A 72,089-nucleotide genomic window follows, 5' to 3' on the forward strand; every position below is an offset into this window, starting at 1 on the left:
TTGAGATCGTCAGTGCGCGTGGTCGTGGTCACATACCCACGTGTACATGGCGCGGAACGACGGAGTTCGCGTCAGTGGTTTAAAGATTCGGTCGGACTTGTCGCGGTTGTGGCTCGGTCGAACGTCGTGAGCAAAGAGCTTTTCTTCACGATCGGCGCCGTAGCCTTCACGGAACGATTTCGCGCGGAGTGCCGGAGTGGAGGACGCGATCGCTGCGTCGCGTCGATAGAATATAACATAATATATGAAAATTCACAATCAAATAATTATGAACGAATGAAAAGTAAGGTAAAATTCACGTATACAAAATGTTATCGACCAGTCAAGTGGTGACAATCGGTGTCGCCACATCTGTCTAGAATCTAGATAAGGATAAAAGAAATAACAATGAATAACTACTGCAAAAGAGTACACTAGGATAATATGATATAAATATTGTTTATTGTACACATAAATTTGATAGATATTTCCATAGAGTAATCAGTAATAATATTTTAAATATAAGTATATAGTAATAGCATTGATTATAAATACTATTTATAATCAATGGTAATAGTATCTACATATTTTCAATATTATGCCATAATATAATAATATAAATAACTACAATGTGTATTTACAATAATCATGACAAGCAGAGGTAGCAAATCAAGGAAATAATAAATTTACCATTACCTACTTTAATTAATATTTAACATGACAATGGTTATAATAAATTATAGTTTTTAATAACTATAACATAAATAAATAGCAAGTCTATGTATATCTTCTCCACAAACAAATCACTATTCCCCAAAAAAATATGGGTAATTGTCAACAATTGTATTATTGAAGATAGATTTAAGTTAATCAAAATTCATCTAAGTTAATCATTATTTAATTTTAATCATATGTTATATTTTTATGGCTTTGCAAGGATTGTGCATCGTATTTTTGTATAGGAATATAAACATTATGAGCCTTCATCGGGTTAGGTTCCCGGTGGAAATCACAACTGGTGTACATTTTTCAATCAATTAATAATCAAAGTGTTTACACCTCTATATATCCACCTTGGTTCGAGCTCTTAATTTAGTTTATTAGCTATAATTTCTTATCGAGGGGGCGAATTCTTATCTTGGAGGCCGAACTGTACCCATCCCGCGTTTATTTATAGTCAAAACGTAATCAACGAATTAAAAAATGTTTTAATTACATTAATAATATATTTATGAAAAGTGAAAACTAACATTTTTGAATTGTGTCTCGGTTGTGTATAATACCTAAGGTTCTGCGGTTCCCAACCTTTTTAGTTATGCAAACCACCAATTTAGTAAAACTAAATCACAACAACGTTCATTGAATATTTATTGAAGTTAGTGAATTTAGAATTTAGTGAATAATTATTTGAAGAATTCAGAATAACTAATAAATTTGTAGTCAATTTAATCCTACAAACATATTAAATTAAATAACTGGAATTCTCAAATATCAATTTTAATGAGTTGTTTCAATACCTTCAAAAAGTCTAAATATTATATTTAGATCAACGCTCAATTGTAGTTAATTTAACTAACAAATGTTCACTTCAATTATAATGCTTGAGACCATAGTATGGAGTTAAAACAACTATCCCATTTCTATGTATGTAAGAAATTTAATTTTTTACGAAATCGCGTAAATTAACGATAGGTATATTACAATTTAAATATAGATAATAATATAATATATCCTACTAATTATCCAAGATTGACAAATCATTTCTGTTCAAAATCGCTTTTCGTATGCAATGATACCTTTCATTGCATTCAAATTTAATAAATCCATTATAGTGACGGGCGATACCCGTTTGCGTACATTTAACGGTTTTTGCGACCATTTGCATACAATTCAATTGCGCACACTAATTTTTAATACCTGCAATAAATGGCCCAAACGTAGAACCTCGTTTGCGTACATAAACTTTATTTATAATTTGTATACTAAAAAAAAAAAGTGGGCAAGTGGATATCGCTCTACTGTATAGTAGAGATGGAGAGTAGGTCATCACTGGTCACTATAATGGATGTGTTAAATTTGAATGCAATGACATAATTCATTGTATACGAAAAAACGATTCTGAACGGAGACGATTTGTCAGATAATTAGTAGGATATATCATATTATTACGTATATTTAAATTGTAATACAGTTTACTCTCGATTATCCGCTGTCTTCCACGGAATCGTCTACATACCTTTATATGTATACAAAAAAATATTTACGTATTGTATCTTTCCATTATAAATCATTATAGGTTTGTTATTAAAAAAACTTTAATCACAAGTTAAAAAGAAGAGTTTTTAAACAAAGAAACAACAACTTGTTACTGATTTTTTGCACATAAATAATTTATAATTTTTATTAATTTTTCATTATACATGTACATACATACATTCATTGTACATACATGTGTATCTTTTTTAATAATACATATGTAATAATAATTTTCAATTTCAATTTCCAATTTAGTTTTTATTATAAAATTTAATTTTGCGGATTATCCGCGGAATTCGTTTATCCGTGGATGTCCTGCCACCCTATTCCACGGATAATCGGGAGTAAACTGTATATCGTTTTTACGCGATTTCGTAAAAAATTAAATTTCATACGGTAATAAAATGTTTTCTATATTGACGCTGGAATTTTTTATTACAGTTACATGAAGGAAAACTTATGGATAACCTTGTATTGGATTTTTGAACTTTAAGTATTAATCACAGAAATTTTATGAAATATCAACTTCAAAATTCCTTGCAAATTTTCGCGATTTTGATATATTTTGTAAACATTTGAACTTTAAATGCTTATAAACAAAAATTGTGACTAACGATTTTTGGTTTTTTTTTTTACTATAATAAGTATAACGTATAATAAACCTTGTATTAAATTTTAAAAAAAAATTTGGAAAGCCAAATATTTTTTATTGGCATTTCAAGAAAAATTTAGAAAAATCAAAAATTTCAATTGTCTATAAATAGTTTTAAAAATTTCTGAATATTCTGAAAATTGAATCGTATATAGATAATGCTAATATAAACATTTTGTGAAAATTTCGAGTATTTACAATGATTGGTTTTTGAGTTACAACAAAATAAAAAAATCGATTTTGTCAAAAACTTGTTATGCGTAAAAGTTCCCGTTTTTCCGTAATTTTTTCAGGGTTTTTCCCGACGCTTTTGAAAACTATTGACATTTTTTACTTTTGACCCCCCGTGAATTTTCCTTTTCAAAGAGGGGCTGAAGTCAAAAATCGAAGCATTACTACGACTCCAAAAAGTGATAACAGACACAAAAATAAAAAAAAACGCACATCATTGTAAAATCAATACATTCATCAATCAACTCCATTCAGAATCTAAAAGATAATAGCTTAAGGTAAAAATATTCAAATTGTAAAAAATTCAAAAAATAATAAATTTCTTGGCATTGTTTTTCTAAAAAATCTAAACACAACATTACAACAATATTATTATTACGAGTATGTTATAAAAAGTACACGTATTTCTAATTTTTATTATAACACAATTACATAATAAATAGCACAATATTCCATGTAATATGCAGTCGTGAAAAAACGTCAAATATTTACAAAAAGTAAAATTTTAAAATAAATTACAAGCTCATAATATTTATGTAGAATAAACTTACTTATAAGCAATATGAATAATATAATAATATAATCTAACATATATAATATAGTCAGTCGCGTTGTGAAAAACAACCTTTCGAATTTAAACCGAACGAATTAATTTTTTTCCTTTCGCATTTAAATCGTTATATAATATACATAATATAAGATAATAGTGTTCCGATATTTTGTATTATAGCACATTTCAGATACTCTAAAATTGATCGATTTTACCCTACAACTTTATTAAATATCATTATTATTATTTATTTCATTACTGTTGAAATTGTTATGAAATATTTCGTATAAAAACAATTATTAAATAAAAAATAAATATTAATAATATTATATTATATTACTATTATATTTATAGTTGCATTGATAAAAAAGTTCGGAGTCGTCGGGATAAAAGCCATACCAATAATATATCATAATATGAGATAGGAGAAATGGCACCAATGGAATTTATTAAACGTATTTTATAACGTATATTATATAATTATAAAAAAATTAAATATCCCAATAATTGTATGTTTTTTTTTTATAAATTGACAATTATATATAACTTTTTTTTTAAATATTTTACTTGACTCTCAATATATAAATTGTAAATTATTAATATTATATAATTATTGATTTTTATTATATAAATTAGTAATTTAACATAAAAAAAAAAGTGAAGAATATTACATTGGTAACCAAAATAATGTACTAAATTGTGTAATAAATAAATTATATTATAATAAATTACAATATATATACACAATATATTAAAATAAATAATGTGCCGAAAACGAACTTACCAGAATGGCCAAAAAGGGAAAGGTTCATTTTGGCCGAAAACGGCGGAGTTTGTCGATTGCGTCCCAGACGCAGGTAAACGATTTTTTTCCTACCTTTTACGTGTTCCGATTGCGTCCTATTCAGGGGCGTATACAAGGGGGTCGTGGAAGTTAGACCTCCCCATTGGATTTTTATTATTTTTTTGTTTTTGCTTACATTATGCAGTATACACTATAATGTAATATTTTGTGATATTATGATCTATTGAGCTATTGAATTATGAACATTTTGTCAATACTAAATACCATTGTAATTTTATTTTATTTTATTTATAGAAATGTAATGTTTAATTAGTCAAAATGGTCAATAACCACTATGTTTTTACTTTATTATAGCTTTTCTTATAGACAATACTTTATATATTATAATAATATGTATGTATGCTCGACTAAAAGGGCTATGCTTCCACTCTGAGCCTGTGTATAAAATGTTCATTATCGCTACGGGTTTAGTTCACCGCGTGTACGTAGTACACTAGTACATAGTACTTACGTACTACGTACCTACCATTTATTTATCTGAAATCTAAAAAAAGATACTCACGGAATTGTTGAAAATGTGTGAAAATATATTTGTTGCAGAAACGGCTAAATGGCCTAACACTTATGCCAGTTTATAGAAATATTTAATTACAGCAGAAGTTTTAGACAGCCTAGAAAAAAAAAAAAAAGAGAAAACTAGATTTGTTAATTTAATTATTATTCATTTTTTTATACATTTAATGATGTAGTATTTTATAACACAGAAGTTTTGACTTTATGGAGTATTGGAGTGTGAATAATCTACCATACTGCGTGTTTAATGTTAATTTTGACTCAATTCAAATTATATTCATTGTTCCTCATTTTTTCCTATATTTTATTATCAATGTAAAAAGTTTTGGTAGGGTGGGGGATTTTTCAATTTTCCCCTCCCATTTAGCTTTTTTTTTATCCCCTCTTTCAGAAATCATGTCTACGCTTCTGTCCTATTGTATAGTAGGTAAGTGTTAATGTGACAGATAAATTGACATATTAAATCTAATATTTTTGTCATATATGATGGTGTGTTTGATTATTTAATTGATAACTATATTGATTCAAATTCACATATCCCACCTGAAATGTGGGCTGAAATGAGCAGTAGTATGCAGCGTACTACAAACGCTTGCGAAAGCTTTCATTCAAAATTTAACTTTTTTTCTACACATTGCATCCCAATATTCATCAATTTCTAAATATTTTAAAACAATGTCAAACAGATACATACATAAAAATAATGTCAAGTCATAATTTAATACCTGTGAAACGCAGAGCAAAGTATTTGAAAAAACAGAAATTTATTGATAAACTAATAAACAACTTAAATAATAAAATTATAACTCCTTTACATACCTTAAAACTATTTCACCCAAAAAACCCTTTTTTAATTGACGTATTCACCAACTAAAAATGTATTATTAAAAATATTTTTTCCTATTATATACATATTTATACTTAATTTTATTGATTTTTGTATTAAAATTATTTTATAACATTGACAAGAAATATATTATTTAAATTATTTATTCCTATATATTTGGATTTATTTTTATTGGTTTTTGTATTAATATTATTTACAAAATAATTATTAATTATGACTATTCGTTTTACAATATATCAATCTTAGAACTACGAATGTATTCAATAGTCATTACTAAAATAATATTAAAATATAGTGTAATTTAATGCTTATATATCATACAATAGGAGTATAGGACGCAATCGGAACATAAACAGTTAAGAAAAAATAATTTACCTATCCGACTTGTGGACGCAATCGACATACTGAAAAGCTATAAAAGGTTGAAATGGGACGCAATCGAATAACGCCAGAAAACGGTGCCGCCCTTGTAGCTGACCCACCGAACAAAGGTTAATTTTCTCCAAAGCATGATATCGTATAAATGTCTGGAGGGATAATCGATTATTTATTGTAATAAACTTATAACTAATTATACTCCATTATTTGGAATTTAAGTTTTGTATTCAGGCCGGAAACGTGTATTTTACTGAAACTGATAATAGGTATAACTGTGTTATAAATATATTTTAATGTTACAAGATACAAGATTTTCAAAAAGTGTGGAAACTGTCTTTTTTCTTCTTCGTTATTGAACATTTTAAATATTAACAAGAAGCCTACAATTAATATTTAGAAATACTTTTCTAAATACTAATTTTATTATTTTACATGCTAGAGTTATAAACTTTTCATTTTTTGTTTTACATACCTATTGTAAAAAAATAATAATAAGTATACAGTTACTTTACAATTTATTTTGAAAACTTTCTGCAATATTCTCGATTTACTTGGAAAAAAAATAGTCAAACAAATTGAAAATACATATAATAGTAAAATACAAAGTTTATTACTAATACTAATAGGTGTTTTATAAAATTTTTAAATAGTCAAAAAATACTCCCGATAAAAGTTGTAATTATTTTTCGAAAATAAAGAATAAAAATTGATTAAAATTATCATTTTAATACATCGTTATTGCCATGTTACAATCGTAATAAAATATTGTAGATTATGATAATTTTCTTCAAAAATGTGTTGTAATTGTAGGCACCAAAAATTTGCCACCCCTAAAATAGGTGAATAAGTTACAAAATACCTACTCTAAATATTAAATTTATGGACAATAGTAGTGGACATCCATAGACTACCTATGTTTTTATTTTGATTATTTTATTTAGCTTCCTTTGAAAAAATTCAATGCATTTCCACTGAATTTTAATAAAAACCTACAGTGATAATTTTTATTAATAATAAATAATAATACAAAACTATAACCATTGTTAGGAGCATTAAGTTAAACACTACAATTTATAATATTTTTTATAATAAAAAACTGTATTTTTCTATAATACAAAACAGATGTTTAACTTTAACATAATAACATCTTAACTAATCTATACTGCATATAAACTTAGGTAACTTAACTATTTTAACTTTAAATGCTGATGTCTTGCTTTTATATTTGCAAATTATTTTATAATATCTTCATATGATAATGAAACAAAAGACTTAACTCAATTGTTGAAATTCTCATGATGTTTCTTACCAACATGTTAAATATAGTATTATCAAAAACTGTTTTCTATATTTTTAATGACTATAAATTGTAATGAACCAAAATAGATAGGTAGGTATACCATATACGATATACAAAAATATAAAATATAAACAAATATGCACATTATTAATTATTTTTCGTTAACGAAAAATAATTAATTTTACAATTCTTTTATACGTTTGATGTTTTTTAATAAAACACTACAAAATTCGATGTCCCCTGCATTTTGCCACCCTAGGCAGCTGTCTATAAGGCCTAATGGAAATTCCGCCTCTGATGTTATAATATGATTTGATGTTCAGAATCAAAACAAATTAAAATTATTTAAACAGGTGCTATACTTTATACTCTATATTATCATGATAGGTATGTTATATAATTTTATTTGGTCGATAAAAAATTCAATGAATTTAAAAATTAAAAAAAGCTTTGTACCCAATAAATTTACTTTTGCTCTTGCACTTTTTGTCCGTATTATTACGTATAGACGATTTTTTTTTTTGAAAATATACGAGGCTCTTTTTGTAACGCCTTCCCGTCCTCAACAGCATAGTTGCATAATAAACTCGAGTTTTCAACTAATTATAAAATATCACTGATTGCATTATGTGACAAATTAAATTTAAAAAAATTAACGTAATTCAGTTTCTCATGATTGTTTGTAATATTACGGTATACCTAGTCATAATAAACGTTTTTGATTAGTATACAACACTTTTTTCTTTGTTAATCGTCTTAGTTACACCTTACACTTGTCCAGACCGTGGTCTCTATGTTACACTGTCCTATAAATGTTTGTGTTGTATATTATATGTGTTATGTGTTTTATGTTTTATTAATATTTAACATAATCAACAGTGTAACAACAATTTATAACAAAATTAATAAGTTCCATCAATATTTGTATTTAATCTAATATATAATTTTTTTTTTATTTACTCTACATATTTATCATGTTGCCTTTACAAGCTTATCCTGGTGTTGTAAAATTTGAATAGTTACCTTCTTAGTATTAAATCATTGATAAGATAAATTAGTTTTAATTTTGAGAAATTTAAATAATTATTAATTATTATTATTCGAATACTAAGTTATGTTTAAATGCATCATTAAAAATAGAAATTGTGTAGTGAATATTTGTGTTTTATTAATGATTTTTATAAAAAAAATTGTTTTTAATTAGGAATTGTTATTGTTGACAATATTATGTCTATTATTAAGTCTTTATGTATATAATAGTACAAAATGTTCGGGTTTCGCATTTTTATAATACTCGACTATACAAAGTGACCTAGAGAACTGTTTGAAAGTATAATATTAATAACTTAATTAGTTTGGAATATTTCGATTTAGAACTATCAAACATTTATAACATCTTCTATTGATATGGTTATAGTATGGTGTATATTTAGCAAAGCCAAACCATTTAAGCGTTCTTGCCCCATTTTGAATCTTAACCATGTTTTCAATCTAACAAAAAAAGCAACAAAAGTAAGCAAGCTTTTTATAATGCAATTTAAAAAGAAGAACAACTCCTTAATTTTAAGCAATGTTAATATATAAATACATACATATATTCAATAAAGTATGTAATATGTAATATAATATATTGAAATAATTAAAATTAGGTAAAACAAAATATGTAGTAAAATAAAATTCATAAATACATAATTAAATTTTTTTCTCACTTCGCCTATAAGATTCATTTGGCTATAAGACTCAGTTTGTGCTGGTCCCAAAATGAGTCTTATAAGTGGTATACTCACTGTATTTGTATTTTAATTTAGTTATATATAAATAATTTTTTTGCACATATCATACTGAGAGTTGAGACAGCAAAACTTAGCAATGAATGATGACTAATTAATTATTATAACACTATAAAACAGACGGAGAACAAATCAACAATAGTGCATAAATAAAATTATATTACGCGATAACTAAGGCATAACGCAAGTCCCTACCATTATAAAAAAAAATAACCGTTTATGTACAATCATGCTGGAGTCGATTATCATAGATAATAACAGGTGATCGCCCAATTTGATACCCTGTTGTAACTTGTAGCGGTAAACTAGGTTATCGGACTAAATGACCCATGAGGATCTAGTTGGCCAGTCTACGTGACGTAGGTTAGGTGTGCACGAACCTAACATAATATACGAGGTGTACCCCAAAGAAAAATGTATGTACAATTTACCAATTTGTTATCACTGATACAATTTTTCAGAATTTTTGTTTTTCAAGGAAATACCTTATAACCATTAGTCATATAAAAATTGTCCTGGTTTAAATATTCTCGGGGGGGAGGGGCGTTTGCCCTCATCACCCCCCTCAAATACGCCACTGTTCTAAAACAAGTATTGCATAACATAAAGATTGTGTGTACCTATATTATATTTAAACATATAATTATATAAAAAATCTTAACCATATTTAAAATGATAAAAATGTATCACGAACCATATACAAATAATAATAACTAATAAGATATCAATTGATCATACGTATTACTTGATATTAACAATAGATAAAAATTCAAAAAATTATAGAACAGGGCTTTGAAGGAGTAAGAACTAACTAATGACACAGGCCATGGGCGGCAATTAGTGATTAGTCTAGGGTTAGGATGATTATGATTTTGCGTATTTTTTTTAGGTTGTCCAATTGCTTCTATTTTTATATAGAAATATGTTTCATGATATCTATATTCAAAATATCAAAATTTTATTTTGCATATAATTGCATTATTTGTGTTTTTTCTGTTTTTAAGCGCGAATTTGTCGGCTTTTGATACAAAATGCTGAGAAATATATATTTTATTAACCGAATCTGAAATAAGTTTGATTATCATCTGTATTTATCAAATTATTACTTATTAATTGTTAAGAATTTAATATGGTTATACGGAGTAAAGATACCTACTTAAATATATTACGTATTAACACCAAATAGACGAAGATTTGCAATGGAACATTTAAAACAAACAACAATTATAGATTATGTACAATTTTATATATATCTTATATATGGTATACTCGTAGAGTAATCGCTTCTCCGTTGTCGCCGCGTTGAATCGGCCGGGATATATTGAATAACAAAGTTTGGTTTAATTTCTCAGCAGTGTAATTTTTTAATTTTTTTTTAATTCCTTAATAATCAGTTAGGTATTGTTGAATAAAAATATTATATTGTTAATATACTAATATAATAATTAAAACAATTATTTAATAAATATTAATTGCATGATATAAAAACCAGTGGCGTGTTTACAGGGTAGGCCGACTAGGCCCGGGCCTACACAATTTTTATTTTACTGGTTTTTTTTTAATCAAAAATAAAAATGTTACTTTTAATATTATTATGAATAATTATTATATGAATATTATCATACCCATATTCCATTTTATAGGACAAATCTTTCCTAATAATTATAAACAATATAAACACACTTACACACTACAAATAAAACTGGCTTACCTAATTATTTCATGCTTGACACGCCACTGATAAGAACATAATATCAAAAAAAAAAAAAAATCAATTAGGTGTTATTGATAGTAAAATATTATTAAATTTATTATTAAAATTATAGAGTATACTATAAAAAAAAAACTATTATAATTAGGTACACATAAAATCAAAATAATCATAATATGATAATATTTTAGTTTATTTAACTTTTATAGTAGATAGTGTACATCAGTTATTAAATTAAAAAAAAAAAATACAGTACAACAATACCTTTCGCAAAAACAAATTATTAGGTTTTATAATCGTTGGCTTACACACACAAACCTTTATTTACCGTCTTTTATCCCTGACCATCTTTTGACATCCTGTGATGGTAATGGATGTACCACATTCTTAGTAAATAAAAGACCAAAAGAACCTATCGAAGCATTTCTATTAGGTCCTGCGTCTTCTTCACTTTCCAACATCTGTGGCAGACCATCACACCATTCGTCTCCACTAACCACCATCTTGATTGATCGTAGTTCATCATTGAGTATTTTATACAACTGCAGTAAGTGGACAAAAAGATAAAAATAGATTAACCCCTAATATTAAATAAAAATCTCTAATTTATTAATCGAATCTGTAAGCAGTGTTGTGCATTATCTAGATAAATTATGTAGATTAAAATATTTATCTTTTTATCTTATTTAGATAAAAATAATTTTAATTATTTTTCTATCTCATCTATTTAAATAAAATGGTTATCTGAGATAAATTATCTAGATAATTAAATTTTTTCTTTGTGATTTTTTTTAGTTAAGTTTTTATTTTATTTTTATTCGATATCACTTACAAGTTACCTTATACTATAAGGTATTTTAAACTGATTAAAACTCAATATCTTTAAAAAAAATAGTTTAATAATATAATTTTTATGTTTAAACAATAAACAAAAGTACCTACTTTGTTCTTATTTTGTCTCTTAATATAAGTAAAATAAATAAAGATAATTTTAAAGAAAATAAATCATAATGACATAGGTAACCTAAATCCTAATACTTTATATTATTTGATTTATAACAAAATTTCCATTTTACAATTTTTGCATGCTTTAAACTGTGAAACTTTTTAAAATGATCTATTATCTTATCTAGATAATTTTTCAATGGATTGTCTGTTATCTTATCTAGTTAATTTTTTGGTTATCTTTGTACAACACTGTCTGTAAGGTATGTGTAAACATAGTATACTCACGCTACATCTGTAGTTATTTTTTTTGGCACCTTTGTTGTATAGTTGAACATACCAACCTTTAATATATTCATATTCTACGAATGGTTGTTTTGATAAACACTTAAACACGTAGTGGTGCATATCTGCATCAAGTACTAGAACAAAACAAATATATGAGTAATGAGAAGTCTTGTAAAAAATACTTTTAAAAATGTATTAAAACACTAATACTAGTATTCGCATAAAAAATGTTATAAATACTTTTAAAATACTTATAAAATAATGTATGTATTAGATTGATATAAAGAAATGTATACTATTATCTTTATATCAATCGATTTATTCGATTTGCCAACATGGAATAATAGTATGGGGGGGAGCTACTGAGAATATACTAAGACTGCACCCAATAAGGTACAAGTAAACACAAAATCACACATGTAAACTGCGCCCGAGTTTTTATCAAGTAAACAAAGGTGACATGTAAACTGCGGCTGATAAAATTTTAAAAATTAAGAGCTATATTTTTGCAAAAGTAAAAAAAATTACAATTTCTAATTAATTAATTTAATAATTTTTTACTTGGTTTATTACAGCCATATTTTTAATATGAATAGTTAATAAAATAAAATTAGGTGCATATATCTTTGGTTGCCTTGCGTTTCACCATACCAGTCACGAATTATTTCTGAAGGTTTTGGTCATTTAATGATTCGTGGTTATGGTTTAAATTTTGTTGTTCAGCGATTCTATCGTCATCACCTACCGTTTTTGACAGTACATCGTCACTTAACCTCACCTGAACTTAGATGCCGATTTATTTTAGGAAATTTAAATTTTGAAATTATTTTTAAGCTCTTTTCGCGCTGTGATACGCATTGTTCGGCCATTGTGACTTCACTGATTAAAGTAAATATGATGTAGTGATAATCATCATCAGTTATTGTATACCGCAATAGTTATTTGATAAAGTGGTATTTTTATAAATACTATGGTTTTGGACAAATATACATTTTGATCAAAAAAGTACACAATCATAGATTTACTTTAATAAGTTAAAAGTTTTGTATAATTTACAAACGGGGCGCAGCTTACATTATACCTTTTTTAACATAAGATACAAATTTGGGCGCAGTTTACGTATGCCCTAATAAAAACATGATTTTAGACAGGGAGACCTTTCTGGAGTTGCGAACGCAGCATTGTACTGTAACAATATTATAATAATTCATTATACGTACCCGTTTCTTCGCAACTTCCAATGCCATATTTGAGATCGCCCAGCCACAAATTAAACGCTGGTACAATATCGCCACTGTCTGGTTGCATGGAAGCACATCCACCTGCCGGTGGATCGTAAGTGCCTATCACCTTTACTTTAAATTGTACATCTGGTGATCCAAATGGTGGACAGTAATCTTTGTTTTTATCCACATGTACTATACACACAAGAAAACGAATACCACATTAAATTTAAGAATATTATACTGTTTGTTTATACAATATTGTTATTGCGGTTTCATACATGGTCGTCTAAGCGAGACGATGATTAGGTGATAGGTATTTATAATGTTTAGATATTATTATGACAGCAGTGAATCGTCGTCATACGGACGATCATTGCACCGGTCAAAATACGCTTGATTATTTTAATCGAGACTTCCGAAAGCGACCTGGTACAGTGAATGTTATAAGTCACGCATTACTTTTCGACTTTGTTAATTCATCAAAATTGTTGTTCAACGATTCGGGCAACTGACCTCGTTATCGCAGCACCGTAAAAAATATTACCGCGTTAGGTATATCTGTAGATATAATTTATCAATTAAACCTACCTTTTTAAAACACCAAATTATATTATTTATTATACTTATATTATATACTAACTGCTCCGTCACAGCGTTGCCCGTGTATTAGATGGGTTAATAATGTGTGAAGCTCACGTCGATCAAACGGTTTTAAAAGTGTATTCGAATAAATACGCGTGTTTAACAGTCGCAAGGTGCAATGCAAGTGAAATATTTCAGACGGCAGCGGCGTTATTGTTTAAAATGTACTAGCATCAATGACAACATTTTTATACTTTTATAAATTTATAAAATTTAAGTATAATAAGCTCAAGGGAGGGATATTGGGCATGGACCAGTTGCGCTACTTATATTTTAGGTTCCTTATTTTTACATGGACATATGTAAGTTACTACTCGGCGGAAAAAGTTACATATGTATATACACAATTAAATATAGCTAACTAATATACATTCAAATTCAAATATACTTAATTTAAAGCAAAACGTATACGAAATTACGGGAAAATACGACAAGCTACAAGCTGATAATAGTACCTATAAATCTATTTAAAATACATATTTTTATAAAAGTATTTTTAAATACTAGGTGTAATGTAGAATAATGTTATAAACCCTGAAGACAACTGAGCGCAATTGGTCTATCTATCCAAAAAAGACAGCGCAATTGGTATGCCGACCCAAAAAAGACAGAGCGCAATTGGTATATTAAAAGGTCATTTTAAGCGCAATTGGTAAACTCCGGGGGATATTTACCCTTTTACCCTTCCCTTGGATCCGCCACTGCTAAGTACTCTGACATAACGAATTTTACTCCCCAGACTGCTCGTCGCTGCGTATGTCGATTCACTGCTTGTCTGCTTCGTGATATTAATAAATTTACGATGTACATTCAAATTACTTCGATGAACTTGTTCCACACACTAACCCGCTTACGATTGTATTCCTATATCAGTAATTTTTTCTTTATCAAATTTTCTGTCGCGAATCTAACCCTTTAAATTTTAGGTACTTCTAAGGCAAAATTAAAAAGGGGATCTCATCACAAAACGATCCCCATTCCCGTATTTATTTCGTATCCGATTTTAGACGCAAAACCGCTTGATTGATTTGTAATCGCCCTATGCTGTGCACAAAGCACGGGTAGTGAGCTCTTATGGCTAACGCGATAGACTAGTTAGTATAGTGTATAATATGTAAAATTTGTATATAATTTATAATATATTTATTACGTCATGTTGGTTTTTCATAGATATCACTTCTTACTGTTCATGAGAATTGTTTGGTACCTACGTAAATACAGTACGCGAAAACGAATGAATACAGTAATACAATTTAAATTACAGTACAACCAAATACTGCTGTACATTGAAACTTAGATTGAGCCAAAAATATATGTTGCTATTATGTATGTGCTGTTTTGATTTACGTTTTCGTCTCGTATATATGATGGAAAACTAGCCATTTGAAAATTTTATAATAGATAAACCATTTTCCTACATTTTTTCAAGCATTTAAATAATATTTTTTTGCTACTTAGTATAATATAAGCCTTAAATTAAATATCACCAATTCTATATTATAACTAATATCCTCTGCATGTATTATATCATTTTATTACCAATTTACCATTATTATTAGTGAAGTAAAAAAGTGAAATATTAGATTGTATAAAGTACTTATGCAGTATAATGTAACAATCACGGTAGAAAAAAATATAAAAATTAAAAGAAAATTAATAAAATATAAAATAAAATCATAATATTTAAAAATAATAAAATAAAATTAAATAATAACATTATTGGCAATGGTAAGATAAAGTTAATAACTAATAAGTCTTAACAATAAATAAAAATATAAATGCACAAAAAAATAAATATTAAATATTTTAAAACGATAAAGATAATAATTTTTTACCTGATGAATCTTGGAGCTCTTGTCCTGGATTTGTTTGTGGAAATACTTCAGGTGCGTTAGAAATTGCTTGTATATGGAAAATGAGTGCAAATAGGATAAATAAACTTGTCATGGACGCCATCCTGTTATAAACGTAAAAATTTAACTGGAAAATAAGATGACTGTTGAGACAGAAATGGTGATCGACAATCCTGCGCGCCCCCTTTTATGCCCTATCGGCGGCGGCGGCGGCGGCTTCTACGGCGTTGGTGTGGTGGACAGTGGTGGTGGCTGCCACCACCGGTTGCGCGTCGAAAGCACATTAGGCTAGGAGCCTACCAGAGCACCGAGCGAACGGCAATCCTATTAGACGAACCACTCACCCCCCCCCCCTCCCCGTTAAGCACTGCAAACACACAACAGACATACGCACACAGTCAAACACTCCCACCAACACACTTACATCTGCACGGTGGAGTTTCGGCGGTGGCGACGGTGTTTGATGCCCGAAACCGGATACCTAGACGACAAATGTCGAATGTTTGTCTATATATATATATATATATATATGACAATATACGATGTATTGGAAAAGATATTTTCATAAAATATAAATATTTCGAAAAACGGAACGCGTATCTTCTCGACGCGTGACTGACGACTGTATAGCGTTCACACGAACTTTCTAAGATATATAATACATTATAAATTCAGTGTTGGGATTGGATAAGTACTTTTTTAGCTAGATAAAGATAAAGATAATACAACAGAAATGTATCTAAATTCTAGATACAGATTAAAGATAATTAAATAATCATCTAGATAAGTCACAACACTGATTATAATAGGTTTGCGTAATTGCGTTATATTATTATTATGTATGTACAAACTTGGAATATGGGCTGAAAATGCACGACTTCGCGATGTAAATTCATTAGGGCTGGGATTTATATGTAATAAACTAATAAAAAACCAAAAATATGTACATATGTAATGTGCATTATTCAATTACAATTTTTACGAGTACTATTATATAAGTATAAATGTATAATACTACTAAACCACCGAAATTGTAAAAATGTACGAAATATGTAAAAAAAAGTGCTGAAATTTTACAAATCATATTAAAATATATATTTATGACGAAATATGTAAAAATATGTAAAATAAAATATTTTTTATTTTATTGCAAATCACGTGAAATGAATTTATCATTTGCAATACTTAATTTATCATGTTTTAGTAAAAATATGTATTTACATACAAATTCCAGCCCTATTCATCATTATTATGGTATATTGGCCAAACATTGTAGGTATGCCACTGACACGCAATATACTATATGTATAATATGTATAAAATATCACACCAAAAACACTTCGTTATAACTTCGAGTAAAAAAAAACTATGTTAAAAAAAATTCGTGTAGTGACATTACATTTAGTAGGTATAATGTTGACTAAGTGTTAAACGCGGCCGTTTATCATTTCAACCTATTTAGGCTATATACTCATTGATCGGCGTGTACCAGTGGCAACTAGTAACTATACGTATTACATTATTGATCGTCAAGCTACCAATTAATAATATAATATAAAAATATAATATGATTTCATAATATTATATAGACATATAGTCCATTACTTGTTATACTGTTAGAATAAATCAGTTAAAACAATAAGTATTTTTCAAACGGTATTTTTTAATTATCGTTTCGAAATAATTCAATGGTTTAATTAATTGTATACATGCTTATATTTTATTATTTACGATCGCGTTTAAAATTTATTTAGTCATACATCTACCAACTTTTTTTTATTATTATTTAATCACAGTATAAATTAAAATATTTTGAAAGCGCTTTTATGGTACTCACTGTGTCATATAACTATTATAACTGTATATATGAGTGTCGAACCAGTTGTGAGTTTAAAACATTTTTTGGAGGGTGTTGATTTTGGTTGTGTGACAGTATAAATCTTACAAATGACCAAAACATTTTTTTACCCATAAAAGATTTATACCACGCACAAGTACACTGCTTTTATTATGGCTATAATGATACTATAATGATATGCAACAATAATATATTTTATACTTAATCAGCCCCTATTTTATTGTGTAGTACAGAAATGCATGTGAACTAAAAAGTGTGTACATGTATTTACAAAAATGTTTAGTGTTTTTACTTATTTACAAAATAAAATGTGCATATATTTATACAAGACATGTAGTAAAAATGTTAGTATGGTATTATGTATATCACAATATCACTACTACGGTAATACAAAAACAGTTTTTTTATTCCAGCGGGTAGGTATAAAAAACACCTATATATATTATATACTTTATAGTGCAGTAAGTATACCGACAGAATCTTGGCGCCTGATGTTATGTAGACCCGCCAAGTATTTTACCTTTTACAATATAAAAATTTACGGATTCGGACGATGGCGACAATGATTTTATCTACGATTATATTATAATACTATTTCAACAGACAACATATTTTTTCAACAAAAGTAACGCGGTACGCAGTACGGCGTCAGAAAGGCGGACAGCTGCATCCCCTGTCAGAGACCATATATATATATTTATGTAGACGACACACGTGCACTTAGTCGTTTTCTTTGGTTTCTCGTTTCTTTATTCTACCCTACATATACAGCGATAAGTAAAATAAATTGATCTCTGTAGTTTCAGCGTATAAAACCTTCTTCGTGGGAGGTATTTGTCCTATATAGCTTTTAAACGTATTTTAGGTATTATTATTGCTTTTGATGTTTTATACAGTGCCGTACGAATTGGTGACAGCGGACAGTTCGTTTTAGAAATGAAACAAACTGCAGGAAGCCAGGAAATATATTGAGATAGGTTGTCGCCAGCGCGTTACAATAGTAATTTTTCTACTAAGCCGAGAAAATGTGCTGATCTCACGTATTGCTGTCAGCCTTCGACTTATTTATGGGAGTGTGGAACGCCTTCTTTAGAAATTATCGATTTTAATAATACGGCAACGGTCGGAACTTACGTCTTTCAATTCAAACCGTATCGTACAGGTGTTTCACTGAAAATCACAAAACCTTATATATTTACATTTATTTCAATATAAGGCTATTCAAAATGATCGAATTTTTAATTTTACAAAAATATATACAGATTACAAAATGTGTACCGAACGATCCATAAAATAATATACGTATAAACTATAAACGTGTATTACATATCATGTAGGTACATTACACAAAGATTAAATTGGTGTACAATATTTGTATTATTGCTCTGTAGGTTTCTGGTTTTTTCGTTTGAACGTTAAGATTGTTGACGCATGATTTAAATAAAAATTCTTAAGGACCAACAAAGTCTATATGAACTCAGAACATAAATATGTTAAGTCTTTAACTCCTTTTACTATTATGAGAAATTTTTTCTTGTTGAGGTTCGTTTCTGGGTTATTTAAAACTGCATCTGGGTTTGATGTAATTGTGTTGGCTTCAATTTGTTCGATTTGTGATAGCACTTAAAATCGATTTTTATATAAATAATTTTATTTATATCTGTTTTATATCTCTTATTTATGTTTGGATAGTTAGGTTCAGAGAAACTTGAGTGATTTCTTTTTTCGGTATGTTGTAAACAGCTATTGTTATTTGGACTATTTGAATTATTTGGTGAGGGTGGATGTATCAGGTTGGGATTATTTGTAGGTATGTTTAGGCGAGAATACTGTTTATTGGTTTTATTGATTTTATTAGTAGAATTTTTATTTTTATAGTTAGATTTTACATTTAGCGATAGTGGCATGTTTATCTCATATACAAGGTCGCGCACCGCTGCGCTTCGCTCGCGATAACGCGACAACTGTACGATAATTATAACACTTGGAATAATTAGGAAATTTACTCGATTTACATTATACAATAATAGAATTATAGAAACATTTTATGAGAAATAATAAAAAAAAAATTATTAGAAAGTTTTTTTTTTGTATTTGTGATTTTACAAACCAAATTTGAGAAAATTTGGACAATTGCAGTGGTATTTTAACGGAGCAACGGAAAAGGCGTGCGTTAGATATGGCAGTTCACATAGTCACATGCTACTATAAATCAATCTAGATGATAATGTACGTTGAAAAAACAAATGTTGTGCGTTCATAAAACATAAATAAAACACAATACCATTTTATTATGATGAATTTTATTATTTCGAACAATACAGTTGCAGCTTATTAAATTCAACGAAGATTCATAGTAAATATTATTATTCATATTAATATTATTAGCTTCGTATAAACCTACGGGGTAATTATTTTTTTCAACAATATTCTATGCTTACTGCCTACGTAATATAACAACGTATATGTGAAATCGTCAGAAATGTATTCTGCTTTGGAACACAAAATTATAAATGAATGTTGTTTTTTAAAAAATAATCACTTGCCAAACCTAATGATAAAATTAATAATAATAAATATATGTTATGTCGTAATGACTTTAATTATTTAAGTATAATAATGTATTCTTGCATATAATTTAACCGAAAACATTACTCCATATGTAATATGTACCTATAACAACAATAAATTGAAATTTTAAGAATATTTTTCTAAAAAAAAAATAAAATTGATGACAAACATCAATTTATTTATAACATTGATTAATTTTACAAAAAAAAATATTTATACACACTTAATTGATTCTGTTGTCTATTTTAATATTAAAATATAATATAGAAATATATTTCATTCCGTATTAAATTAAAAATTACCGGCTGTACTATTTGACTGCGTGTAATCAAAATAACATTATTAATTTGTTCATTGAATTTGAATTAAAAGCTAGTACTTTAAACTACTATCAGCAATTGAAATTAAATAAATATGTCACCGTAAAACCGTGTCTATTATGATATACATCCGTAATCTACATTCTACAGTTCTACACCGTTCTAAATCTATATTTCGTCTCTATTAAGACATAATATTGAATTGTCTGATTATTGTTACCGAATACTAAAGGTAGTATAGAGTGATTAAAAATTGCTGCAAAATTTTTTATTAATTTAAAACCACGGGTAATGTCAAATGCATAATATTTAGAAATTAATAAATAAATTAGAAAAATTATCTTAAGATCTAACATTTATTTAGAATATTATCGATGTATTTGTAACCTAACAAAATTGTCGTATTAAACTAAACATATTACTAAATATAATATACTTAAATAACTACACAAATTATATTCTAATTTTAAATTCGTAAAAATTATTTATATTCATACCTAAAATTTGAAAATATAGTATAAGGTTCTTAAATAATAAATATAAATAATAAATAATGTATAAATGTATGTTATTTTTAAACAGTCAAATATATTATACCTTTTTATGTTTATAGAAATTTGATATTTAACTTTGGTCAAAGTTATAAGTACCTATATAATATAAGATGAGATAATATTTATTGCCAAAAAGATAGATAAAATACATATAAAATTAATTAATTATATTACAAATTGTTTTGCCCAATTCACCACTGACGAAGTACCTTGTATTGGTGATATTACTGATATTGGAGTTTTCTAAATCAGTAAATCATATACATAATACATAATACATTTAATTTAGAGTTGGTTTACAGGTTTATATGTTGGTTATTTAATAATTTTAGCTAGAATATAGTCTAATGATATTCAAAATATTAAAATATGCACGTTTTATAAATCAATTATATATTTACAAAGATCATAAGTAATTATCTGCCTAACTTTTGATGTACCTATTATTATTTATGTAGTATGATGGTGTATAATGAATAGTATAAGAAATAAAAAAATAAAATCAATGAAAAGTAAAGAAAACAGACAAATAAACAAATAAACAAAAATAAACTATGTAGAACAAAATAAAATATAAATAAATATAAATATAAATGAAGAATAATGTTATTGTGTTGTAATTAAAAAATATTATTTGCGGAGACTTGACATTTGTATATACTTGTTTACGAATAGAGATAAATGACCAATAATAATAATAGCCAATAAGCCGTTTGGGCGTAATAAAATATATATATAAAAATATAAAATATAAATTAGTCAATACATAATAAGTAATTTAATATTTATATTATTAAATACGTCAAAAATGAATATAAAATATTTAAATATACAAATTTTTTATCATTTAAAATATTAAAATTAAAAATATCGAAAACAAATTTTTAATTATTATTATAATAGGCACGCCAACAATTAAAATACAATATTAAACATAGTTATTTTTACAAATAACATTTATTATATAATACGCCCAAAATATATATTAAATATCTAAAAAGTTTTTAATGTCCAAAATAGTTATTTATATTATCTTATGTTATTATATTAAAAAATGATTAACAAATTATATTAATGCAGAGAAATATTATAGTTATATTATGAACATAATATCAATGGTCTTATAATTTATAAAGAACTATTAATTTTTTATATACCGATAATATCGATCTGTTATAATAATATTATTTTAAATTTTAGATACTACAAATATTTTTATTGATTTATACGAATACATATATTTTTTTACGTCTAAACGACTAAACGGCTACATCTATTTGTCCTATTTATTATTATTATTTATTATATTTTATATACTCACAGTGATATGAATGACATGCAATATGCATACCTATAATCTATAAAAATATTAAAATCCATTCAGTGTTCTACAGAAAGTCGACATTGACTCAAAAATGTTAAACATTAAAGATTGTTAGGTATATGATATAAATGTATACATTATATACAATATTATACTAGTTAGTATTGATAATTTAATAAATAAAATGTTTTTGGAAAAAAATAATTCAAGCTACTGTATACCAGGTAATAGTAAAATAAGTTTCTATATTAGTAATACAAATTATATAAATAATATATAAACTTATCATTAAATATTATTAGTAATATATATACTGACTGATCGTCTTCGGACAGCAGTATCATTTTCAAAATTGACCTTCCTCTTTTCGACCAAAAATGATAAAATAGTTTCCTTTTTTCGCCTAAAAATAATTGCATTCTTGTTTAACATTTTGGAAAATACTGTCTCAAAATTAGTTTAAAAAAGCCATTTGGCATAACCCAGAGAGCATCACGGGGAGGCGGCTTCTATTACTCTACGAAAATTTATTTTTAATAGTTTTTTTTTCAAATTGTAACAAAGATAAACTACTGAAACATTCTTGGCCAATTGTTATTCGCAGATATGTTTTTAAGCGCCGTAAACACGAAAAGCTTCTTTCACACAACGCAGTATTCGTAGGAATTGTTAAAAATGTTTTTGGCAACAAGAACATTTATTTATATTTATTATAAATTATTTACTTACAATTATCTATAGTATTACCTACGAATATAGTTGATTAATAATAACATAATTATTACGTAACGTGATGTATTTAATATTTTTATCATTTGTTCAGTACTATATTATTATCTTTTATCAAACAATAATTTAGAATTATATTTTTATCGAATTTGGAGTTCAGTTTATTCCAGCAGGTGCAAACGTACATCTTTGCACCTGCTATATATTGCCAGGGGATACAAGTGCTGCACCCCCATATATAAGCCATTGATAGGTAATAATAACTAAATATATACTATGGTTAAATATTTTCTTTAAGCGCAGATTGTAAAGAATTATTTTTATGTGCCATCATTCTGACGGTTAAACGTTCACATGGGGTGTATTATTACTATTATTATTTATTGTTATAATCGTTAGTGTTATTTTCGAAAATGGCTGGGCACCGGCTCCCTATTGTCCCTATAAGCCGGCGTGCATGTGTTCGTGCACGCAGCGCGTTGTTTTCGTGTTTATTCGTTTTATTATATATGTGTCAGATACACGCTAGCCGATGCACGTGCAGCGTAGATCTCGTAAGTACCCACCCTAAAAACCGGTCAGTGTATTCTGCCTCTCCATCAATAATTTACAAGTCGGCGTCTTGTTGTCGTACACCCCTCAACAAAGACTATCGAGGAAATAACTGGTCGCCGCCGCCAAATGCTTCGTGTAAACCCAAGGACAAGTTCCAAATTCCAACACATTGAATCCGTATATTTTTGTCCGTTCATTTTTGACCCTCGTTCACATAATTTATATACTATATAGAAACATGAAAAAAACGACTTGGCCCATCCCACGCTACAACTCAACGAGACGGTTTAATAATAATATTATTTCATATTGTATACATTTATTAAAACGTAGAAGCGTTAACAGAAAAAACAAGAAACAAACTAAAGATATTATAATATCAACTTATAATTATATAAATTATAAATTATTATAATTACTTGATAATAAGGTGATGGTGTGATATTAAATTGTGTCGAGTCATAATTTGATCGAAACAGCAACTAATTTATAAGTATGGCACATTGGCACCATTGGCATGAATTGTCGGGTTAATAATAAATAATAATAATCATAAATTAACGAACGTGTTGAATTGTTAGATGTATATATTAATATGTGAGTCGGCAGTCCGAACAGATAACATATTAATACGTATACCTCGTAAAAATGCTGATGCCGATCTTTTGATTAGCTGTTTTTGCCCCCGCAGTGGTGATGGTAGATCTGGTAATTATGCTCATCGTATTTGTAGCTATAGGTTGTAGGACACTTTGTACAGTCGGTCACCCGGAAAAAATGAAAACCCCGGACAGCTTGTACTATTTCAGGTAAAAAAAAATGTCGAGACTTACATTGCTGGTCTATTGTACCAGCCCTCTATTTTGTATTTGGTTCTAGGTAGATTTTCTTTAATACGATCAAAACAGTTTCAGATTTAATGGAAACAATTTAGGCATTCATTATATGTATATTAAATTATAATAATTTAAATGTTAAAAATACTAATTATTAAATATTGAATTTTATATTAAATTGTTAATACATTACTTAACCTTATACAACTATACATATAGCCAAATAATTATCGCCAATATTGATAAGCGACGAATTGACGCGCGACCAAATGTAGTATGCGTCAAAATGACGTGCGGCGAAATGTACGCGTACAATTGTCGGGCGTCCAAATAACTGTGACGAATTGACGCGCGACCAAATGACGCATATCCCTCATACAAAATAAATGTATCTATGCTTAACATTGTTATTTATTTCTAAAAAGAAAAACTTATGAGGAATTTGGCCTTAAATTTTAAAATCTTATGTACTTGTGGAAATATGGAATCAATAATTAAAATGTAAAAGTCTTATGATTATATTAAATAACAAAATATTTAAGCGGTGCTAAAGATGCCAGATGGCAATAGCCAACGATAACTTAATATAATTAATTTAAAGAGCTTTGTACTAAATTTTCTAATTGCTATTTCATTGAACGTAAATATACTTTTTAATCTAATTTAATTGAGGAACGTGAAGAGGTTTAAAGTTGTTTGTGAAATATTATACATTAATAAGATCAATCAAAAAATATTTTATATTCGTAAATATTATCAATTTAAACATGACGGCTGGTTTCACTGGTTTTTTAGCATGATTTACAATTAGGATTTCTATTTGTCTTATAGTTCTTATGCAAGTACTAGCTGATATCGTGTTGTTGTGTAGAATTAATATGAAAGGCAAATAAATCGTCGAATACCTAGAGAAATTAATGTCGAATGTAAGTTTAACCTGTATAGTGTCACTGTGTTAGTTAGTAAAGTGTGTTGGTCCACGAATAAGCCTTAAACATGATGAGTGGACCAGACGGCTAGTTGTTGTATGGATACATGGTTTTAAAAATCATCGAAATATAAACACGAATCGACTATAAAATCACACACTCGTAAAAAAAAAACACTATGCAATACATAATTCAAAATAAAAAATAAAATAATATAATATTCACCGGTTTTTTGTGGTTTGATAAAAACTATAGGCACCTATTATAGACTTTAATAATATATATAATATTAATAATACGTATAGAGCAGACTTTGAGTTGTGTCTGACACTTAGATAGGTCATTAACCTAAATTGATAATGGAATACTATCAAAACTGACGATTTTCGAAATAAATACGATTGTTGTATACAGAAAATGGTAGAATAAAATAATATGTGCAACCGTTTCGTATGCGGTGGTGCACAGTTTACTTATACATATTATGTTCGAAAGCGTTCAAAACTCGTAGAGAATTATCTCCTAACGGTGGCCTTTGGCCCAGTTAATATCAAAATACTTTTTAGGATTTGGAAAACAAGTCTGTTGCTATTGATTATCAAATACATTTAAACATGTACTATATATACATATTAATATTATACACAATCGCACTAGGCTATACATACTTTAAAAATTAAAACTTGTTTCGATTCCGTGTTAACAGTTTATATGATTTTAAATTAAACGAAAAACCGATAGCGTGTTTAATACACGTCCAGGATATATATCTGTATTGATTCTGTATAATGAATAAACAGTCTGTATTTTTTCTACACGCCAAAAAAAATATAGTTTTAAGGAAAAATGTCAAACTAACGGCCGGATGTAGGTATTGTGTATACATTTACACATCTGGACAGATGGTATACGCATTATTACTTTGTGTGTTCGAAAATCGACCATCACAGCAGGGTGGTATTTGACCGATGTATTATGTGACATATTTTCACTAAGTAAGTCTGCAGTGGCGTCGCAGAAACGACGTTTTTATAAACATTCTGTATAGGCACCAATGGGCATATTATTACAGTTTATATAACAACAATGAGTAGGTAGGTGTCTTATAATGAATTTTTCCGGTCAAAATTAATAATCAATAATAGATTTAATAATATAATACGTATATATCTTATCATGCTCATCGTATCTATTGATACGTTTTGATCATTTGTAACGCGTCTAGACAACAAATGACCACTGTGAATTGAATATATACATATCTATTGGTGACACACCCGTAGAAACGATATCGCAGATAGGACAGATATTTTATATAATATTATCAAAAATCACGTTTTGTGTGAAACACCAAGGAATGTGATATCTTTAAATCGCATGCCCTTATGGTATAAACAAAAATGTACATTCGATTTCCATTATAAATAGAGCGGAAATGACTTCGTTTATTATACATTAAGTATGGTTCGGTGAGGTACCACTACGACACTATACCTATATTGTAATAACAGTGGGATTTTAATACACACATTTAATACGATAATAATATGATCGAATCGCAGTGTGCAGTATATAACCTTTTTTTAACAACTGGCGTCGGTCGTCGCAATGGTACGGCATTTATGTTCTATATTATACCTATATAATATATTTATATATTACATTAAGCGAGTGCATTATTATGTGCTTCATTTATGAATTTATACTTAGAAATGCTCACAGCAAATACGTCTATATTTATGTATTAAGAATTTATTTATATATCAAATTCATAAATTAATAATATCATAAAACGCGAAAATTGAACCGGGGATATCAAAAAAATATATAAAAAAAAGTACATTTATTTACCTCTATATCTGTATTGCAGTCAGCTGAAACGTAAGTGAAATCCAAAATTATTTAAGTAATGAGCAACGATTGCAGCAGCCAGCAATTCTTCAAGCGTGGGACATTTGCTGGTTGACAAAAGTTCCAAGTGGCGGCGTATACATATCTCTAGTTTTCGCACTTCGTCGATATTATAATATTGGTCCTGCGAAATGATCTGAGCCTATAGTTAATGGTTACTATGTCATTTGATGAAGTTAATTGGTGCTCTAAAGCCTTAAATGTTGGCCCAACTAAAGTTGGCTAGGCGGCTAGCTGTTGTATAAATACATGGTTTTAAAAATCATCGAAATAAATGAAAATCGTATCTAAAATCTCACACTCATAAAATACAAAAAAAAAAACATTATGTAATACAATAATCAAAATAAAAATGAAATAATAATATCAAAACAGACAATTTTTGAAATAAATATACGGTTGTTGTATACAGCAGATGGTAGAATAAAATAATATGTGCCAGCGTTTCGTATGTTTTTGCAGTGGCATATCCAGAATTTTTTTAGGGGGGGGGGGGGGTGGCACACACTGTCTAAAAATGTATAAGATATATTGTAATATACGTTCATGTATACAAATAAATATAAATCCATAAAACAAAAAAAATAGTAAATACGGTATATTACAAGGAGGGGGCATGGCCCCTGTGGCCGCTCCCCTGGATACGCCACTGCCTACATATTATGTTTGAAAGTGTTCAGATCTCGTAGAGAATTATCACAACACTGTGACATTTGGCCCGGTTAATATCAAAACACTTTTTGGGATTTGGAAAACAAGTCTGGTGCTACTGATTATCGGGGAATCGTAAATTCCTACACGAGAGTAACAAGTAGACAATTACATACGTTAATTCCTACATATGTAATGTGTAAGTTCCTACACGAAAAAAAAAAGGTACGTATGTTAGTTCCTACACGGCGGAATACAGGTATCTATGTTAGTTCCTACACGACGAAAGACAGGTACTTGTGTAAGTTCCTACACGATAAAAAAAGGTACATGTGTAAGTTCCTACACTAGGAATATTATAAATTATCAATCTACGTCTATAAAATACTTAAAATTATTAAATATTATATAGAATGCCTTATTTGTATATTTTTTTTTACAATAAATGACGAATTATTATTATATTATTACAATTATTATTTTTAAAATTATTAAATTGATAATATTTATAAGGTAAATTATTAAATATTATAAAGAATTATATATTATATAGAATAAAGGGTTAAAATTTATGACAGTATTAGAATATGATATAACTAATATTAGATTGATAACTTATAACATACTTTGTGTAGGAACTTGCACGCGTACCTTTTTTTACCGTGTAGGAACTTACACATGTACCTGTTTTTTTACTGTGTAGGAACTTACACATGTACCTTATTTTATCGTGTAGGAACTAACATATGTATCTTGTTTACCTGCTAGGTCTCGTGTAGGAACTTACATTCGCCCAGAGCAGTAACCTGGTATAATTAATATAGAATATAGAAAAGAAAAGCCCCTCTGGCTCCACAATAATAATTAAATATTTAGGAAGATAGCCCTTTTGGCTCGACAGTAATAAATAATAATGTATAATAATATAGTAATAATAACAATGTAAAAAAATAACTCACGGCTTTTTCGGTATCTGGTGAACCGGGTGAACTGCTGGCCAGCCACTACCTATGCCTATAATACACAAAATAAAATACACAATTACAACAATATAAATGGATAATTATGACGCTGAGTATAATATACGTGATATTAATACGATATGAGGGTGGCAATTCGCGCACACGTATATAAAATAGAAAATATTAACAAAGATATGGGCAATGGCGTATATAAGACTATAGTCTCAAATAATGCAGCTGCATGGGTTGTCATAACTTTAATTTTTAGGGAAGCTAAAAATTAAATTTTTTAGAACACACTTTGCTCTGTAAGTGGGTGTCTATTTTTTGGTGTTGCATGGCCTTTTAAAAAACCTATATACGCCACTGGATAATGTGATCAGCGCCCACGCAATAAAATATAAAAAGTATAATAAAAAACGGCAATTTGTGCATTTAAATTAAATATTATTTGCAAAATAATTAATATTGACAAAATTTGCGACGGCCGTGTTAAAATACGTGGTGTGGTGAGCCGGCGGCGGCAGATATCACGCCGATACGTAATTCCTGTATATATATAGTGTGTGTGTCTGTGTGTCTGTGTGTCTGTGTGTGTGTGTGTGTGTGTGACTGAGTGTCGATCGGCTGTTCCTCCGTGACCGATAGTATATTATAATTTATATTATATTATTTTATTTTATTAGATTATAATGTTACGGCGGCAACAATTATTAAAAATCACGTATTTTGTGAAACACCAAGGAATGTGGTATCTTTAAATCACATGCCCTTAAATGGTGAAAAAGAAAATGTACATTCGATTTCCATTATATATAGAGCGGAAATGCCTTAATTTATTATACATTAAGACGTATGCATTATATTTAATTAAACAACAGTCGAATTATAATGGACACATAATTTAATACGATAATAATATGATCGAACTTCAGCGTACGTAGCCTATATTTTTCAACTGACGTCTGTTGTTATAATGATAATGGTACGACGTTTGAGTTCTATATTATATATTTATATATTATATTAAGTGAGTACATCATTATGTATTTATGTGCATTATGTATGAATTTATATTTAGAAATGATCGCAGAAAATACGTCTATATTAAGTACTTATTGAGTATTTTTTTATATTGAATTCGTATATTAATAATATTGTATCGGAAATATTATAAATATATATAAAAATTATTTATTTACCTCTTTATATGTATTGCAGTCAGCTAAAACGTAAGCAAAATCCAAAATTATTTAAGTGATGAATAATGACTGCAGGAGTGCAGGCTGCAGAATGTAGCCAGAAATACTTTAGGTGCACGTGAGGCATAAGTATAACTATATAAGGTACCTATATAATGCCAAAATTATAATCGGTATTGATATTTGTCATATTTGATGCTTCCTATCATAATTAGATATCCTGAATGGCTGGATTCGTGTCTGTCTAAGATCTATCGGTATTAACTTACATGTTATAAATTATATTATTACACGATTATTCTCAGTTGGGGCCCAGTATTTCATTATATGAAATTAAAATTAATTAAATAAATAAAATTTAATAATAATAAATAATAATAATACAATCTATATATTATAAATTATAAAATTTTATATTTGATGTATTTGAAAAAAATTAGTTCAACTAACTGTAGTATCACTACTAATAGTAAGATGGTGAATAAATGTTGCCATACTGTATCTAATGATACGTTTTTTGTGTGCGATGATTGATCACTAAATTATGCACATGCATTGCAACACTACAAACACATGAAGAAGTATACACTTCAACACTTGAAACCTATATAACACAGCAAAACGACTTTACCGGTTTTAAAATAATAAGCATATCATTTTTTATTTTATGTATATATATAAAAAAGTATTTATGATGAGCACATAATACTATGTAATAATCGTCGTCCTATATCAGGGGCGGCCAAACGGTCGATCGCGGGAAATTTCAAAGTCGATCATGTTAGAATTTATTTTTAAGGCCACGCGCACGAAAATTAATCGAGGTTGTAGTGAACAAATTGTCGATAAGTTTTATCTGTATAATTTTCTATGGAAGTCAATCCTCATAGGTAAAGTATATTTTTAATAGATCGTGACTAAAAAAAGTTTAGCCACTCTTGTCGTATATAATGATTAATAGTAAATGTGTTTTATTAATAATATAATATTTTTTTTCTCTTATTTATATTATAATCTATTTATCTATAAGCATTAACCGGTTATGATCTTAGGTCAAAGTATACTAAAGTCTAAAAGTAAACAAAGTAAATAGGATATATAATATGAATTTTATTTCTTTAATATTACTGAATTATAAATATATATTTGTATAATAATAAAATAATAACTTGTAACAAATATGTAACAGAACTCAAAAATTTTGTGAAAAGTTTATTTTAATTTTAGTTATATTTTCAGGTTAGATTTATTCGTTTAAATTATTTATTTAGTATTTAGTATTATTTAGTCATTAGAATGTACAAATAAATGGTGTGATATTACGTCTTTAGTAATATAGTTATGACGAAAGGTGGATTCAAAAATCGGATAGGTATTTATTTATCTTTATCCATATCTTTATTTTCAGTAAAAATATAATAGTTAGGTACAAAATATTTAAACAAATAAATAATAATAATAATATATTACTGAGTTATTATGTAACATTTATAAATATAATATATTATATATACTTATATACGATATACCTATATCAATTCCTCTTAATATAAAATATTTTTCAGTAATATAAAACCGAACGCTATTGGGTTGTTATTAGTTATTACTTTATTAGTAAATTATCAAAATGTCAATATTTCCCGAATATCTAAATTTTGACGTTTGTCCATTGGTGGAATGATTACCGATTGGTGGTAGTAATATTATTATAGTTTGCAAATTAAGTTGAAATATTGTCAATTACCTATTATTTTATTTTATAAAAATTATAAACATTCGTCTATTCGTTTGCTCACTGCTTCATGTTTATTGTCCATCGAGATTCGAGATCATCGGAGTATTATTTAATGTTTATCGGGTTTATCCATTTCGTATTTATTAGCTGGAGCTACCTAACAAATAGAAGCCTAAAGTGCAACTGTCTCAAAGGTATGTAATTTATTGATTTAATGATATATTTTATATTATCATTTATATTATATACAATAAAAAAAATTATACTAAAATTTAATACAGTATCTTCTTATAGGTACCATTGACAATACTAGCTACTGCTTTAATACAACATTTTGTGGTAATACAATTATTGTATCCAATATCCAATGTATTTTTCAATTTTCTACAACTGCATTTATTTGACAGTTAGAATTTATTGATTTTTAATATTATTAACTAAATATATCTACTAAAAAAAATACTTAACTAGGTAATATCAAAATAATTATTATAACATTTAAGAGCAATATTCCAAAATATTAAAATAAGAGTTATGAATTTATGATGCACCTTACTTGTACCATAAGAGGAAATTTTTAACATTTTATTTGAACAAAATGTATTAATTTCCAAGGGAGTTTAAACTACTCTACCTAGTTAGGTCAAAATGTACTAAATAGAAACGCAGAAACACTAGAGCTTTAGTAGAAACTTTACTATTTTAGTATCTAATTTTAACTTAGAAATGTATTAATCTTTTAATTAACATTTTAAGAAAAATCATGGTAAAAATAGATTATTTTTTTATGAATGCAAAATATAGTCGGTTTACATTATGACGACATTTTTATTCGCGTATATGTATTATAAATACTCGTATAATAGCTATTTCACCTTGAATGGTTTTCGTTATTTTGTAATTATTCGTAGGAAACTTGCAACATTTCATTATCATTTTCATTTTCATTAAACAATACATTTTTTCAAAATATTTTGAAAAATGTTTTAATCAGAATGAACATATAACTATTATATTATGAAATAGTATTAACATAATATATTAAGAGTTTTTGAGAACTACCTACTAGTTAAATATAACCGTATTACTACTATTACTATAGTTGAAAAGTAAATTTCTAATAACAATATAAATATATATAATAAAATATCCTTCGAAATATTCGAAATCAGTGACCTTGTGCACTCAACACTTATTTATTATACAGCAAATTGTTATCTAGTAACTTCTAATAAATAATTTTAATTAAAAAAACACGATAGACAGTTAAGACACCATATCGTTATGTCTACATGGGTGTCTATCGTTGATAATCATACGTCTCCAAGACATATCAAAAGCATTTAAAATATAAAACTACCCGCTTATAATTACTTTTCCAACAACCGTGTATTCGAGCAAATAAAAATGAGTACGCATTCATTTCAAGGATTTCAATAACGATTTCTCTTAAGATAAGTTTTCTGTGATTACTACAGATAACAGGTTTTTGAAACCCTATTATATACGAACATATTATTATTATTGAATCTATATAATATAATGTAAAAAGAACAGATAGTCTCCAGCAAAGCCGGTTCCTGCACACTATTATTATAACTACACATACATTCTAATTTATGTCAATAATAAATGGTTATAATCCCCTTATACGGACAGTCCATTTTTCCTTTTGTTGATATTTTATTTTTCGAAATCCAAAACTACGACGCAGTTCGTTGGCTGTCAATGTAATTTATGACGGTTTTAAAATCCTGCGATTCAAAAGGAGTCGGTCTAATGTTTTTTTTTCAACGTTCTTATAACGACGGTCATGTTCTTAGATAGATATAAATCTCAAGTCGTAGGGGGTCATAAATGTGAAACTCTTATCCCAGTCGTCTTCAATTATATTTATGTGGGTATTGAATGTTATATAATAAGAGGACGTCTACTGCGTCGTATTTTTTGGTATTTTAGATTTCGGTTGGAAAATAATTGTTATTTTTCGATGCGCCCCTCGGTCATGTCGGATATATATTGGGTAGGCATTCTTTTCTCATCAAAGGGAACCGCCGATCTCTACTGCGCATTAAAACTTGGTGTATTATGTTTTTATGTGAAGAATAAGTATACAATATACATATGCCAGGTGTCTGACCTATTCACAGCAGTCTTGAAATAAGTTTCACTTGTTATAGGAATCCAGGAATCCTGTACACAATGATTATGGTGTGGGGTGGTGTTTTTCACAGTTGGCCCTGTGTGTGTTTGTTCGAAAGAGAAATAAATTTATACGCGTATAATATACATACAGGTACACAAGGCTACAACGTTAATAATATCATCTACGACGCAGTTTTTCGTTGGAATTTCGAATTCCAATATTTTATAATGTTATACAGTAGAACCTCGATTATCCGTCCCCCGATTAACCGTCTTTCTCGGTTAACCGTCAGGTCACACTTGCATGGACTACTTACGCGTTGCAGTAAAATCTTATCGCCTTGTGTATGAGTAGGTTATAAATAATAATATATATAATCCGAAACTTTCCGGCAATATCTACTAGATACACGATAGGTACATATTATGAATATATAATATATATTATGGATGAGATAAAAACAGTTAATTGCGATAGTGATCGCATTTTATTTTTGAAAAGTCAGTTAGTTATATATTACACGCGTGTTCGTTCGCTTCACTGTTCGCGTTTTTAGTCTCTTTGTGTGCAAATATTTTAAGTATGTCATAATTACTAAAAAAAAAAAAATGATTATTTGTTCATTTATTTGCCAATTTGCTAGATCTCTTTCTATTTATAACGAAAAACAATTAATAAATCTACTCTGCATAACCATACTGTAATGGTACTTAACCAAATCTTAATGCGGCGCATTGATGAAAATGACTTTTTATATGTTCCTGATGAGTGATGAGATTGATATGGTTATTGCAACTTGAATAAATTTGTAAAGGTTCGGACATATTTCGGTCACAAAATCGTACGGAGCCGTATGGCACTGTATAAAACATCAAAAGCAACACCTAAAATGCAATACGTATAAAAACTATTGGTCAATTTATTTTATTAATCGATGTATAGGCCATAGGGTAGAATAAAGGAACGAGAAACCCAAAGAAAATGACAAGATCTGGCAGTGCACATGTATCGTATACATATTATATATTTATATATATGGTCTCTGACAGGGGATGCAGCTGTCCGCCTTTCTGACGCCGTACTATGTTACTTTAGTTATAAAAATATATTGTCTGTCGAATTAAGATTTCGGCGTATCGTAGAATAAATATTGATAGGTATACTTACCTGCTATTTTAAAAAGTTAAAAATGTATTTGAAGGTGCTAATTTTAAAAGTGGAAGCACTAATACACTCTAAGTGTCCTTCTAATTGGGTCTATGTGATCCATAGTGCAAGTATAAAGAGTAATGGACTATACTTTTATGAAATCATATTATATTTTCGTTGGCAGCAATATAAGTAATTGGTAGTTTATTGATGATTGATAATCTAATACGTAAGTTGCCACTGGTACACAACGGTCAATAGGTCAATAGGTTGAAATTCTAAACGGTCGTGTTAAACACTTAGTCAACATAGTGTTTACCTACTTGGCAGGACACGTAAGTATACTAAAATAAATATAAATAAGTAACTACCATAGTCAATGTTGTAAATAAATTAATAGACAATATTATGTTGACTAAGTGTTTAACCTACAATGTTTATACATTAACAAACGTAACTATATAGGTACCTATACCGTTTCCGAAAATCATGTTAACAATATAAAGATTTTAACGGATAATATGAATATATCAAACTATCATTGTTGTGTTAGAGCAGGGAGTGTTTGACCGTGTACGCATGCCTGTATTTGTACGCAGTACTTGCCGGGGGTGGGTAGATGGGGGGTTGGATGGGCTGGCTGATCGACGGGTGAGAAGGAAGGTAGGAGGGCAGTTTATCCAATAGAATTGCCGGTATTCACCCGGTGCTCCTGTAATCTTGTGGCCTAATGGGTCTTCGATGCGAAACCGGTGGTGGAAACCACCACCACTGTCCACCACACCAACGCCGTAGAAGCCGCCGCCGCCGCCGCCGCTAGGGCATAAAAGGGGATGCACAAGAGCGCCGATCACCATTTCTGTCTCACCTTTATTTCCTGTTTAATTTTTAATTTTATTCCGGACTTTTTTTAAGTACATTTTACTGTTCACATTACTTTACCTTCGCATCAAACCTACAACATGATGGCGTTTATGGAAACTTTATTGTTACTGCTAGCAGTAACATTCCCCATACAAGCGATTTCCTATGCTCCTGATGTGTTGCCGCTGACAAAATCAGAAGCAAAGTTCCCGGATCAACAAGGTAAAAAATTATAATCCTTATCATTATAAAATATTTAAAATATTATTTTTTGTGCATGTATAATATATATTTGAATTTATTGTTAAAACTTATTACTTTAATTTACCATTACCAATGTTACTATTTAATTTTGTTTTATTATTTTTAAACATTATAATTGTATTTCATATTTTATTTATTTGCTTTTAATTTTTTTTTATTTTTTTCTATCGTGATTGTTATAAATACTGCATAACTACTTTATACAATCTAATATTTCACAATTTTACTGTACTAATAATAAAAAATAATAATAATGATAAATGGTAAAAAGAATGATATGATATGCAGAGGATATTAGCTATTATATAGATTTGGTGATATTTAATTTTAAGCTTATATTATACTAAGTAGCAAAAAAATATTTTTTATATGTTTAAAAAGACGTTGGAAAATAGTTTATTTATTATTTTATAAACTTAAAAAAATGTTCAAATGGCCAGATTTCCATTCAAAATAAAATGTTAAAATATTATTTTAAATGAAAAAAAATTTTAAATGTTCAAATTATGTAAAAAATATTAAAATTTATTCTTAGAAATCATTTAAAAATATTTTTTTTAACTTTATTTAAATTTTAAAATGATGAAAAATAGATTTTTAAAATACTCATTGTGTTTCAATTTATTATAATTATTTATAAATAATTAGAAAATAATAGTTGTAATATGAACAAATAATAAGTCTGTTTCTATGGTATGAATAAGGTTATTAAAAAAAATTAATATTAGATAAGTTATATTAGTTCATGCCCGCTTGGTCGTAATGTTTTTGATTGTTCGAATTGTTGTTAGAATTTTCCTGTGATAGTGACATTTTGTATTGATTAACAATGTCTCCAGTGTTATCCTGCTTTTTTTTTTTTAATACGACTTCAATTCTTTTAAAAAGTATATATATTATGCACATTAATTACAATAAATTAAAATTATATACTTTTTAAAATTATTTATATTTTTGCATTATGTTAAGATTTAAAATTGAAACAGAAATTAAAATACTATTTTTTTTCAATTACAATTATTGTGATTTTACTTATAAGCCATAAAAAAAATTTTAGGTGAAAACATTTTATATAATATGTTGCTTGTGGGTCTTAGAGAAAAAACAAATATTGCACTAACATCCTCTTAAATATGAAATGTGTAAATGTTTATTTATGTTTTATTAACACTTTAGCTCGCAAATACCTATCGCTTTTATATAATTTTAATAAATACTTTTAATAAATAGATTTACATTTGGATGGAAGTTCACGGAAGAAAAGATGTTTTGGAAACTCTGCAGAAACAACTACAGCAGCTCCATACGTGGACCCAGAGTTCGGACATCCCCCCAAAGCATGGGATCCGGTCGAACCATTCGCTAAAACCAACACGTACTTTGGTACGACACCTAGCCCTGATAGCCGAAGTATTAAGAAAAGGATGTCTACAAATAAATTCTTGGGATTATTTAATTTCCGACGAGAACGCCGTAGTACATTAACTGAACAGCAACAATCAAAACTGCCGACAGTATTGGCTGAAAACCAAGATATGTCAAAGATGGAAGATAATAATAATACTAAAAAGACCAATGAAGACACAACATTTGATCAAACTTTGAAGAATTGGTTTTCTATGAATATCATGGATAACAAATTTAAGAATACGAATTACGAGGAAGAAAAAGCCCTTAAAAAGATTAAGATTCAAGAACATGTAGGCAATATAATACGCCGGTGGAATGTTATGCGGGCTCTTGCAACAATTGAACATCGTATATGGAATCAGTCAAATAAATATATTAAAGATAATAAATTGAATATATTCCCCGACACCAGTATGACGCCAGTAACATCCCCATCCCCTATAAAGTATTTCGAGTTTGCTAACATTGATGAATTCCCTTATAAAGAGGCAGAATTGAAATGGCCGAGTTTAGAACCTAAGTATCGTCTGTAAGAAGCTGAAGTCGATACACGCCTATCCAGGACAACATCACTCCGAAATTTTATAATCATATTTTTTAAAATTTTTTATATACATTTTTTTTATCTCCTTTTAGCTTAATAAAATTTGATTTTATCATTTTATAATTAATTTAAATTTAAATAATATTAGTATCATTATAATTTTATTCATTTTTTAAGCACATCATTATATTTGGCAATGTAACTATTAATTATAAAAAAATATTAATATACAACTTTTATTTTAGCTACTAAGATTTTATTGTCTAATAAACTATTTTTTTTTACAATATCTATGATTCATTCTTTATCAACAAAAATGTTTTTGTTCATGTATAATTCCTTACCTATCACACTAATATTATTATTAATACTAGTCAAAATTTCAGTCTAAAAAATCATCATTCAGTAAGTACATTTAACATTATAATTTATATATGTATTATGTATTTTATTTTAAGGTGTCGTCGTTAATATATTAAATTAACAATAATTAGTACTTATAATGAAGTAAATGATACATATTGCCCACCTTTGGCTCCGTGTAGCCCACCACAGTCATTATCATTTTTATGTGAAAAATATATTCGTTATTCATTATCACTTCTCTATTACGATAGATATTAGATAATGTGTATAAAGAAGATATCAAAAATTATATCAAATAAGAAAAATAAATACAAGTAGTTAGTACTTATTATGCTTTATGTTAGATATTTAAAATGTGTTGTATGAATTTTTAATTAATTTAATATAAGTTAAAGGTATTAGTATATAAGATTGAGGAGTTATACATTTTTAATTAAAAAAGAAGTATTTAATTACTATAATAAACTATTATAATAATAATCAAACAACATTTTTACATTTATTTTTAAACATAATAAATTAACAATTTCAATGTATTTAAAAATAATTCATATATTTATGCAGACAAATATTATGTTATGTAACTAGGATTCACTACTTACAACTTAGACATACATAAAAAATATAAGCTTATATACTTCCTAAAGTAATAAAAGGTCTGTTCACACAATTTATTTTTGTTTTAAAATTGTATGATGCCATGATCGTCCTCCGCCTACTATTTAAGGTTTTCTTCTCATTAAAAATAAATAATTACTAATCAATCTATGTATACTAAAAAAAGTCTAAAACAGGTAAGTTATTTTAATTACATAAATAAATAACTTGAATAAAATCATTGGAATAACTCTAAAAGTGACAACAAATCACCTACATCCGACGACTGAAATTACAATTTATTTTAAACAAGTAGTGTGAGGAACTTAGTCCTGTCTTATCAATTTTATGTGGGAAGGGAGCTTATGTGGGAGCTATGTGCTGTGAGCACTTTGTAGATACAGCTAACACAACTTCTCATTTATAAATAATTATTATATATATATTAATATTAATATTATTATTATTATATTTTATATATAATACAGAAATATATTTCGTTCCTTATTAACTTCAAAAGATATAAGGTATACTATATTACTATGTGTAATCAAAACTAACAATTTGCATTTGTTCATTTAATTTGAATAAAAACTTAATACTACAAACAGTAATTGAAATATGAAGAATAATTTTCAAATAAAAAAATAATAATGATAATAAACATCAAATTATTTAAATAATTATTTATTTATATAATTGAATCTGTTGTGTATTTAAAAATTAATATTTATTACAAAAATCTATTATAATTCATAATAATTTAGAAGTTATCAGGTATCATAATCGCTTATAACCATACATTTAATACGTATAAGTTTTCTTCTCATTAAAAAAAAATAATAATTACAAATCCATCTATGTATACTGAAAAAATTGTAGAACAGGTAAGTTATTTTAATTACATAAATAAATGACTGGAATACATAATTGAGATATCTCTCAGTGATAGACAAATCACCTACATCCGACAACTGAAATTACAATTTATTTTAAACAAATACTGTGAAGAACTTAATCCTGTCTTATCAATTTGATGCAAACAGGGAGGGCGATTATAGTCCTTGAGCCTTTTCAACATACAGCCTACTCAACTTCTCATTTATAATTAATAATTATATTAATTATATTATTATAATTATTATATTTTAATTATAAAACAGAAATATATTTCATTCCGTATTAATTTAGAAAGTTATCAGGTGACTATGTAATTGTGTATAATAAAAAAAAAAACCAATTTTCATTTGATCATTGCATATTTGCATTTGAATTAAAATTTAATACTACTAAAGGCAATTGAAATTAGAATGAAAAATGTCCTAAAAAAAAAAAAATTTTACATACTTATTAGATTTTGTTGTTTATTTGAAAATTGAAATATAATATAGAAATTTGCATTTCTTTGTCGCATTTGAATTAAAAGTTAAAACTACTAACTGCAATAAAAATTTGAATGAAAAATTTCATAAAAAAAATATAAAATTGATGGTTTACACCAACTGATTTAAACAATGATTTATTTTACAAAAAAAAAATATTCGTACACACTTAATTGAGTTTATTGTAGATTTCAAAATTAATATTTAACAGAAATACCTATTTTTCATATTCTGTACCTGTATTAACTTTGAAAGTTATAAAGTGTATATAGTGACTGTGTGTAAACAAAAATAAGAATTTTGAATTTTTTTATTGCATTCTAATTAAAATGTAATACTACTAACAACAATAGAAATTTGAATGAAAAATTTCCTAAAAAATAAATAAAATTGATGGTAAACATCAAGTTCTTTATAACTGATTTATTTTACAAAAATAATCTATTTAAAAATTTAAATATAATATAAAAGTATATATATTTAATTTGGTATAATCTTAGAAAGTTATCATGTGTACTATATGACTAGGTACATGTAACAATAAATAACATTTTGCATTTTTTCATTGCATTTGAATTAAAATTTTCCTAAAAATAAATAAAATTGATGGTAAACATCAATTTCTTTATAACAATGATTTATTTTACAAATATAAAATATTTATATATACTTAATTGATTCTGTTATTTATTTAAAAATTAAAATATAATACAGAAATATGTTTCATTCCGATTCCGTTGAACTTAGAAATATTATAATATTATGTACCTATTTGTTATACACTGATAGTCGACTTACCTATTCGCTGGTCTCATGGATCATGAGCGCTGCAAACAAATGATGAGTGTAGCGTGTAAGTATAAATTATACCGTTTAATACTTTAATGTGCACGTTTTAACAATAATCTCGATTGGCAAAAAGATAAATTGTGGTTTTTCCGTATAATATTATATGTAATATTTATAGCACCAAAACACTTTGCATAACTCCGGTTAAAAAAGCTGAGTTAAAAAAAATCCTGTAGTGACATTACATTTATAGCGGTAATGATTAAACCTTTAAAAGACGTGATATAATATGGAAACTAAGAATAAAATACCATTTTTAATATTATAAATACCTATGGAGACAAATAAGATCAATTGTAAAGTTAAACGCTTAATTAACATATTATATTGTTTATAAATTATTAATTAATTTATTAAATTTAGTTTGGTGGTTACTTGTTATTCATGTTTGTCGTCATATAACTTATAAGTAATAGGTATTTGTAATATTAAAAATGGCATTTTACTTAGTTTCCATAATATATCATGTCTTTTAAAGATTTAATCATTACCTACTAAATTTTTATGTTAAGTCACTACAGGATTTTTTTTTAACTTAGCTTTTTTTACACGATGTTATAATAAGTGTTATAACAATGTTATTGGTGTGATATCAGCTATAATTAAAAAAAAAAAAGTTGCTATATTATTTGACTGTTAATTAAACCTGAAGATGAATTTTCAAATGTCGATCGTTTTTATTTATAAGTATATAATATATACTAATAAATACTATATATAGTACCCAATAATTATTATTACAATGTAGGGTTGGAAAAAAAGGCCCTAGAAATTCACTTTTATTTATTTTTTTTTAACTTTTGTTAATTTATTTTTTCAATTAAAGTACCTATTAAACTGATTTGAAAAAAATTAATAATTATTTTTTTAATTAGGTAGGTACAATTAAAAGTAAAAAATGGAAAAAATTACACACCAACGGTCATTAGAAATGTTAACAATCTTTTTTTTTTTTAATAAGGTATTAACAGCTATTAATAAGGCATTGATTAAATATAAATTAACATTTCCTGTAAATACTTGAAATTAAATGAATAATTCAAACAAAAATTAACAACCAACTGGTTAATTAAAAAAAATTGTGATTTTTTCGGATGGAGGTTTTTAATTGAAAACTCCCGATAAAACCACCCATTATTATAACTTCTGTCTTCTACAATAAAGCCCAAACCATTCCTGTTACAATGGTGATACGGTGAGTCCGGCGTCGTCATAACTCGTTGTACGTAGCCGCCGTTTCCGCAGCAACAAGAGCAGTAGGATCGTAGGATTGATGAGCGGCGGATCGGGGGGGGGGGGGGGTATTATATTTTCGTCTTGTACGAAAAATCGGTCTTGAAAGTACTTGGGCGTCTTTGGTTATAACGTGTAAGCCATCTACACAATATTTCTGATCGATTGATACAATGATACCTTATATACAACTATATTATATTCAATCGTTTACTCTGTAGAGCTGATCGATGGATTAACACAAATTAGCACGGTATTTCGATGGTACAACTCGGTTACCTGTTACTATAATAGATTAGTGGTTGGATACTGCGGGTACTACACTATTTTTTTTTGTCTTAGCTTCGCGCCACTATATGCCGTCGTGCTGGATTACGATATAATATTATCATAATAGTATAAATCGCGTTTTGGCGAGAAAGAAGTGTAATTTTGTAATTATGTAATTATGTTGTTAACTTGTACACACTAGTTTATACTTATTACAATTTACAATACAATATATAATAAATATAATGAAATTCTTATTATTCGAGGTGCATAAATTTGTGCTTTAGTAGTTAACCTGTCTGATTTATAACTGTTACACCTGAAAATAACTTTTTATTATTATCACAAAGGCTGTGAATTTAATGCATTCGCTTGTTATATTTTTTTTGCTACACAGTATAATAAAATGGATTCGGCCAAAATAATACTAAAATTTGTTTTGGATATTTAATAGTAACACTTAATATTACACAATCATAATTCCATAATCACGCATAATTTATTTCGCGTATATACAATGTTTATTTAACCCAATAATAATAAATTTGCATACGGTAGTAATAGTGGTACTAAATTAAATTTGAATTAAGAATTTTTGTTTTGTTATAATTATTTCTAAAGTATTCTATAAACCTATTATTATTATAAATTTTAAATGTCTATATAGCTCTGCGAGTCTGGCTTTTTGCTACAGATAAATTAAAGTTAGATTTTTCACTTTTATTTATAGATATTTACAAATGAATAATTTATAATCTACATTAACAGCACTAAATAAATTTAAGTTAAGTTATCGTAGACAAACGTATTTAAAAATGAAAATAGGTACCTACGCATTTCACTGTTTCAATCCACGTATGTATACGAGATAGGCATTTATTTAGAATTAGCGGTGATCACGTCTATTCATAGCGAGTAAATTTATTGTGCGTCGATTTATTAAAGATATGTATAAAAAGATATATTTTCGATTAATCCCTTTAGGTAATGTTTATAGTGTGAGGACTTATTCTACGAATATTTTGTAAAAATAATAGTTCGTTTAAGTATATCAAACGTCATACCTATATCATTTAATGATTTACAAATTCAGTGACAATAGTGCCTCTGAGATTTTTTTGAACAGTGGTTGGGTAGACGTAGGGTCCCTATTTGAAAATGTGATATAATAAACTAAATAGGTAGTCAATAATGATCTGAAATAATATAATAAGTTGTATTATATTATAATGCATTTATGCATTAATAAAATTACTTAAACATTTAAAAGATGCTTTACAGGATTTTTTTGAAGCCTCCCTCCCCATACCTTCTGTAATAATAGTGATGAATGGGTACATAGGGTATTTGTAACTTGCCTCTAGAAAATTTTTAGTTCGCCAAACCACTGTAATTGTAGTATTCGTGTTATATATTATTGTTTAATTATGATACATATTTATCGTATGTCAATTAATATAGTTGATAGTTGTAAATTAGCGAAAGTAAAAAAATAAAATTATATAAGTTTTATTACGACGATAAAATTGTAACGATTTTTATTATTGAATAATTGAATCTAATTTAATACCATAATACATATAAGGCATTTTAACAATAAAAGTATCCCGATACACGAAAAAGAAACGTAATTACTAACTACCTTTTTACGTGGCGAATTTCAGCTGTGTCGAACGATCGGGTACCTATATATATAGTAAATAGTAATAACACTAATAACTATACTATGGTTAAATATTTTCTTAAAGCGCAGATTGTAAAGAATTATTTTTATGTGCCATCACTCTATCGGTTAAACGTTCACATGGGGTGTTTAATTATTATTATTATTAAATGTTATTATCGTCGTATTCGTCAGTGTTATTTTCGAAAGTGGATCGGCACCGGTTCAGCATTGTCCCTAAGCTGGCGTGTATGTGTTCGTGCTCGCAGCGTGTTGTTATTGCGTTTTTTCGTTTTATTATATTTGTGTCGAATATACACGCTAGCCGATGCACCTGCAGCATAGATCTCAATAAGTACCCACCCTAAAAACCGGTACGTGTATTCTATTCAACAAAGACTATTGTCGAGGGAAAAACTGGTCGCAACAGCCGCTGCCGCCAAACCTCTCGTGTAAACCCAAGGACAAATTCCGACACACCGAATCCACATATTTTTGTCCGTACATTTTCGACCCTCTCATACACATTATTTATATACTATATGTATAGAAACACGAACAAAACGACCCGGCCCATCCCATGTTGCAGCTCAACGAGACGGTTTAATAAAAATATGATTTCATATATTGTACATTTATTAAAACGTAGATGCGTAAGCAGAAAAAACAAGAAACCAAATAAAGATATTATAATATCAACTTATAATTATATAAATTATAAATTATTATAATTACTTGATAATAAGGTGATGGTGTGATATTAAATTGTGTCGAGTCATAATTTGATCGAAACAGCAACTAATTTATAAGTACAGCACAATTGGTATGGATGTATTTATTGCATTAAAAAAGTAAATAATATCGTTGACAATACCTTACCTAACCTAACCATTAAGAGGACGCCATACCCACTGTGTTGTCGGTTCTGTCTTACTAACGTACATTATAATAAATTTTCATAAGCCGAATACATTTTTTGATGTTAACTTTAATATTAGAGTAAATTTACCTATTATCAAATTTAATGGTAAGAATATTAGCTAGACAATGATTAATGAACATTTTAAAGTTGTAATATTTTACATAGCTGTAACTCACTTTACCTATTAAGTAAATTACATTCTAGGCATCACAAAATTTCAGAAATTATTCAATTGAAGGGGGTGAAGCATAAATAAAAAAAATACTCTAAAATTACCAACACTTTTGAATAATACAAAATAATAATATGTGATAAGGAGAAATATTTTTGATAAGACGTAAAAATATAGTACAAGTTTAACTTTTTGGTTCCTTTAATGTTAAAAGTAACTGATGGAATTCAAAAGTACAATTATTTTCAACAACTGCTACCAGCTATATAATATTATTCTCATTTTACATACAAAATTCTGATTCAATTATAATAACAACAAATTACAGATGAGTCTGTTCAATAATTAGGTTTTAGACATTATACAAGATGGTTGCGAATAAAGCTCAATTTAAATACAGCAACGACGCTGGTGTAAGCTTGAATGGTAGCCATGTAATGAAATTAATAGTAAATTTAAAACATTTTAATATCTTAGATCCATTGCCAAGACAGAAAATTACATGACAATGGTGTTGTTTGAACAATCATTTAGATTTATAAATTTAAATTTATAACGGTACCATGAACTTACAGTCAACAGTCATTACATCTAACATTGGATTAAATCATGAATGATGGTTAGTATGTTGTCGTCGTTCATCGTCAACGTAGAATATTAGTAGCTTCCCAAGTGTTGTAAATGCAAGTAGCTCGGTTGGCATACAATGAATGATTCAACGATCTGTGTAACTGCTATCTAGAAAAACATCTTCAGTTAATATAGTGTAATGGTTGGAGGTTATATTGTCATTATTAGCTACTAATCGTGGAGAATGAAATTATGTACATGACAATTGTTGCGAAGACAACACTTAATAATTCAGAGTTGGCAACCAGAAGACCTGAAATAATAGGTAAATTACATTCTAAGCATCACAAAATTTCAGAAATTATTCAATTGAAGGGGGTGAAGCATAAATAAAAAAAATACTCTAAAATTACCAACACTTTTGAATAATACAAAATAATAATATGTGATAAGGAGAAATATTTTTGATAAGACGTAAAAATATAGTACAAGTATAACTTTTTGGTTCCTTTAATGTTAAAAGTAACTGATGGAATTCAAAAGTACAATTATTTTCAACAACTGCTACCAGCTATATAATATTATTCTCATTTTACATACAAAATTCTGATTCAATCATAATAACAACAAATTACAGATGAGTCTGTTCAATAATTAGGTTTTAGACATTATACAAAGATGGTTGCGAATAAAGCTCAATTTAAATACAGCAACGACGCTGGTGTAAGCTTCAATGGTAGCCATGTAATGAAATTAATAGTAAATTTAAAACATTTTAATATCTAAGATCCATTGCCAAGACAGAAAATTACATGACAATGGTGTTGTTTGAACAATCATTTAGATTTAAAAATTTAAATTTATAACGGTACCATGAACTTACAGTCAACAGTCATTACATCTAACATTGGATTAAATCATGAATGATGGTTAGTATGTTGTCGTCGTTCATCGTCGACGTAGAATATTAGTAGCTTCCCAAGTGTTGTAAATGCAAGTAGCTCGGTTGGCATACAATGAATGATTCAACGATCTGTGTAACTGCTATCTAGAAAAACATCTTCAGTTAATATAGTGTAATGGTTGGAGGTTAAATTGTCATTATTAGCTACTAATCGTGGAGAATGAAATTATGTACATGACAATTGTTGCGAAGACAACACTTAATAATTCAGAGTTGGCAACCAGCAGACCTGAAATAATAGGTAAATTACATTCTAAGCATCACAAAATTTCAGAAATTATTCAATTGAAGGGGGTGAAGCATAAATAAAAAAAATACTCTAAAATTACCAACACTTTTGAATAATACAAAATAATAATATGTGATAAGGAGAAATATTTTTGATAAGACGTAAAAATATAGTACAAGTATAACTTTTTGGTTCCTTTAATGTTAAAAGTAACTGATGGAATTCAAAAGTACAATTATTTTCAACAACTGCTACCAGCTATATAATATTATTCTCATTTTACATACAAAATTCTGATTCAATTATAATAACAACAAATTACAGATGAGTCTGTTCAATAATTAGGTTTTAGACATTATACAAGATGGTTGCGAATAAAGCTCAATTTAAATACAGCAACGACGCTGGTGTAAGCTTCAATGGTAGCCATGTAATGAAATTAATAGTAAATTTAAAACATTTTAATATCTAAGATCCATTGCCAAGACAGAAAATTACATGACAATGGTGTTGTTTGAACAATCATTTAGATTTAAAAATTTAAATTTATAACGGTACCATGAACTTACAGTCAACAGTCATTACATCTAACATTGGATTAAATCATGAATGATGGTTAGTATGTTGTCGTCGTTCATCGTCGACGTAGAATATTAGTAGCTTCCCAAGTGTTGTAAATGCAAGTAGCTCGGTTGGCATACAATGAATGATTCAACGATCTGTGTAACTGCTATCTAGAAAAACATCTTCAGTTAATATAGTGTAATGGTTGGAGGTTATATTGTCATTATTAGCTACTAATCGTGGAGAATGAAATTATGTACATGACAATTGTTGCGAAGACAACACTTAATAATTCAGAGTTGGCAACCAGCAGACCTGAAATAATAGGTAAATTACATTCTAAGCATCACAAAATTTCAGAAATTATTCAATTGAAGGGGGTGAAGCATAAATAAAAAAAATACTCTAAAATTACCAACACTTTTGAATAATACAAAATAATAATATGTGATAAGGAGAAATATTTTTGATAAGACGTAAAAATATAGTACAAGTATAACTTTTTGGTTCCTTTAATGTTAAAAGTAACTGATGGAATTCAAAAGTACAATTATTTTCAACAACTGCTACCAGCTATATAATATTATTCTCATTTTACATACAAAATTCTGATTCAATCATAATAACAACAAATTACAGATGAGTCTGTTCAATAATTAGGTTTTAGACATTATACAAAGATGGTTGCGAATAACGCTCAATTTAAATACAGCAACGACGCTGGTGTAAGCTTCAATGGTAGCCATGTAATGAAATTAATAGTAAATTTAAAACATTTTAATATCTAAGATCCATTGCCAAGACAGAAAATTACATGACAATGGTGTTGTTTGAACAATCATTTAGATTTATAAATTTAAATTTATAACGGTACCATGAACTTACAGTCAACAGTCATTACATCTAACATTGGATTAAATCATGAATGATGGTTAGTATGTTGTCGTCGTTCATCGTCGACGTAGAATATTAGTAGCTTCCCAAGTGTTGTAAATGCAAGTAGCTCGGTTGGCATACAATGAATGATTCAACGATCTGTGTAACTGCTATCTAGAAAAACATCTTCAGTTAATATAGTGTAATGGTTGGAGGTTAAATTGTCATTATTAGCTACTAATCGTGGAGAATGAAATTATGTACATGACAATTGTTGCGAAGACAACACTTAATAATTCAGAGTTGGCAACCAGCAGACCTGAAATAATAGGTAAATTACATTCTAAGCATCACAAAATTTCAGAAATTATTCAATTGAAGGGGGTGAAGCATAAATAAAAAAAATACTCTAAAATTACCAACACTTTTGAATAATACAAATTAATAATATGTGATAAGGAGAAATATTTTTGATAAGACGTAAAAATATAGTACAAGTATAACTTTTTGGTTCCTTTAATGTTAAAAGTAACTGATGGAATTCAAAAGTACAATTATTTTCAACAACTGCTACCAGCTATATAATATTATTCTCATTTTACATACAAAATTCTGATTCAATCATAATAACAACAAATTACAGATGAGTCTGTTCAATAATTAGGTTTTAGACATTATACAAAGATGGTTGCGAATAAAGCTCAATTTAAATACAGCAACGACGCTGGTGTAAGCTTCAATGGTAGCCATGTAATGAAATTAATAGTAAATTTAAAACATTTTAATATCTAAGATCCATTGCCAAGACAGAAAATTACATGACAATGGTGTTGTTTGAACAATCATTTAGATTTAAAAATTTAAATTTATAACGGTACCATGAACTTACAGTCAACAGTCATTACATCTAACATTGGATTAAATCATGAATGATGGTTAGTATGTTGTCGTCGTTCATCGTCGACGTAGAATATTAGTAGCTTCCCAAGTGTTGTAAATGCAAGTAGCTCGGTTGGCATACAATGAATGATTCAACGATCTGTGTAACTGCTATCTAGAAAAACATCTTCAGTTAATATAGTGTAATGGTTGGAGGTTATATTGTCATTATTAGCTACTAATCGTGGAGAATGAAATTATGTACATGACAATTGTTGCGAAGACAACACTTAATAATTCAGAGTTGGCAACCAGCAGACCTGAAATAATAGGTAAATTACATTCTAAGCATCACAAAATTTCAGAAATTATTCAATTGAAGGGGGTGAAGCATAAATAAAAAAAATACTCTAAAATTACCAACACTTTTGAATAATACAAAATAATAATATGTGATAAGGAGAAATATTTTTGATAAGACGTAAAAATATAGTACAAGTATAACTTTTTGGTTCCTTTAATGTTAAAAGTAACTGATGGAATTCAAAAGTACAATTATTTTCAACAACTGCTACCAGCTATATAATATTATTCTCATTTTACATACAAAATTCTGATTCAATCATAATAACAACAAATTACAGATGAGTCTGTTCAATAATTAGGTTTTAGACATTATACAAAGATGGTTGCGAATAAAGCTCAATTTAAATACAGCAACGACGCTGGTGTAAGCTTCAATGGTAGCCATGTAATGAAATTAATAGTAAATTTAAAACATTTTAATATCTAAGATCCATTGCCAAGACAGAAAATTACATGACAATGGTGTTGTTTGAACAATCATTTAGATTTAAAAATTTAAATTTATAACGGTACCATGAACTTACAGTCAACAGTCATTACATCTAACATTGGATTAAATCATGAATGATGGTTAGTATGTTGTCGTCGTTCATCGTCGACGTAGAATATTAGTAGCTTCCCAAGTGTTGTAAATGCAAGTAGCTCGCTTGGCATACAATGAATGATTCAACGATCTGTGTAACTGCTATCTAGAAAAACATCTTCAGTTAATATAGTGTAATGGTTGGAGGTTAAATTGTCATTATTAGCTACTAATCGTGGAGAATGAAATTATGTACATGACAATTGTTGCGAAGACAACACTTAATAATTCAGAGTTGGCAACCAGCAGACCTGAAATAATAGGTAAATTACATTCTAAGCATCACAAAATTTCAGAAATTATTCAATTGAAGGGGGTGAAGCATAAATAAAAAAAATACTCTAAAATTACCAACACTTTTGAATAATACAAATTAATAATATGTGATAAGGAGAAATATTTTTGATAAGACGTAAAAATATAGTACAAGTATAACTTTTTGGTTCCTTTAATGTTAAAAGTAACTGATGGAATTCAAAAGTACAATTATTTTCAACAACTGCTACCAGCTATATAATATTATTCTCATTTTACATACAAAATTCTGATTCAATTATAATAACAACAAATTACAGATGAGTCTGTTCAATAATTAGGTTTTAGACATTATACAAGATGGTTGCGAATAAAGCTCAATTTAAATACAGCAACGACGCTGGTGTAAGCTTCAATGGTAGCCATGTAATGAAATTAATAGTAAATTTAAAACATTTTAATATCTAAGATCCATTGCCAAGACAGAAAATTACATGACAATGGTGTTGTTTGAACAATCATTTAGATTTAAAAATTTAAATTTATAACGGTACCATGAACTTACAGTCAACAGTCATTACATCTAACATTGGATTAAATCATGAATGATGGTTAGTATGTTGTCGTCGTTCATCGTCGACGTAGAATATTAGTAGCTTCCCAAGTGTTGTAAATGCAAGTAGCTCGGTTGGCATACAATGAATGATTCAACGATCTGTGTAACTGCTATCTAGAAAAACATCTTCAGTTAATATAGTGTAATGGTTGGAGGTTATATTGTCATTATTAGCTACTAATCGTGGAGAATGAAATTATGTACATGACAATTGTTGCGAAGACAACACTTAATAATTCAGAGTTGGCAACCAGCAGACCTGAAATAATAGGTAAATTACATTCTAAGCATCACAAAATTTCAGAAATTATTCAATTGAAGGGGGTGAAGCATAAATAAAAAAAATACTCTAAAATTACCAACACTTTTGAATAATACAAAATAATAATATGTGATAAGGAGAAATATTTTTGATAAGACGTAAAAATATAGTACAAGTATAACTTTTTGGTTCCTTTAATGTTAAAAGTAACTGATGGAATTCAAAAGTACAATTATTTTCAACAACTGCTACCAGCTATATAATATTATTCTCATTTTACATACAAAATTCTGATTCAATCATAATAACAACAAATTACAGATGAGTCTGTTCAATAATTAGGTTTTAGACATTATACAAAGATGGTTGCGAATAACGCTCAATTTAAATACAGCAACGACGCTGGTGTAAGCTTCAATGGTAGCCATGTAATGAAATTAATAGTAAATTTAAAACATTTTAATATCTAAGATCCATTGCCAAGACAGAAAATTACATGACAATGGTGTTGTTTGAACAATCATTTAGATTTATAAATTTAAATTTATAACGGTACCATGAACTTACAGTCAACAGTCATTACATCTAACATTGGATTAAATCATGAATGATGGTTAGTATGTTGTCGTCGTTCATCGTCGACGTAGAATATTAGTAGCTTCCCAAGTGTTGTAAATGCAAGTAGCTCGGTTGGCATACAATGAATGATTCAACGATCTGTGTAACTGCTATCTAGAAAAACATCTTCAGTTAATATAGTGTAATGGTTGGAGGTTAAATTGTCATTATTAGCTACTAATCGTGGAGAATGAAATTATGTACATGACAATTGTTGCGAAGACAACACTTAATAATTCAGAGTTGGCAACCAGCAGACCTGAAATAATAGGTAAATTACATTCTAAGCATCACAAAATTTCAGAAATTATTCAATTGAAGGGGGTGAAGCATAAATAAAAAAAATACTCTAAAATTACCAACACTTTTGAATAATACAAATTAATAATATGTGATAAGGAGAAATATTTTTGATAAGACGTAAAAATATAGTACAAGTATAACTTTTTGGTTCCTTTAATGTTAAAAGTAACTGATGGAATTCAAAAGTACAATTATTTTCAACAACTGCTACCAGCTATATAATATTATTCTCATTTTACATACAAAATTCTGATTCAATCATAATAACAACAAATTACAGATGAGTCTGTTCAATAATTAGGTTTTAGACATTATACAAAGATGGTTGCGAATAAAGCTCAATTTAAATACAGCAACGACGCTGGTGTAAGCTTCAATGGTAGCCATGTAATGAAATTAATAGTAAATTTAAAACATTTTAATATCTAAGATCCATTGCCAAGACAGAAAATTACATGACAATGGTGTTGTTTGAACAATCATTTAGATTTAAAAATTTAAATTTATAACGGTACCATGAACTTACAGTCAACAGTCATTACATCTAACATTGGATTAAATCATGAATGATGGTTAGTATGTTGTCGTCGTTCATCGTCGACGTAGAATATTAGTAGCTTCCCAAGTGTTGTAAATGCAAGTAGCTCGGTTGGCATACAATGAATGATTCAACGATCTGTGTAACTGCTATCTAGAAAAACATCTTCAGTTAATATAGTGTAATGGTTGGAGGTTATATTGTCATTATTAGCTACTAATCGTGGAGAATGAAATTATGTACATGACAATTGTTGCGAAGACAACACTTAATAATTCAGAGTTGGCAACCAGCAGACCTGAAATAATAGGTAAATTACATTCTAAGCATCACAAAATTTCAGAAATTATTCAATTGAAGGGGGTGAAGCATAAATAAAAAAAATACTCTAAAATTACCAACACTTTTGAATAATACAAAATAATAATATGTGATAAGGAGAAATATTTTTGATAAGACGTAAAAATATAGTACAAGTATAACTTTTTGGTTCCTTTAATGTTAAAAGTAACTGATGGAATTCAAAAGTACAATTATTTTCAACAACTGCTACCAGCTATATAATATTATTCTCATTTTACATACAAAATTCTGATTCAATCATAATAACAACAAATTACAGATGAGTCTGTTCAATAATTAGGTTTTAGACATTATACAAAGATGGTTGCGAATAAAGCTCAATTTAAATACAGCAACGACGCTGGTGTAAGCTTCAATGGTAGCCATGTAATGAAATTAATAGTAAATTTAAAACATTTTAATATCTAAGATCCATTGCCAAGACAGAAAATTACATGACAATGGTGTTGTTTGAACAATCATTTAGATTTAAAAATTTAAATTTATAACGGTACCATGAACTTACAGTCAACAGTCATTACATCTAACATTGGATTAAATCATGAATGATGGTTAGTATGTTGTCGTCGTTCATCGTCGACGTAGAATATTAGTAGCTTCCCAAGTGTTGTAAATGCAAGTAGCTCGCTTGGCATACAATGAATGATTCAACGATCTGTGTAACTGCTATCTAGAAAAACATCTTCAGTTAATATAGTGTAATGGTTGGAGGTTAAATTGTCATTATTAGCTACTAATCGTGGAGAATGAAATTATGTACATGACAATTGTTGCGAAGACAACACTTAATAATTCAGAGTTGGCAACCAGCAGACCTGAAATAATAGGTAAATTACATTCTAAGCATCACAAAATTTCAGAAATTATTCAATTGAAGGGGGTGAAGCATAAATAAAAAAAATACTCTAAAATTACCAACACTTTTGAATAATACAAATTAATAATATGTGATAAGGAGAAATATTTTTGATAAGACGTAAAAATATAGTACAAGTATAACTTTTTGGTTCCTTTAATGTTAAAAGTAACTGATGGAATTCAAAAGTACAATTATTTTCAACAACTGCTACCAGCTATATAATATTATTCTCATTTTACATACAAAATTCTGATTCAATCATAATAACAACAAATTACAGATGAGTCTGTTCAATAATTAGGTTTTAGACATTATACAAAGATGGTTGCGAATAAAGCTCAATTTAAATACAGCAACGACGCTGGTGTAAGCTTCAATGGTAGCCATGTAATGAAATTAATAGTAAATTTAAAACATTTTAATATCTAAGATCCATTGCCAAGACAGAAAATTACATGACAATGGTGTTGTTTGAACAATCATTTAGATTTAAAAATTTAAATTTATAACGGTACCATGAACTTACAGTCAACAGTCATTACATCTAACATTGGATTAAATCATGAATGATGGTTAGTATGTTGTCGTCGTTCATCGTCGACGTAGAATATTAGTAGCTTCCCAAGTGTTGTAAATGCAAGTAGCTCGGTTGGCATACAATGAATGATTCAACGATCTGTGTAACTGCTATCTAGAAAAACATCTTCAGTTAATATAGTGTAATGGTTGGAGGTTATATTGTCATTATTAGCTACTAATCGTGGAGAATGAAATTATGTACATGACAATTGTTGCGAAGACAACACTTAATAATTCAGAGTTGGCAACCAGCAGACCTGAAATAATAGGTAAATTACATTCTAAGCATCACAAAATTTCAGAAATTATTCAATTGAAGGGGGTGAAGCATAAATAAAAAAAATACTCTAAAATTACCAACACTTTTGAATAATACAAAATAATAATATGTGATAAGGAGAAATATTTTTGATAAGACGTAAAAATATAGTACAAGTATAACTTTTTGGTTCCTTTAATGTTAAAAGTAACTGATGGAATTCAAAAGTACAATTATTTTCAACAACTGCTACCAGCTATATAATATTATTCTCATTTTACATACAAAATTCTGATTCAATCATAATAACAACAAATTACAGATGAGTCTGTTCAATAATTAGGTTTTAGACATTATACAAAGATGGTTGCGAATAAAGCTCAATTTAAATACAGCAACGACGCTGGTGTAAGCTTCAATGGTAGCCATGTAATGAAATTAATAGTAAATTTAAAACATTTTAATATCTAAGATCCATTGCCAAGACAGAAAATTACATGACAATGGTGTTGTTTGAACAATCATTTAGATTTAAAAATTTAAATTTATAACGGTACCATGAACTTACAGTCAACAGTCATTACATCTAACATTGGATTAAATCATGAATGATGGTTAGTATGTTGTCGTCGTTCATCGTCGACGTAGAATATTAGTAGCTTCCCAAGTGTTGTAAATGCAAGTAGCTCGGTTGGCATACAATGAATGATTCAACGATCTGTGTAACTGCTATCTAGAAAAACATCTTCAGTTAATATAGTGTAATGGTTGGAGGTTAAATTGTCATTATTAGCTACTAATCGTGGAGAATGAAATTATGTACATGACAATTGTTGCGAAGACAACACTTAATAATTCAGAGTTGGCAACCAGCAGACCTGAAATAATAGGTAAATTACATTCTAAGCATCACAAAATTTCAGAAATTATTCAATTGAAGGGGGTGAAGCATAAATAAAAAAAATACTCTAAAATTACCAACACTTTTGAATAATACAAATTAATAATATGTGATAAGGAGAAATATTTTTGATAAGACGTAAAAATATAGTACAAGTATAACTTTTTGGTTCCTTTAATGTTAAAAGTAACTGATGGAATTCAAAAGTACAATTATTTTCAACAACTGCTACCAGCTATATAATATTATTCTCATTTTACATACAAAATTCTGATTCAATCATAATAACAACAAATTACAGATGAGTCTGTTCAATAATTAGGTTTTAGACATTATACAAAGATGGTTGCGAATAAAGCTCAATTTAAATACAGCAACGACGCTGGTGTAAGCTTCAATGGTAGCCATGTAATGAAATTAATAGTAAATTTAAAACATTTTAATATCTAAGATCCATTGCCAAGACAGAAAATTACATGACAATGGTGTTGTTTGAACAATCATTTAGATTTAAAAATTTAAATTTATAACGGTACCATGAACTTACAGTCAACAGTCATTACATCTAACATTGGATTAAATCATGAATGATGGTTAGTATGTTGTCGTCGTTCATCGTCGACGTAGAATATTAGTAGCTTCCCAAGTGTTGTAAATGCAAGTAGCTCGGTTGGCATACAATGAATGATTCAACGATCTGTGTAACTGCTATCTAGAAAAACATCTTCAGTTAATATAGTGTAATGGTTGGAGGTTATATTGTCATTATTAGCTACTAATCGTGGAGAATGAAATTATGTACATGACAATTGTTGCGAAGACAACACTTAATAATTCAGAGTTGGCAACCAGCAGACCTGAAATAATAGGTAAATTACATTCTAAGCATCACAAAATTTCAGAAATTATTCAATTGAAGGGGGTGAAGCATAAATAAAAAAAATACTCTAAAATTACCAACACTTTTGAATAATACAAAATAATAATATGTGATAAGGAGAAATATTTTTGATAAGACGTAAAAATATAGTACAAGTATAACTTTTTGGTTCCTTTAATGTTAAAAGTAACTGATGGAATTCAAAAGTACAATTATTTTCAACAACTGCTACCAGCTATATAATATTATTCTCATTTTACATACAAAATTCTGATTCAATCATAATAACAACAAATTACAGATGAGTCTGTTCAATAATTAGGTTTTAGACATTATACAAAGATGGTTGCGAATAAAGCTCAATTTAAATACAGCAACGACGCTGGTGTAAGCTTCAATGGTAGCCATGTAATGAAATTAATAGTAAATTTAAAACATTTTAATATCTAAGATCCATTGCCAAGACAGAAAATTACATGACAATGGTGTTGTTTGAACAATCATTTAGATTTAAAAATTTAAATTTATAACGGTACCATGAACTTACAGTCAACAGTCATTACATCTAACATTGGATTAAATCATGAATGATGGTTAGTATGTTGTCGTCGTTCATCGTCGACGTAGAATATTAGTAGCTTCCCAAGTGTTGTAAATGCAAGTAGCTCGGTTGGCATACAATGAATGATTCAACGATCTGTGTAACTGCTATCTAGAAAAACATCTTCAGTTAATATAGTGTAATGGTTGGAGGTTATATTGTCATTATTAGCTACTAATCGTGGAGAATGAAATTATGTACATGACAATTGTTGCGAAGACAACACTTAATAATTCAGAGTTGGCAACCAGCAGACCTGAAATAATAGGTAAATTACATTCTAAGCATCACAAAATTTCAGAAATTATTCAATTGAAGGGGGTGAAGCATAAATAAAAAAAATACTCTAAAATTACCAACACTTTTGAATAATACAAAATAATAATATGTGATAAGGAGAAATATTTTTGATAAGACGTAAAAATATAGTACAAGTATAACTTTTTGGTTCCTTTAATGTTAAAAGTAACTGATGGAATTCAAAAGTACAATTATTTTCAACAACTGCTACCAGCTATATAATATTATTCTCATTTTACATACAAAATTCTGATTCAATCATAATAACAACAAATTACAGATGAGTCTGTTCAATAATTAGGTTTTAGACATTATACAAAGATGGTTGCGAATAAAGCTCAATTTAAATACAGCAACGACGCTGGTGTAAGCTTCAATGGTAGCCATGTAATGAAATTAATAGTAAATTTAAAACATTTTAATATCTAAGATCCATTGCCAAGACAGAAAATTACATGACAATGGTGTTGTTTGAACAATCATTTAGATTTAAAAATTTAAATTTATAACGGTACCATGAACTTACAGTCAACAGTCATTACATCTAACATTGGATTAAATCATGAATGATGGTTAGTATGTTGTCGTCGTTCATCGTCGACGTAGAATATTAGTAGCTTCCCAAGTGTTGTAAATGCAAGTAGCTCGGTTGGCATACAATGAATGATTCAACGATCTGTGTAACTGCTATCTAGAAAAACATCTTCAGTTAATATAGTGTAATGGTTGGAGGTTAAATTGTCATTATTAGCTACTAATCGTGGAGAATGAAATTATGTACATGACAATTGTTGCGAAGACAACACTTAATAATTCAGAGTTGGCAACCAGCAGACCTGAAATAATAGGTAAATTACATTCTAAGCATCACAAAATTTCAGAAATTATTCAATTGAAGGGGGTGAAGCATAAATAAAAAAAATACTCTAAAATTACCAACACTTTTGAATAATACAAATTAATAATATGTGATAAGGAGAAATATTTTTGATAAGACGTAAAAATATAGTACAAGTATAACTTTTTGGTTCCTTTAATGTTAAAAGTAACTGATGGAATTCAAAAGTACAATTATTTTCAACAACTGCTACCAGCTATATAATATTATTCTCATTTTACATACAAAATTCTGATTCAATCATAATAACAACAAATTACAGATGAGTCTGTTCAATAATTAGGTTTTAGACATTATACAAAGATGGTTGCGAATAAAGCTCAATTTAAATACAGCAACGACGCTGGTGTAAGCTTCAATGGTAGCCATGTAATGAAATTAATAGTAAATTTAAAACATTTTAATATCTAAGATCCATTGCCAAGACAGAAAATTACATGACAATGGTGTTGTTTGAACAATCATTTAGATTTAAAAATTTAAATTTATAACGGTACCATGAACTTACAGTCAACAGTCATTACATCTAACATTGGATTAAATCATGAATGATGGTTAGTATGTTGTCGTCGTTCATCGTCGACGTAGAATATTAGTAGCTTCCCAAGTGTTGTAAATGCAAGTAGCTCGGTTGGCATACAATGAATGATTCAACGATCTGTGTAACTGCTATCTAGAAAAACATCTTCAGTTAATATAGTGTAATGGTTGGAGGTTATATTGTCATTATTAGCTACTAATCGTGGAGAATGAAATTATGTACATGACAATTGTTGCGAAGACAACACTTAATAATTCAGAGTTGGCAACCAGCAGACCTGAAATAATAGGTAAATTACATTCTAAGCATCACAAAATTTCAGAAATTATTCAATTGAAGGGGGTGAAGCATAAATAAAAAAAATACTCTAAAATTACCAACACTTTTGAATAATACAAAATAATAATATGTGATAAGGAGAAATATTTTTGATAAGACGTAAAAATATAGTACAAGTATAACTTTTTGGTTCCTTTAATGTTAAAAGTAACTGATGGAATTCAAAAGTACAATTATTTTCAACAACTGCTACCAGCTATATAATATTATTCTCATTTTACATACAAAATTCTGATTCAATCATAATAACAACAAATTACAGATGAGTCTGTTCAATAATTAGGTTTTAGACATTATACAAAGATGGTTGCGAATAAAGCTCAATTTAAATACAGCAACGACGCTGGTGTAAGCTTCAATGGTAGCCATGTAATGAAATTAATAGTAAATTTAAAACATTTTAATATCTAAGATCCATTGCCAAGACAGAAAATTACATGACAATGGTGTTGTTTGAACAATCATTTAGATTTAAAAATTTAAATTTATAACGGTACCATGAACTTACAGTCAACAGTCATTACATCTAACATTGGATTAAATCATGAATGATGGTTAGTATGTTGTCGTCGTTCATCGTCGACGTAGAATATTAGTAGCTTCCCAAGTGTTGTAAATGCAAGTAGCTCGGTTGGCATACAATGAATGATTCAACGATCTGTGTAACTGCTATCTAGAAAAACATCTTCAGTTAATATAGTGTAATGGTTGGAGGTTAAATTGTCATTATTAGCTACTAATCGTGGAGAATGAAATTATGTACATGACAATTGTTGCGAAGACAACACTTAATAATTCAGAGTTGGCAACCAGCAGACCTGAAATAATAGGTAAATTACATTCTAAGCATCACAAAATTTCAGAAATTATTCAATTGAAGGGGGTGAAGCATAAATAAAAAAAATACTCTAAAATTACCAACACTTTTGAATAATACAAATTAATAATATGTGATAAGGAGAAATATTTTTGATAAGACGTAAAAATATAGTACAAGTATAACTTTTTGGTTCCTTTAATGTTAAAAGTAACTGATGGAATTCAAAAGTACAATTATTTTCAACAACTGCTACCAGCTATATAATATTATTCTCATTTTACATACAAAATTCTGATTCAATCATAATAACAACAAATTACAGATGAGTCTGTTCAATAATTAGGTTTTAGACATTATACAAAGATGGTTGCGAATAAAGCTCAATTTAAATACAGCAACGACGCTGGTGTAAGCTTCAATGGTAGCCATGTAATGAAATTAATAGTAAATTTAAAACATTTTAATATCTAAGATCCATTGCCAAGACAGAAAATTACATGACAATGGTGTTGTTTGAACAATCATTTAGATTTAAAAATTTAAATTTATAACGGTACCATGAACTTACAGTCAACAGTCATTACATCTAACATTGGATTAAATCATGAATGATGGTTAGTATGTTGTCGTCGTTCATCGTCGACGTAGAATATTAGTAGCTTCCCAAGTGTTGTAAATGCAAGTAGCTCGGTTGGCATACATTGAATGATTCAACGATCTGTGTAACTGCTATCTAGAAAAACATCTTCAGTTAATATAGTGTAATGGTTGGAGGTTAAATTGTCATTATTAGCTACTAATCGTGGAGAATGAAATTATGTACATGACAATTGTTGCGAAGACAACACTTAATAATTCAGAGTTGGCAACCAGCAGACCTGAAATAATAGGTAAATTACATTCTAAGCATCACAAAATTTCAGAAATTATTCAATTGAAGGGGGTGAAGCATAAATAAAAAAAATACTCTAAAATTACCAACACTTTTGAATAATACAAAATAATAATATGTGATAAGGAGAAATATTTTTGATAAGACGTAAAAATATAGTACAAGTATAACTTTTTGGTTCCTTTAATGTTAAAAGTAACTGATGGAATTCAAAAGTACAATTATTTTCAACAACTGCTGCCAGCTATATAATATTATTCTGATTTTAAATACAAAATTCTGATTCAATTATAATAACAACAAATTACAGATGAGTCTGTTCAATAATTAGGTTTTAGACATTATACAAGATGGTTGCGAATAAAGCTCAATTTAAATACAGCAACGACGCTGGTGTAAGCTTGAATGGTAGCCATGTAATGAAATTAATAGTAAATTTAAAACATTTTAATATCTTAGATCCATTGCCAAGACAGAAAATTACATGACAATGGTGTTGTTTGAACAATCATTTAGATTTAAAAATTTAAATTTATAACGGTACCATGAACTTACAGTCAACAGTCATTACATCTAACATTGGATTAAATCATGAATGATGGTTAGTATGTTGTCGTCGTTCATCGTCGACGTAGAATATTAGTAGCTTCCCAAGTGTTGTAAATGCAAGTAGCTCGGTTGGCATACAATGAATGATTCAACGATCTGTGTAACTGCTATCTAGAAAAACATCTTCAGTTAATATAGTGTAATGGTTGGAGGTTATATTGTCATTATTAGCTACTAATCGTGGAGAATGAAATTATGTACATGACAATTGTTGCGAAGACAACACTTAATAATTCAGAGTTGGCAACCAGCAGACCTGAAATAATAGGTAAATTACATTCTAAGCATCACAAAATTTCAGAAATTATTCAATTGAAGGGGGTGAAGCATAAATAAAAAAAATACTCTAAAATTACCAACACTTTTGAATAATACAAAATAATAATATGTGATAAGGAGAAATATTTTTGATAAGACGTAAAAATATAGTACAAGTATAACTTTTTGGTTCCTTTAATGTTAAAAGTAACTGATGGAATTCAAAAGTACAATTATTTTCAACAACTGCTACCAGCTATATAATATTATTCTCATTTTACATACAAAATTCTGATTCAATCATAATAACAACAAATTACAGATGAGTCTGTTCAATAATTAGGTTTTAGACATTATACAAAGATGGTTGCGAATAAAGCTCAATTTAAATACAGCAACGACGCTGGTGTAAGCTTCAATGGTAGCCATGTAATGAAATTAATAGTAAATTTAAAACATTTTAATATCTAAGATCCATTGCCAAGACAGAAAATTACATGACAATGGTGTTGTTTGAACAATCATTTAGATTTAAAAATTTAAATTTATAACGGTACCATGAACTTACAGTCAACAGTCATTACATCTAACATTGGATTAAATCATGAATGATGGTTAGTATGTTGTCGTCGTTCATCGTCGACGTAGAATATTAGTAGCTTCCCAAGTGTTGTAAATGCAAGTAGCTCGCTTGGCATACAATGAATGATTCAACGATCTGTGTAACTGCTATCTAGAAAAACATCTTCAGTTAATATAGTGTAATGGTTGGAGGTTAAATTGTCATTATTAGCTACTAATCGTGGAGAATGAAATTATGTACATGACAATTGTTGCGAAGACAACACTTAATAATTCAGAGTTGGCAACCAGCAGACCTTAAATAATAGGTAAATTACATTCTAAGCATCACAAAATTTCAGAAATTATTCAATTGAAGGGGGTGAAGCATAAATAAAAAAAATACTCTAAAATTACCAACACTTTTGAATAATACAAAATAATAATATGTGATAAGGAGAAATATTTTTGATAAGACGTAAAAATATAGTACAAGTATAACTTTTTGGTTCCTTTAATGTTAAAAGTAACTGATGGAATTCAAAAGTACAATTATTTTCAACAACTGCTACCAGCTATATAATATTATTCTCATTTTACATACAAAATTCTGATTCAATCATAATAACAACAAATTACAGATGAGTCTGTTCAATAATTAGGTTTTAGACATTATACAAAGATGGTTGCGAATAAAGCTCAATTTAAATACAGCAACGACGCTGGTGTAAGCTTCAATGGTAGCCATGTAATGAAATTAATAGTAAATTTAAAACATTTTAATATCTAAGATCCATTGCCAAGACAGAAAATTACATGACAATGGTGTTGTTTGAACAATCATTTAGATTTAAAAATTTAAATTTATAACGGTACCATGAACTTACAGTCAACAGTCATTACATCTAACATTGGATTAAATCATGAATGATGGTTAGTATGTTGTCGTCGTTCATCGTCGACGTAGAATATTAGTAGCTTCCCAAGTGTTGTAAATGCAAGTAGCTCGCTTGGCATACAATGAATGATTCAACGATCTGTGTAACTGCTATCTAGAAAAACATCTTCAGTTAATATAGTGTAATGGTTGGAGGTTAAATTGTCATTATTAGCTACTAATCGTGGAGAATGAAATTATGTACATGACAATTGTTGCGAAGACAACACTTAATAATTCAGAGTTGGCAACCAGCAGACCTGAAATAATAGGTAAATTACATTCTAAGCATCACAAAATTTCAGAAATTATTCAATTGAAGGGGGTGAAGCATAAATAAAAAAAATACTCTAAAATTACCAACACTTTTGAATAATACAAAATAATAATATGTGATAAGGAGAAATATTTTTGATAAGACGTAAAAATATAGTACAAGTATAACTTTTTGGTTCCTTTAATGTTAAAAGTAACTGATGGAATTCAAAAGTACAATTATTTTCAACAACTGCTGCCAGCTATATAATATTATTCTGATTTTAAATACAAAATTCTGATTCAATTATAATAACAACAAATTACAGATGAGTCTGTTCAATAATTAGGTTTTAGACATTATACAAGATGGTTGCGAATAAAGCTCAATTTAAATACAGCAACGACGCTGGTGTAAGCTTGAATGGTAGCCATGTAATGAAATTAATAGTAAATTTAAAACATTTTAATATCTTAGATCCATTGCCAAGACAGAAAATTACATGACAATGGTGTTGTTTGAACAATCATTTAGATTTATAAATTTAAATTTATAACGGTACCATGAACTTACAGTCAACAGTCATTACATCTAACATTGGATTAAATCATGAATGATGGTTAGTATGTTGTCGTCGTTCATCGTCAACGTAGAATATTAGTAGCTTCCCAAGTGTTGTAAATGCAAGTAGCTCGGTTGGCATACAATGAATGATTCAACGATGTGTGTAACTGCTATCTAGAAAAACATCTTCAGTTAATATAGTGTAATGGTTGGAGGTTATATTGTCATTATTAGCTACTAATCGTGGAGAATGAAATTATGTACATGACAATTGTTGCGAAGACAACACTTAATAATTCAGAGTTGGCAACCAGCAGACCTGAAATAATAGGTAAATTACATTCTAAGCATCACAAAATTTCAGAAATTATTCAATTGAAGGGGGTGAAGCATAAATAAAAAAAATACTCTAAAATTACCAACACTTTTGAATAATACAAAATAATAATATGTGATAAGGAGAAATATTTTTGATAAGACGTAAAAATATAGTACAAGTATAACTTTTTGGTTCCTTTAATGTTAAAAGTAACTGATGGAATTCAAAAGTACAATTATTTTCAACAACTGCTACCAGCTATATAATATTATTCTCATTTTACATACAAAATTCTGATTCAATCATAATAACAACAAATTACAGATGAGTCTGTTCAATAATTAGGTTTTAGACATTATACAAAGATGGTTGCGAATAAAGCTCAATTTAAATACAGCAACGACGCTGGTGTAAGCTTCAATGGTAGCCATGTAATGAAATTAATAGTAAATTTAAAACATTTTAATATCTAAGATCCATTGCCAAGACAGAAAATTACATGACAATGGTGTTGTTTGAACAATCATTTAGATTTAAAAATTTAAATTTATAACGGTACCATGAACTTACAGTCAACAGTCATTACATCTAACATTGGATTAAATCATGAATGATGGTTAGTATGTTGTCGTCGTTCATCGTCGACGTAGAATATTAGTAGCTTCCCAAGTGTTGTAAATGCAAGTAGCTCGGTTGGCATACAATGAATGATTCAACGATCTGTGTAACTGCTATCTAGAAAAACATCTTCAGTTAATATAGTGTAATGGTTGGAGGTTATATTGTCATTATTAGCTACTAATCGTGGAGAATGAAATTATGTACATGACAATTGTTGCGAAGACAACACTTAATAATTCAGAGTTGGCAACCAGCAGACCTGAAATAATAGGTAAATTACATTCTAAGCATCACAAAATTTCAGAAATTATTCAATTGAAGGGGGTGAAGCATAAATAAAAAAAATACTCTAAAATTACCAACACTTTTGAATAATACAAAATAATAATATGTGATAAGGAGAAATATTTTTGATAAGACGTAAAAATATAGTACAAGTATAACTTTTTGGTTCCTTTAATGTTAAAAGTAACTGATGGAATTCAAAAGTACAATTATTTTCAACAACTGCTACCAGCTATATAATATTATTCTCATTTTACATACAAAATTCTGATTCAATCATAATAACAACAAATTACAGATGAGTCTGTTCAATAATTAGGTTTTAGACATTATACAAAGATGGTTGCGAATAAAGCTCAATTTAAATACAGCAACGACGCTGGTGTAAGCTTCAATGGTAGCCATGTAATGAAATTAATAGTAAATTTAAAACATTTTAATATCTAAGATCCATTGCCAAGACAGAAAATTACATGACAATGGTGTTGTTTGAACAATCATTTAGATTTAAAAATTTAAATTTATAACGGTACCATGAACTTACAGTCAACAGTCATTACATCTAACATTGGATTAAATCATGAATGATGGTTAGTATGTTGTCGTCGTTCATCGTCGACGTAGAATATTAGTAGCTTCCCAAGTGTTGTAAATGCAAGTAGCTCGGTTGGCATACAATGAATGATTCAACGATCTGTGTAACTGCTATCTAGAAAAACATCTTCAGTTAATATAGTGTAATGGTTGGAGGTTATATTGTCATTATTAGCTACTAATCGTGGAGAATGAAATTATGTACATGACAATTGTTGCGAAGACAACACTTAATAATTCAGAGTTGGCAACCAGCAGACCTGAAATAATAGGTAAATTACATTCTAAGCATCACAAAATTTCAGAAATTATTCAATTGAAGGGGGTGAAGCATAAATAAAAAAAATACTCTAAAATTACCAACACTTTTGAATAATACAAAATAATAATATGTGATAAGGAGAAATATTTTTGATAAGACGTAAAAATATAGTACAAGTATAACTTTTTGGTTCCTTTAATGTTAAAAGTAACTGATGGAATTCAAAAGTACAATTATTTTCAACAACTGCTACCAGCTATATAATATTATTCTCATTTTACATACAAAATTCTGATTCAATCATAATAACAACAAATTACAGATGAGTCTGTTCAATAATTAGGTTTTAGACATTATACAAAGATGGTTGCGAATAAAGCTCAATTTAAATACAGCAACGACGCTGGTGTAAGCTTCAATGGTAGCCATGTAATGAAATTAATAGTAAATTTAAAACATTTTAATATCTAAGATCCATTGCCAAGACAGAAAATTACATGACAATGGTGTTGTTTGAACAATCATTTAGATTTAAAAATTTAAATTTATAACGGTACCATGAACTTACAGTCAACAGTCATTACATCTAACATTGGATTAAATCATGAATGATGGTTAGTATGTTGTCGTCGTTCATCGTCGACGTAGAATATTAGTAGCTTCCCAAGTGTTGTAAATGCAAGTAGCTCGGTTGGCATACAATGAATGATTCAACGATCTGTGTAACTGCTATCTAGAAAAACATCTTCAGTTAATATAGTGTAATGGTTGGAGGTTATATTGTCATTATTAGCTACTAATCGTGGAGAATGAAATTATGTACATGACAATTGTTGCGAAGACAACACTTAATAATTCAGAGTTGGCAACCAGCAGACCTGAAATAATAGGTAAATTACATTCTAAGCATCACAAAATTTCAGAAATTATTCAATTGAAGGGGGTGAAGCATAAATAAAAAAAATACTCTAAAATTACCAACACTTTTGAATAATACAAAATAATAATATGTGATAAGGAGAAATATTTTTGATAAGACGTAAAAATATAGTACAAGTATAACTTTTTGGTTCCTTTAATGTTAAAAGTAACTGATGGAATTCAAAAGTACAATTATTTTCAACAACTGCTACCAGCTATATAATATTATTCTCATTTTACATACAAAATTCTGATTCAATCATAATAACAACAAATTACAGATGAGTCTGTTCAATAATTAGGTTTTAGACATTATACAAAGATGGTTGCGAATAACGCTCAATTTAAATACAGCAACGACGCTGGTGTAAGCTTCAATGGTAGCCATGTAATGAAATTAATAGTAAATTTAAAACATTTTAATATCTAAGATCCATTGCCAAGACAGAAAATTACATGACAATGGTGTTGTTTGAACAATCATTTAGATTTATAAATTTAAATTTATAACGGTACCATGAACTTACAGTCAACAGTCATTACATCTAACATTGGATTAAATCATGAATGATGGTTAGTATGTTGTCGTCGTTCATCGTCGACGTAGAATATTAGTAGCTTCCCAAGTGTTGTAAATGCAAGTAGCTCGGTTGGCATACAATGAATGATTCAACGATCTGTGTAACTGCTATCTAGAAAAACATCTTCAGTTAATATAGTGTAATGGTTGGAGGTTAAATTGTCATTATTAGCTACTAATCGTGGAGAATGAAATTATGTACATGACAATTGTTGCGAAGACAACACTTAATAATTCAGAGTTGGCAACCAGCAGACCTGAAATAATAGGTAAATTACATTCTAAGCATCACAAAATTTCAGAAATTATTCAATTGAAGGGGGTGAAGCATAAATAAAAAAAATACTCTAAAATTACCAACACTTTTGAATAATACAAAATAATAATATGTGATAAGGAGAAATATTTTTGATAAGACGTAAAAATATAGTACAAGTATAACTTTTTGGTTCCTTTAATGTTAAAAGTAACTGATGGAATTCAAAAGTACAATTATTTTCAACAACTGCTACCAGCTATATAATATTATTCTCATTTTACATACAAAATTCTGATTCAATCATAATAACAACAAATTACAGATGAGTCTGTTCAATAATTAGGTTTTAGACATTATACAAAGATGGTTGCGAATAAAGCTCAATTTAAATACAGCAACGACGCTGGTGTAAGCTTCAATGGTAGCCATGTAATGAAATTAATAGTAAATTTAAAACATTTTAATATCTAAGATCCATTGCCAAGACAGAAAATTACATGACAATGGTGTTGTTTGAACAATCATTTAGATTTAAAAATTTAAATTTATAACGGTACCATGAATTTACAGTCAACAGTCATTACATCTAACATTGGATTAAATCATGAATGATGGTTAGTATGTTGTCGTCGTTCATCGTCGACGTAGAATATTAGTAGCTTCCCAAGTGTTGTAAATGCAAGTAGCTCGCTTGGCATACAATGAATGATTCAACGATCTGTGTAACTGCTATCTAGAAAAACATCTTCAGTTAATATAGTGTAATGGTTGGAGGTTAAATTGTCATTATTAGCTACTAATCGTGGAGAATGAAATTATGTACATGACAATTGTTGCGAAGACAACACTTAATAATTCAGAGTTGGCAACCAGCAGACCTGAAATAATAGGTAAATTACATTCTAAGCATCACAAAATTTCAGAAATTATTCAATTGAAGGGGGTGAAGCATAAATAAAAAAAATACTCTAAAATTACCAACACTTTTGAATAATACAAAATAATAATATGTGATAAGGAGAAATATTTTTGATAAGACGTAAAAATATAGTACAAGTATAACTTTTTGGTTCCTTTAATGTTAAAAGTAACTGATGGAATTCAAAAGTACAATTATTTTCAACAACTGCTACCAGCTATATAATATTATTCTCATTTTACATACAAAATTCTGATTCAATCATAATAACAACAAATTACAGATGAGTCTGTTCAATAATTAGGTTTTAGACATTATACAAAGATGGTTGCGAATAACGCTCAATTTAAATACAGCAACGACGCTGGTGTAAGCTTCAATGGTAGCCATGTAATGAAATTAATATTAATTTTAAAACATTTTAATATCTAAGATCCATTGCCAAGACAGAAAATTACATGACAATGGTGTTGTTTGAACAATCATTTAGATTTATAAATTTAAATTTATAACGGTACCATGAACTTACAGTCAACAGTCATTACATCTAACATTGGATTAAATCATGAATGATGGTTAGTATGTTGTCGTCGTTCATCGTCGACGTAGAATATTAGTAGCTTCCCAAGTGTTGTAAATGCAAGTAGCTCGCTTGGCATAAAATGAATGATTCAACGATCTGTGTAACTGCTATCTAGAAAAACATCTTCAGTTAATATAGTGTAATGGTTGGAGGTTAAATTGTCATTATTAGCTACTAATCGTGGAGAATGAAATTATGTACATGACAATTGTTGCGAAGACAACACTTAATAATTCAGAGTTGGCAACCAGCAGACCTGAAATAATAGGTAAATTACATTCTAAGCATCACAAAATTTCAGAAATTATTCAATTGAAGGGGGTGAAGCATAAATAAAAAAAATACTCTAAAATTACCAACACTTTTGAATAATACAAAATAATAATATGTGATAAGGAGAAATATTTTTGATAAGACGTAAAAATATAGTACAAGTATAACTTTTTGGTTCCTTTAATGTTAAAAGTAACTGATGGAATTCAAAAGTACAATTATTTTCAACAACTGCTACCAGCTATATAATATTATTCTCATTTTACATACAAAATTCTGATTCAATCATAATAACAACAAATTACAGATGAGTCTGTTCAATAATTAGGTTTTAGACATTATACAAAGATGGTTGCGAATAAAGCTCAATTTAAATACAGCAACGACGCTGGTGTAAGCTTCAATGGTAGCCATGTAATGAAATTAATAGTAAATTTAAAACATTTTAATATCTAAGATCCATTGCCAAGACAGAAAATTACATGACAATGGTGTTGTTTGAACAATCATTTAGATTTAAAAATTTAAATTTATAACGGTACCATGAACTTACAGTCAACAGTCATTACATCTAACATTGGATTAAATCATGAATGATGGTTAGTATGTTGTCGTCGTTCATCGTCGACGTAGAATATTAGTAGCTTCCCAAGTGTTGTAAATGCAAGTAGCTCGGTTGGCATACAATGAATGATTCAACGATCTGTGTAACTGCTATCTAGAAAAACATCTTCAGTTAATATAGTGTAATGGTTGGAGGTTATATTGTCATTATTAGCTACTAATCGTGGAGAATGAAATTATGTACATGACAATTGTTGCGAAGACAACACTTAATAATTCAGAGTTGGCAACCAGCAGACCTGAAATAATAGGTAAATTACATTCTAAGCATCACAAAATTTCAGAAATTATTCAATTGAAGGGGGTGAAGCATAAATAAAAAAAATACTCTAAAATTACCAACACTTTTGAATAATACAAAATAATAATATGTGATAAGGAGAAATATTTTTGATAAGACGTAAAAATATAGTACAAGTATAACTTTTTGGTTCCTTTAATGTTAAAAGTAACTGATGGAATTCAAAAGTACAATTATTTTCAACAACTGCTACCAGCTATATAATATTATTCTCATTTTACATACAAAATTCTGATTCAATCATAATAACAACAAATTACAGATGAGTCTGTTCAATAATTAGGTTTTAGACATTATACAAAGATGGTTGCGAATAACGCTCAATTTAAATACAGCAACGACGCTGGTGTAAGCTTCAATGGTAGCCATGTAATGAAATTAATAGTAAATTTAAAACATTTTAATATCTAAGATCCATTGCCAAGACAGAAAATTACATGACAATGGTGTTGTTTGAACAATCATTTAGATTTATAAATTTAAATTTATAACGGTACCATGAACTTACAGTCAA

At 28.2% G+C, this 72,089-nt stretch overlaps 2 protein-coding genes across 2 annotated transcripts; one reads left to right on the forward strand and one right to left on the reverse strand.

Annotated features, from left to right (window-relative positions):
* Positions 1-11,334: 11,334 nt before the first annotated feature.
* LOC132927981 (uncharacterized) lies at positions 11,335-16,161 on the reverse strand. The gene is made up of 4 exons (XM_060992533.1): positions 16,009-16,161; positions 13,526-13,723; positions 12,306-12,439; positions 11,335-11,614 (listed from the first exon to the last, which is right to left on the reverse strand). Exons 1-4 carry the CDS (start codon positions 16,127-16,129, stop codon positions 11,393-11,395), a joined length of 675 nt encoding a protein of 224 aa, XP_060848516.1. The 5' UTR covers positions 16,130-16,161; the 3' UTR covers positions 11,335-11,392.
* Positions 16,162-36,301: 20,140 nt separating this feature from the next.
* Positions 36,302-38,823, forward strand: LOC132927121 (uncharacterized). Its single transcript, XM_060991579.1, has 2 exons — positions 36,302-36,544; positions 37,817-38,823. The coding sequence occupies exons 1-2, from the start codon at positions 36,421-36,423 to the stop codon at positions 38,527-38,529; spliced, it is 837 nt and encodes a 278-aa protein (XP_060847562.1). The 5' UTR covers positions 36,302-36,420; the 3' UTR covers positions 38,530-38,823.
* Positions 38,824-72,089: the final 33,266 nt, after the last annotated feature.

The sequence above is a fragment of the Rhopalosiphum padi genome, chromosome 3 (assembly GCF_020882245.1).
Source record: "Rhopalosiphum padi isolate XX-2018 chromosome 3, ASM2088224v1, whole genome shotgun sequence".
Taxonomy (NCBI): Eukaryota; Metazoa; Arthropoda; class Insecta; order Hemiptera; family Aphididae; genus Rhopalosiphum; species Rhopalosiphum padi.

Excerpts from the sequence above, each read along its gene's own strand:
- LOC132927981 (XM_060992533.1), bottom strand. The coding sequence starts at position 16,129 with ATGGCGTCCATGACAAGTTTATTTATCCTATTTGCACTCATTTTCCAT. Across the intron at positions 13,724-16,008 it reads AGAGCTCCAAGATTCATCAG|TACATGTGGATAAAAACAAA; the intron begins GTAAAAAATTAT and ends TTGTGTGTATAG. Across the intron at positions 11,615-12,305 it reads AAAATAACTACAGATGTAGC|TTGTATAAAATACTCAATGA; the intron begins GTGAGTATACTA and ends CACTTACTGCAG.
- LOC132927121 (XM_060991579.1), top strand. The coding sequence starts at position 36,421 with ATGATGGCGTTTATGGAAACTTTATTGTTACTGCTAGCAGTAACATTC. Across the intron at positions 36,545-37,816 it reads AAAGTTCCCGGATCAACAAG|ATTTACATTTGGATGGAAGT; the intron begins GTAAAAAATTAT and ends TTTAATAAATAG.